At 44.1% G+C, this 71,334-nt stretch overlaps 2 protein-coding genes and 1 long non-coding RNA gene across 4 annotated transcripts in view; 2 read left to right on the plus strand and 1 right to left on the minus strand.

The window, feature by feature from the left end:
- The window catches only part of Rab33a (RAB33A, member RAS oncogene family), a 12,627-nt gene extending 7,457 nt beyond the window's left edge, over positions 1–5,170 (minus strand). Inside the window, exon 1 of one of the 2 annotated variants that reach the window (XM_070038935.1) lies at positions 4,763–5,170. In XM_070038935.1, the coding sequence (XP_069895036.1) occupies positions 4,763–5,020 (258 nt within the window). In that variant the 5' untranslated portion in view covers positions 5,021–5,170. Of the gene's footprint in view, positions 1–4,745 lie in introns of both variants that reach the window. The other variant, XM_070038936.1, reaches the window with a different exon arrangement.
- Positions 5,171–12,291: 7,121 nt separating this feature from the next.
- Aifm1 (apoptosis inducing factor mitochondria associated 1) lies at positions 12,292–51,074 on the plus strand. Its single transcript, XM_070039739.1, has 16 exons — positions 12,292–12,518; positions 19,466–19,608; positions 24,436–24,535; positions 25,445–25,566; positions 25,701–25,831; positions 27,446–27,536; positions 33,456–33,540; positions 34,315–34,391; positions 35,264–35,372; positions 39,136–39,243; positions 39,682–39,770; positions 41,623–41,763; positions 44,947–45,089; positions 47,109–47,233; positions 50,270–50,466; positions 50,797–51,074. The coding sequence occupies exons 1-16, from the start codon at positions 12,413–12,415 to the stop codon at positions 50,866–50,868; spliced, it is 1,839 nt and encodes a 612-aa protein (XP_069895840.1). The 5' UTR covers positions 12,292–12,412; the 3' UTR covers positions 50,869–51,074.
- Positions 51,075–69,017: 17,943 nt separating this feature from the next.
- Positions 69,018–71,334, plus strand: part of LOC138840069 (uncharacterized) — a 26,539-nt gene continuing 24,222 nt past the window's right edge. Inside the window, exon 1 of the long non-coding RNA XR_011376038.1 lies at positions 69,018–69,298. This is a non-coding gene — a long non-coding RNA (uncharacterized lncRNA). The remainder of the gene's footprint in view (positions 69,299–71,334) is intronic.

Consider the following 71,334-nt stretch of genomic DNA (forward strand, 5'->3'; position numbering starts at 1 on the left):
CCCCTGCACATGCTCCTAGCTGACATGGGTATTTTTTCTCTTTAGGGAACATGTCTGGCATCTTTCTATCTATGAGGTATGAATGACCTTTTGTTGCAGGCTGATAGAGTAGGGCAAAAGTGCAAAAACAAAAGTGGGGAGGAGGCAAAGGCATCTGAAATCTTTGGAGGACACTCTAGTGGATGATGGGAAAAGTTGAAGAGAAATCTTACTTCAACTAGCTGTACTATCCCATCTGCATGTCACACACACATACACAGAGAGAGAGAGAGAGAGAGAGAGAGAGACAGAGAGGGAGCCCTGTTAGAAAATGGCAAAGGAGGGGCTGGGAAGGTGGCTCAGTGGTAGAGCGCTTGCCTTGCATGCATGAGGCCCTGGGTTCGATTCCTCAGCACCACATAAGCAAAAAGAAAAAAGCCAGAAGTGGTGCTGTGACTCAAGTGGTAGAGCGCTAGCCTTGAGCTGAAGAGCTGAGGGACAGCGCCCAGGCCCAGAGTTCAGGCCCCATGACCGGACCCCCTCCCCCCCCAAAAAATGGCAAAGGAGAACAGAGAAAATAAAATTCATGTACAGAAAGAGAGGCAGAGAGGGAGACAGAAACATACATTGCTAGATAATTAACCATCAAACTGACTGGAAGAGAATGGAAGCTTAGAAGCCCCAAGGAAGACATGATGTCATTCTGACTGCAGGCCGCATCTAAAGAACACTGAGCTCAACCTTCATCCATGCAGTAATGTGACACAGGAAGTTGTTTTCCCCAGTGAGCAGCAATCTACAGTTATGGGCTGTACCTGCCCACAGCCATAACTGACCTGCAGTTTACCTGGTCCCAAGGGCTTGGAGCAGAGGGAGTGTTAAGCCTGTAGGAAAAACTAAACTAGGCAGAAGGACCACTTCCATGAGAATTTACTAAGAACATCTGAGCCTTCCTCTACTACCTAAGTCCATTCACTGTTTCTGCTACTCCCTCCCATTCATTGTTTGCCAATGCTTTGGGACTGAGACAGACTCAATATGATGAGCTAAAAGTGAAGATGACAGACATATTATTATTATTAAGGAAAGCTTCACCTTTTTCCCCCAGTGGTAGTAGAGTTCAAACTCAGGGCTTTATGCTTAGTGAGAAGATGCTCTACCTTCCCAGCCTATTTTGCTTTCACTTCTTTTTGGATACAGTCTCACACTTCCATACAAGCCAGTCTTGTATAGAAATCCTTTTACCTATGCCTCCCATGTAAGTGGGATTACAGGCGTACACCACTCTGCCTGGCTTCTGCCCTTCCTTTCAGTGTTGAGAGATGCCTCCGCCTTTACTAGGTTGATCAGGAAGAACTGTCAGCTTTCCCATATGATGTCTGTGTCACAAGTAACCCAGCTAGTCAAATTGACTAGTGGAGATTTATGTGCTCTTCTAAGCCTGGCATCATAATACATGGAGAAAAGTAGCCAAAAGGGAATTAGGAGGCCCGGTTCTGTGCGATCTTGGGGAAAGTTACTTGCCCCCATTGACCCCCAATTTCCTATATGTAAAATGAAGGCTTTAAATTAGAGAATCTGTAAGGTGTCTTCTATCTCCATTCTTGGATTTTCATGCACACAGTGAGACATCGCAAGGGCCAAAAGTAAAACCCAGGTCCTCAGTTCAGTGTCCTGGGTATGACAAAAAAGGACATGTTTCCCCTTATTTATTTTTCTGTGTTTTTAGGATTGGAACCCAGTGCCTCATGCATACTAACCATATACTCTTTTCTCTGAGCTAAGCCTTCATCCCTGAAGGAGACATCGTTAACCCTCCTAGGTGCCTGACCTAGAAGAAAGAAAAACTGGCTTCCCAGCATCCCCCTTCTCCTTTTTGAGGTGGCTGGACATTGCCCCATAGAGTGAGTGCAGCAGAGCATGGCTCTGAATCTGAGTTGAAATCTTGGCTCTGTCACAAGGAAGGCAGGTGACATGCTTAGGCTCAAGAGTCAATAGATCCATGTGCCCTTGGATATACTATTTCCTTTCTCAGCCTCAGTGCCCTTATCTGTAAAATGAGGATGAGAAAAATAATCCTAATTCATAGGGTTGCTGTGATTATCAAATGAGACAATGCCTGTGCAGTGCCTAGCCTGGGGTCTGTGTTTATCCAATAAATAGAAGACACCATTTCCCGTACATTGGAGGCTTTTCTTGAGTTCCTGTTAACCAGAAAACACAGGGTTATAAATGTGATGGGATGAGGGTAAGGGACAGAGTGAGTGGAGAGGACAAATGGAGCTATAGTCCCTTGGGGCGGCCTGATAATTAAGAGTGTAGCTCCAACTATGGCAATTCAGTCATCCTCCGGCAGGGGATTTCTGTCATACATGCTCCCCTAGGACACAGTGAGGCAGGCTGGGAGAGGGCACACCCTAATCTGACTGAAGCCTCTCTCCCCCCTATCCTACCAGGCCTGCTATTTTATAAGCCAACACTACCTTGGCCTGTCATACTGAACATTTCCTTCTTGTCCAGAGGTAGTCTGCCCCTTGGCAGTCACTTCCTAGCCTTGTTTTGGCACTTGTTCCTTGAGAAACTCCAGAGTAGTCAAAGCATTGGCAAAATCTCTGATCTCTGCCATCTTCCCACCGACATGCTGCTCGCTCATTTGCCAGATCTGGCCTTGATATTTCAGTAGCTTTACCAGAGGCAAGGGTCACCATCTCCCTACTCCTACACTCCATCCTGAGCTCCTGCAGAATTTGCCCTCAGAGAGCTCCTCCTTCAGCAGTGTCACAAGGCTTTGTCCTCTTGAATATATCATCTTCCCTGAAAAATCCCTATGAAGGGCTTATTTGCACGTGGTATTGTGCTGAGCTCTGTTTCTAGTGAGTCACACTGTCACAGGCCCTGCCCTCTGGGAAAGAGTCTGGAATCCTTGGCAAAGACTCTGAAACCTAGTTTCGATAAATACAGGGGTGGTAAAATGGAAAGAATGGTCATTGGAGGGATGACTCAGGTCCACTCCTCACCCCCCATTCCTCACACTGCAGCTTCTTCCTTCCCTCTCTCCTCTTCCCTCCTTTTCTTTTCTTCTCTAGGCTCTCAAATACTTCCTGTTTCCCTTAACCTAATTTCAGATGGAATTATTTCCCCCCTTCTAAGTCTCAGGAACTCTTTGGTTCAGTTTCATGCTTGATTTTAAACAAATGATAGTGTTAAGCTTTAAGATTTTTGAGGGTTTCAGAGCATCTGTAAATATACTTGTAACTTGGATTAAAAAGTCATGTTTAAAACATTCCAGAATCTAATAGCCTTACATTAAAGCACATAAACTCACTAGAAGTCCTTAACTGTGCAAACATCAACATGAGAATACTTGGAAAGGACAAGGGATGGATCCCTTCTTTGACTTTAAAAGGGTATGTAGCAATTTCCTTTCCAATATGTGAGGGGGGTAAAAAGATCACAAGTTCAAAAGAATGTTCTAGTCCTCTCCCCACAAGACTCTCCTCTATCAGTACTTAGCTGATTATCTCCCTGACAGCTAGAGCCTTGGCTTAGTTTCTGAAGCCATTTTAAAATGCATTCATTTTCATAATCAAGGAACCTGGCATAATTTGGAGTTATCTTCACCAGCCTCCCAGTTGCTCAATCTTTCTCTGTACTTCATTCAAAAGAGAGGCCTGTGGTCACTTTGGCTGTTTGACAAGTAAGAGGTTTGTCTTCACCTTGGACCCTTCCCTGGGGTCCAATCATAGACTCAAGAAATGGCCAAGTGTTTGTGTAGAGGAGTTGGTCAGTACCCCCAGTGCCTTCTGTCCCCATCACCATGCCATGCCCCTCCTTGCCTCTTATGACATGCAGCTGCTTTGCCATGTTCTCCCTCAAGCTATCCCCTGCATTTTGACATATTTCTGCCCTACTGATTTTCTAATAAAGGCGAGCCCAAATAATCTTACAAAAATATTTTACTTAGTTTATTTGATAAACTATATTTTTTGGTTAGGGACAGGCAAGGCACTTCCCATAGCTCTCAGAGAAGTTGCTTTACATTTTTACAAAAGGCCTTCTGAAGACAATGCCAGCAGAATGAATAATGGCCAATTCATTCATTAGGTTTCTCCAGACAAGGAAAGAAGATACCATCTGAAAGAGGTTCTTCCCAAAGAATAAGTTTTGTCTATTATACAGGGCTAGTGCATGACTGTCTCAGTCTTTAAGGCTGGTGGCCTTGTGCCATAACCAGTCCACTCCACCCCTGTCCCAACTCAGCCTCAAATATTACTTGTAAACTGGAATTTGAAATATAACAGCTTTCATTCTGGACTGATTTCTATTCTGTCTTATTCCTCTACTGCCACAAGGCTCAGCTGATGTGGGTGTTTTGTTTGTTTGTTTTGTCCAGTCTGCTAGCAGTTGAGAGGTTAAAAGATATGTAAAGTGTTTTAGGATTCATCCCATAGACCAGGACCATGCCTGTCTCTGCCCACAGGCGCCGCTGCTCTAGCTCAGGGTCAAGAATGAGCTCAAACATGCTTTCTTTTTTTCCCTCTTTCCACCCAGAAGCTGTCAAGCAGGGATAAGAATGCAAGCACTCCCGCTTGCCTAGAAAAATTGGGGGAGGTGGGGATGCAGCCACTGAAAGAAGCAAAAGGAGATAAGGAGATGCTGAGGGTTTGGGGGGTTGGCAAACTGTAACACAGCCAGAGCAGGACATTTTTAACTGCTAGAACTATGCTTCAGGAGAAGCCCCCTCCCAGGTCCCTCCCTTCCCGGACCTGACCAGCTGGATCACCTTGATCTTCTCGCCCTCGATTTCCACTGTCTTCTCCCTGAAGTCTACACCGATGGTGGCTTCAGTCTTGTCAGGGAAGGTTCCCCCGCAGAAGCGGAAGGTCAGGCAGGTCTTGCCCACGTTGGAATCTCCAATCACGATGATTTTGAAGATGCGAATCTGCACGTACTGGTCCAGCGATGAGTCGAGCTCCAGGGATGCCAGGCTTGCAGCTGAGGCGGGCTGCAGGCTCCCATGGTCCAGGATAGGCTGCGCCATCTCCCCGGGACCAGACTGGGGCCCCAACCCCCCTCGAGGGCTCCACACAAAGAAAGCGGCCACGTTAGTACGCTCGAGATGAGCGAGCTTTGTGCGTGTGTGCGCGCGTGTCTGAGTGTGTGTCCGCCCGTATGTGCGTGCGCCAGCAACGCGTGTGCGCGCGCGCATGAAGGGGGTGCCTCTCACCCCAACCAGCCGCCCCCCTTCTCCAGATCACCCTCTTTGCAGCTCCTAAGCACTGACACAAAAGCCAGGGAAAGGAGAGGTGGTGAGTGGACAAGCCGCTAGCCTTCTCTTCCTGTCTATGCAAGTGCTCTCGGTTGGGACGCTCAGGCTTGTGATCCTGCGCTCGCCTTTGCTTAGACCCTCCCCTGTCTGGACCCCAGGGACACATTGAAGGGAGACCGAAGGAGGAAAAGGAAGGGAGGGGTGGCATAAACCATCGGGGGAAAGACTTCCTTTCTCCATACCCTCACATATACTATAGATTTCAGGCTTGCCATTCCACATGCTCTTATTGCATAGGGTCAGTGCACAGGGTGCACAGCTGGGGAGGACAAAGAGAGCTTCTCCCTAAGAAAAAGCTGGAGCATTTAAGCCCCCGTGCAACGCGACTCACAACTCAGTGGGGGGTGGGGTGGAGAGTCGGAGATACTTTTTTGCACATTGGGAGTGGCAGGCAACTGTGCCATGTCTCCGGAGTCCCTTGTCTCCCTCTAAGCCTTGGGATAAAAGGATGTTTTTCTCTTATTGAGGAAGCAGGTGCACAGTAAGGAACCCGGCAGGGCGCTGCCAAGACAGGCAGTAGGTTGTGTAGGACCCTGTGCTGCTGGGAGAAGGGAGACGGGGGTGCGGGTATGCGTTTGTAAAGCGTGTCGCTGCTTCTGTCAAAAGACGTGCCAGATGTAGGGGTGGGGGGCGGTGCGTACCAGGCGCCAACCTCCCCTCATCACACCACGAGCACCCATCCTCTGAATGTTCAAGAGAGCAGCTCCCATTGGCTGCCGCAGTCGGTTGTGTTTAGCTAGCCAATGGGGAAGACCTTCCCCGGGAGCGGGCCATATCCAGGACAGGAGAAGGGGGTAAGCCAGTGCTGGCTGCTCCAGCAAAAGCAGACTTTGTTTCTGGAACCAACCATTACAGGCCGTAGAAAGGAATCTTAGGACATGACATAAATCCCATGGTACCATGCATTTTGAGCTCTTCATTTTATAACACGCCCCTCCAAAATGGCAGAATTTCAAGCAGAGTTGGGAATCCCTAGGAGCCTTCAAACCCCCCCCCCCCCCCCAGCAAATGAATGTACAAGAAAGTGGTTGGGTCTAATTTGCCAGATGCCTAGATTATGCTTGGACAACAATAAATGAACACAATTTTCTTACATTATTAGGGAGCAGCTTAAGACCACCACACATCTTAGTCAGAGTGATTTCCAGGTTCAGAGTTTGTTTGATATCAACTTTATGAAACTATAATAAAGGGCACCCATTTTATCTTTGTTTTTAAGACTTTCCTTTCATTCTCATAGGCAAAAGTAACTTTGACATATGCCAATAGTACCAAAAATATGAGGCACTAGCAATGCTATCAAGGTCTGGAATTCAGGTAGCACATGACCTGCCATCTTGTATGTGACCCTAAGCTACAAGAACAGACAGTGTGAATGAATCCGTTCCCCCTAAAACAAAAAAACTATTTAGTGCATCAGTGATATATCTATAAGCAAATTGAATGTGATTATTCAGCAAAGTTAAAGTTAGTCAAAATGGGCCTTCTAGTTAAGTTTCATTCTGTGTCAGTAGATATATTTAGAGATTATGGGGCACCTACTGGTAAACCTCCTGAATAAACTATTAATATTAAAACCATCCATAGAAGAATTTACTTATTTGGCTAATCCAAATTCAACATTATGAATACCTATTCTCATAAAAAGCATTTTGGTTTTTCAATGGCCTAAGGTCTAGGTAATAGTTTGCTGGTTCATACTTCTCCGTATGAGGAGCTAGCACCCCTGGATGATCTTTACCTACGTAATAGATTTTTTAAGAGTGGAGGTAACTATTAATTGGGTACATCCTGTACATATATTGGAAAGAGGTTTGGCCAATACACAGCTAAAATTAATTCTAACTTCCTGATATAAAAGGATTATATCCCCATATCATTATTTAGATGTATGCTTCTAGAAAAAGAGAAAAGTTGTCATTGAGTCTATTTTTGAACGGTAGGAATTTTGATTTCTAGAAATGTGTATATATCACTGGGCATTGGTGGCTCACGCCTATAACTCTAGCTACTCAGGAGGCTGAGATCTAATGATCACAGTCCAAAGCCAGACTGGACAAGAAAGATCATAAGATGCTCATCTCCAATTAACCACCAAAAAGCCAGAGTGCAGTTATGGCTCAAGTGCTAGCCTTGAGCACAAAAGCTCAGGGACTTGCATCCATGTCCTGAGTTCAAGCCCAGGACTGGCACAAAAAAGAAAGGCAGAACTAAAGAAAGAAGGAAAGAAAGAAGGAAAGAAAGAAAGAAAGAAAGAAAGAAAGAAAGAAAGAAAGAAAGAAGGAAAAGGGCGGGGAAGGTAGCTCAGTAGAGTGCTTGCCTTGCATGCATGCATGAGGCCCTGGGTTCTATTCCTCAGCACCACATAAGCAGAAAAAGCCAGAAGTGGCGCTGGCTCAAGTGGTAAAGGGCTAGCCTTGAGCTGAAGAGCTGAGGGACAGCGCCCAGGCCCAGAGTTCAGGCCCACAACCAACAAAAAAAAAAAAAAAGGAATTTATATTATATATACTTTTTGTTGTTGTTTTGCCAGTCTTGAACTGGGGCTTGCACTCAGGACCTGGGTGCTGTCTCTGGGCCTCTTTGTGTTCAAGGCTAACATTCTACCACTTTAGCCACAGCACCACTTCCAGCTTTTTCTAAAGAGGTTATTGGAGATAAAAGTCTCACAGACTTTCCTGCCTGGGCTGGCTTCAAACCACAATACTCAGAGTGCAGCCTCCTGAGTACCTAGGATTACAGGCATCAGCCACCAGTGCCTGACTTACATATATATTTAATTAAAGAAAATTGTACCTATTCTCAAAAATTAAATGTGCTTTACAGTCTTGTATGTTGTTAAATTACTTTGAATATATACATATATGTATGTTTCATAAGTACCTGATTGTCATGATTTTCACTATTCTGAGGCCTTTTATCAACAGATATGATCAACGTTTTATTTAATCTATACATGTTTATTATTCGTTTTTACTATTTTACTATTTGGTACTATTGTTGTTACAGTCTCACTTTGTTGTTTGGGTGGCTCCAAACTGCTAGTTTCAATTTTCATCCTACCTCAGCCTCTCTTGTTGATGTTTTAGAAATATCAATAAATAGCAATCTCTATAATGGCCTTAAAATACTAAATATATATTTCTTACTTTATTCTGGAATTGATGTTTTCAATATATTTACTCTGAAATAGACCTAAGTAAACTATCAGCCATTACCTGCACTTCGGAACACTAACCTGTTCTGCTGAATGACCAAGGGAACCCTGGGTAATTTTCACTGAGTAAATACTGTTTTCCAGGGCTAAACTTCGCAAAACATGCCTTTGTAAGTGCATTCTCAACCCCCAACACACTAAGAAAGAAAAAAAAAAAACAGTAACTTCATCAACCACAAAGATTAGGACCAAATACTTTTGCCAGTTCAAATCTGGCCCTAAAATACTTACCTATCCTTATCTTTACTCCCTAGTACAGTATGTACTCTGTCACAGTCCCCTGAAAATGTGCTGAATTCTGTTTGTAATAACTCCAGATTTTTGGTGTGTACTCTATGAGAGAGTCTCACTATGTAGCCCAGGATAGACTCCAACTCAAGATTTTCCTCCTGCCTTTGCTTCCCTAGTGCTGGCATCTGCCACCTTATACGAATGCCCTCAGGCCTATAAATTTGACCAATAACATGGTACTTCTTTTAAGATATGTTATAAATACTAGTTAGTTTAGTTTCCTCACAGTCTTGCATAATTGGTAGATGAGGAAAGTGAGGCAATTAGGTGACTTGCCTGGGTGGCAGTGCTAGGATTCACATTGGGTCCATCTGGACTCAATCTTAGCTTAATCACTTTAAATGTTGCCTTTGCTCCCAATGCAATCACCACAGGAAATGCTCTTCCTCCTTCTGCACCATGAACTCTATTGTTCAGCCTTCAAGATAACTCTGTATGAAGTTCATCCTTAGCAAGTCTATTCCAGGTTCTTCTCTCTAGCTCAGTGTCAGGTATTGTCAAAATCATATAAATCATCAGTCCAAGTAGACGTGAGCATTTCCTATACTTTTCATACCCATCGAAGCCCCTTTCATGGTACAATCCAACAGCAAATGCTCAGTAAAGACTTATAAAATAAAATTAATATGTAAAGTTAGGCCAGGAATATGGCTTAGTGGTAGAGTGCTTGGGTTCGATTCCTCAGTACCACATAAACAGAAAAAATTGGAAGTGGTGCTATGGCTCAAGTGGTAGATCACTTGCCTTGAGCAAAAGAAGCCCAGGGACAGTGCCCAGGCCCTGAATTCAAGCCCCAAGGCTGGCAAAAATATGATATTTGATAAGGGAGCCAAAGACATACAGTTTGGAAAAACTGGGCATTCAGATGCAGAAAACTAAAAGTGGATCCCTGTTTGTCACCATGTGCTAATATCAATTCAAAGTGGATCAAACACCTCAATGTCACACCTGAAACATTGAAATTACTGCATGAGGGAGTGGGAGAAACACTAGACTCATAGGCATAGGCAGAAATTTTTGAAAAGAGTCCCAGAGGCATAGCAGATAGGAAAGAAACTTGGCAAAAAGGATTACATCAAAATAAAAAGTTTGTACACAGCAAATGACAACGTTACTAAACTAGAAAGACAGCCAACAGAGAGGGAAAATATTTACCAGTAATACATCTGATAAAGGCCTAATATCCAAATATACAAGGAGCTCAAAAATTACCCCCCCCAAATAATAAACCAATCACAAAATCAGCAAAGTAGCTAAGGAGAGACTTCTCAAAAGTAAGAATGTCAGAGAAATACACATGAGAAAATGGTCAACATCTTTGGCTGTAAAGAAAATGCACCCCCCCCAAAAAAAAAAGTCTCACAGACTTTTAGGGGCTGGGAAGGTGGCTCAGTGGTAGAGCGCTTGCCTTGCATACATGAGGCCCTGGGTTCGATTCCTCAGCACCACATAAGCAAAATGAAAAAAGCTGGAAGTGGCGCTGTGGCTCAAGTGGTAGAGCGCTAGCCTTGAGCTGAAGAGCTGAGGGACAGTGCCCAGGCCCAGAGTTCAGGCCCCACGACCGGATCCCCCCCCCCAAAAAAAGAAAATGCAAATCAAAATAACTCTGAGAGTCCATCGTACCCCAGGTAGATTGACCAACATCATGAATTCAAACAACAACAAATGCTGGCAGGGCTGTGGGGTGGGTGAAAGGAACCCTATTGCATTGTTGACAGGAATGTAAACTAGTACAATTACTGGATAGCAGTCTGGAAGTTCCTTAAAAAAAACAAAAAACAAACAAATAAATATAAAAAAATCATAGAGTTTCCCTATGACCCAGCCATGCCACTCCTGGGGATCTACCAGAAAGAATATCAAAAGCCAGGATACCACTAAGACACTTGTACATCCATGTTCATTGCTGCACTATTCACAATAACCAAGTTATGGAAACAGTCCAAATGCCCTACAATAGGTGAGTGAATCAACAAATGTGATTTATATACACAGTGGAACTTCACACAGCAATTGGAAAGAATAATATTATGTCATTTGCAGGGAAATGGATGGACCTAGAACAAATCATGTTTAAGTGAGGTAAGCCACACTCAGAAAGACAAATGACACATGTTTTCTAGACCTAGAATACACCAGAACAAGATAAATTATACAGGTCTCTAGGCATTCACACACAATGAGACCAAAGGAGGGTACTCTTAGTGGAGAAACATAGAGGGGCAATGCCTGTGTGCCTCTGATTACATAAAGTATTATTTACAGAAAAGAACTCCAAGAAATAAAGTATTATTTATAGAAAAGAACTCCAAGAAATGAAAACGAGGTTTTTGTTTTTGTTTTTGTTTTCTTTCCTTTCTGGATTATTAGTTCATTTATCTGTCTTTGGGAGGACAAAGAGGTACAGAAATGGAGAGGCAAGGGGTGAACAAATGCAGCAGTGGTAGTTACTAGACACTATGATGAAAATTAACTACACAACTTGTGGTTAGTGGGGGGGGGGAACCTGGGAGAGTTCGAAGGAAAGGATGCCATACTCATTCCCTGACTTATGTAACGGTAACCCCTATGTGCATCACATTTAGGACAATAAACATAAAAAGAAAAAATATGTAACAGAATTTTGAAATGGGTATGTATGTTATGCATACACTAAAATACCTCTTCCACTCTCTCATCATGTAAGTCCTCCCCAACTGTTAAAGTCCTGCTCCGCATTTCTCTTACAGTAAGCCTATGAAGCAATTTTTTTTTTTTTGCCCACAAGAATCCTGTTCACAATAAGCACGGAAGCCATAATAGCATGTCTATCTATGGTACCTGATACAAAACCTAGAACATAATCTTACAATATAAAAGAGGTAAGGGGAAAACAGACAGATTGACTACTAGTTCCAGAGAATCGCCGGGTAGAAAACCGTGAAAGATTGAAACACTTTCCGGATCAGAAGTGCCCAGACTCAGACACAAGCAAAGACTGGAAGTGGATCCTATCAAGAGAATCGGGAAGGCTTGAGCGCCGGTAACTAGTGGCCTAAAGCAGAAAAGCAAAAGTGCAGTGCTGAAGCCAGCATTGTAAGATTCTATCAATTCCCCTCATGACATAACGCCAACATCAGCTATAGCCGCCGGATTAGTTAATTGCACCAGACCCTCCCTGGACAGCTTCCCAAATCTTGAAGCCCATCACACTGCTACCAAGTCGCCGAAACACGCTAAATCGCCAGAGCCTGAACCGGGGTCTTTGCAAAGCCGGCGGGTAGCTAAGCGCGTGCGCAAAACCTCTCATGGTGCGACCAATCGCAATGAAATGCTGATACTGCACCTGCGCACTAAGCCTCCGGTCGCAGTTCCCTTCCCCCGCCCTCCTCCCGTACCCCCCTCGCCTCAGCTATCGCAGACTGGCTTCCAAAGTCCAACGTCCGCTCGCTGCGGGGAGGAGCTTGCGTAGTGTGAGCGTGCAGGGAGGGGGCAACGGGAGCCGCCGCCGGCGCCGGCGCGGACGCGGAGGCGGAGGTGGAGGCGGAGGCGTGCTGTCGGTGTTTGACCATTTGCCGGTGCGTGTGAAGAAAAAGGAGTCTGGAGTCGCAGCTGCCGAAATGTTCCGGTGTGGAGGCCTCGCAGTGGGTGCTTTCAAGCAGAAACTGGTGCCCTCGGTGCGGACGGTGTACGTCCGAAGCCCGAGGTTGAGGAACCGTCTCCCAGGTGACTAATTGACCCTACGCGGGCAACCCCCACCTCAACGGCCGAGGTGGGCCTTGTGCTTTAGGCTTCTCCCGCCTCGTCCCCCCCCCCCCTCGCAACACATATAGTCGCGTGAATTCCAAATTGGCGGGATCCAAACCGCGAGTACGCAAGCAGAGAAATCGGCACAGCCAGGCCGACCTGACCTTCAAGAGATTTGAACCCAGTAGTCTGCTTGAGGCCTTTTTCTGGGAGAGTTTGCTGTTGAGGGATAACAGAACAACTAGTCACTTTATATTGACAATTCTCCACCCCCTGCCACCTCCACCCTCTCCCCTTTAAAGCAGTGAGGTCAACTTTGTTCTTTGCTGATTGTGAGACTTTACAGAGGACATTTAAGCCCTATGCTTAAGTTTCTTCTATAAATGAGAATACTAACCCGCTCTACTTTCCAATCCCCAGAAGAGATCTATATATTTTAATGTCCAGTGAAACAAATGGTTTACTGTAACTGAGTAGGTTGTGCACCAGACACCTGGAGGATTGGCTCAGAGTTTATTTAAAACACTTAGTATAATTCCTTAAAAAAAAATATTTTTAGCGCTTCGAAGAAAGACTGCAGAATTCATTGGAGAAAGTTATATCAAACTTTAGAGCTGGAAGGGATTTTGTGGTACAATTCAAACCCATTATTTCATGGGTAATAAATTGAACAGGTGAAATTACTTGCCCAAGGTCACATAATTAATAGGTTAAAGCTCAAGATAATTTACTACTGCCTAGGCCACTAATCCTCTTGCTAGAGTCCCACCATACTCCCAAAGTTTAACCTCAAAAAGTTATGAATTTAGATTCCCTTCTTAATAATTAGCCCATTGTACATCAGATATCCATGATTTTATCTGAGCATGGATTGAGCCTGCTTTTGTTTTCAGTCTATGCAACTTTCTGGGCATAATCAGGTGCATTTTTAAAATCAGTATTTGAATGATCATCCTAGGATATTTAAAATATCAGGCATTATTCTTGAGGATTTTCTGATATGGAAATACCTTCTTGGTGCTTTAAAAATAAACTGGAAAATATTTCCTTTGGATTGTTAGGGTTTTGCAACTGTACATTTGACAGGTTTTTTTTTTCAGTTGCTATGAGTCAGAATGTTTGCTGATAGGTGTATTTGAATTATGTCCTAAGCCGTGTTACTCTTGGAACTTAAAAATCTCTGCTTTAGATCAAAAAGCTCCTCCTCACACCCAAAATGTCCTTCCATTGGCCTTTAAACTGGTGCTTGCCCTGGAACGTTCTTTGTCTTGCTTTTGTGCTGTTGAAATGTTAACATGGTATGTTAATTGCATAGAAATTTACACAAATTCAAATGAAGGTTTTTATTCATACTAGCCCTTACAGTATTGTATACTTATTTTGCTTAAGACTCATAGCTTTTTCCAGCGTTCTGATGGTTAATCAGAAGTTCACACTAATTAAATACGCATTTCAAAGTTAAATTGATGTAGTAGGCATTTGAAGGTGGTTGGCAGTGATAGAACTGCAGAAAAATACAGAGTCAATTAGGTTTTTTCCATTGCATGGTTTTGTTTGAAGGCAGTCTACTATAGAAAATATTATGACTTCCTGACATACCCATCCATCTCTTTGTACATGCTTATCCATTTTCCTCTTACTATGCACCAGAGTATGGCATCACCTGTCTTTAAAAATGAGTGAGGAGGTCTGGGAATGTGGCTTAGTGGTAGCCTGCTTGCCTAGCATGCATGAAGCCCTTAGTACCACATAAACTGAAAAAGCCAGAAGTGGTGCTGTGGTTCAAGTGATAGAGTGTTGCCTGGAGCTCAGAGACAGTGTCTAGGCCCTGAGTTCAAGCCCCAGGCCTGGCAAAGGATAGGGTTAGAGTTTCAAAAAGAAATTATTTTTTTTTGTTTGGGTTTTTTTTAACTGTATTTTTTTTGTCTTTTCTTTTTTGGTACTGGGGATCGAACCCAGGACGTTGCACTTGCTAGGTAAGCGCTTTGCCACTGAGCTACATCCCAGCCCTCAAAAAGAAATTATTTTATACTCCTTGTAGGAATTAACTCTGTTCTGTGGTTTGATTACTATTGTTTATCATCTGATTTCTTTTTCACATAGTAACAGCTACCATATGTCTCTGCAGAGGCAGGATTTGTACACCACTTTCCCCTCCTCTGTATCTTCCTCCCAGTTCTTTGCTGGGTTGTCTCAAATTTTGTTTTCTTGTCTTCTTTTTATTTTTCTCCTCAGGTTAGCCAGCTTTTAGCCTGTCCTGAAATTATCTCATTCACATCTATCAACAATGGTTAGGTTCATTTCCACTATATGTTTTTATTTGCCTTAAAACCATATAACACTAATATTAATTCTACTTTATTCATATGAATGCTGTGTCTCCTTCAAGAAATGATAAAAGATAACAGTCAAAACTCTGTGTGCATTCAACACTGAGGAGCAGATGGATTTATAATAGAAGTCTTCTCTTCTGGAATTTATTTGTTCACCAAACATGTTACCATGTGATGAACTGATCACTGACTCCCTAACTTGAGCGACAAATGTTTGAATATTTTTCTTTTCTTTTTTTTTGGGGGGGGGGTCCAGTTGTGGGGCCTGAACTCTGGGCCTGGGCACTGTCCCTCAGCTCTTCAGCTCAAGGCTAGCACTCTACCACTTGAGCCACAGCACGACTTCTGGCTTTTTTTTTCTTTTTGCTTATGTGGTGCTGAGGAATCGAACCCAGGGCCTCATGCATGCAAAACAAGTGCTCTACCACTGAGCCACCTTCCCAGCTCCTGTTTGAATATTTTTCTATTTGGAATTCTTACCTCTTTTTTTAGGTGTGGGGTGGGGTGAGGGGATGGCATCCTGGGGCTTGAACTAAGAGCCTGGGCACTGTCCCTGAGCTTTTGTGCTCAAGGCTAGCACTCTACCAGTTGAGCCACAGCTCCATTTCTGGATTTTTTAGGAGGTAAGAGTCTCATGGACATTTCCTGCCCAGGCTGGCTTTGAACCACGATCCTCAGATCATAGCCTCCTGAGTAGCTAGGGTAACAGACATAAGACAACAGTGCCTGGCGAACGCCGGTACATCTTTAAAGAGAAAACTCTTTGTACAAGGCCTGAGATCCTAGCTTTGTGAACACTGCCAAATGAGGTGGGTTTTTTTGTTTTTTGTTTTGTTTTGTTTTTGTTGGTCATGGGGCCTGAATTCTAGGCCTGGGTGCTGTCCCTCAGCTCTTCAGCTCAAGGCTAGCGCTCTACCACTTGAGCCATAGCTCCATTTCTGGCTTTTTCTGCTTATGTGGTGCTGAGGAATTGAATCCAGGGCCTCATGCATGCAAGGCAAGCACTCTACCACTGAGTCACCTTCCCAGCCCCTTTTTTTGAATTCTTAAAGATAAGCCTTCCCATACTCTTTCTACTTAGACAAGGATTTCCAAAAGAAAATCTTTGGCAAGTCAGTATTTTCTGTAACCAGGTAATTAGTTTGATTTTCTAACATTAACTTTGATAACCAGTTAACAGTTCAGTTTTCAACTTTTTTGAGGGAGTTACTATATACATTAACATTCTATATCATGTTACCAAAAGTTGCCTGATCATCTGAAATGCATGGAGAACAGAAACCAGATGAGACAGGATAGACTCCTAGGATAAGAATGAGAAGGAATAAAATTCTTCAGGATAGTGTACTAGATAGGCATCTGTATTTTTTATGACAGGCCTGGGGCTTGAACTCAGGACCTGGGCACTGACCCAGAGTTTTTGTGTTCAAGATGAGCTCTACCACTTGAGCTACTACCTAAGATTCTCATGGATTTTTCTGCCTGGGTGGGCTTTGAACCATGATTCTCAGATCTTAGCCTCCTGAGTAGCTATGATTACAGGCGTGAGCCACCAGCATCTGACTAAGAACAAACTCTTCTGAGTTCTTTTTTTGGGGGGAGGGGAGTCCGGTCGTGGGGCCTGAACTCTGGGCCTGGGCACTGTCCCTCAGCTCTTCAGCTCAAGGCTAGCACTCTACCACTTGAGCCACAGCGCTACTTCCGGCTTTTTTCTGTTTGCTTATGTGGTGCTGAGGAATTGAACCCAGGGCCTCATGCATGCAAGGCAAGCGCTCTACCACTGAGCCACCTTCCCAGCCCTCTTCTGAGTTCTGAAATACATATGATCTCAGATTTTAGATAGAAGACTACCTATATCAGGCTTTCCTTTATAACTACTTTGTGCTCTGACTGGAAAGCAAAAGGAAAAACAAACCCTGTATTTCATCCACTACTAAGCCCCATTCTGTCTTTTTGTGTATGTGTACTGGTCCTAGGGCTTGAACTCAATGCCTGGGCATTTATTGACCCTAGCTTTTTTGCTCATGGCTAGCACTCTACTGCTTGAGCCACAGCTCCACTTTTGGCTTTTTTTGGTGATTAATTGGACAGAAGATTGCCATAGACATTTCTGCCCTGGCTGTCTTTGAATCATGATCTTCAGATCTTAGCTTTCTGAGTAGCCTGGGTTACAGGTGTGAGCCACTGGCATCCTGCCTGTGATACCTCTTAAAATAAAATGCAGCCAGGCACCATTGTCTCATACCTATAATCTTAGCTACTTATGAGGCTTGGATCTGAGGATCATGGTTCAAAGCCAACCCAGGCAAGAAAGTCCATGAGACTCTCTGATCTCCAATTATCAAAAAAGCCAAAAGTGGCTAAAACAGTAGAGTGCTAGCCTTGAGCAAAAAAGCTCAGGGAGAGTTCCCAAGCTCTGAGTTTAAGCCCCAGGAATGGTACAAAAAAGAGAAAGAAAGTGCAGATTATGGAGGCTCTTCCTAGACCTACCAAATCAGAAATCCTGGGGTTACTGCTTATCTAGATACATTTTAACAAACCCTCCTAGGAATTCTGACATGCTTCCAACTTGGAAAAACACTGCTCTAGGTCAGAGTCTGGAAACTAGGGCTATAGGCCAAGCCCCATCAGTCATTTCCTGCTCTCATGGACTCCACAAGCTGAATGTTTTAAATAGCTAATAAGCCTTAAAAACAGGCTATTTCATGACATCAAAATTACTATAAAATTCAGATGTTACTGTCCATAAATAAAATTGCATTGGAACACTGCCATGTCCACTCATTTGTGTGTTGCCAGTTGCTACTTTTATAACATCAGCACAATTCAGTGGTGGCAGCAACAGACAGAACAGCAAGTTCCACATTTCCCTCTGCCCATGTGTCACTACATAGCTCTATGTAGTTACCATCAAAATTACCTCTCATTATTTTGGATGAGAATGAGTTATGTTATTGGCATTTAAAATTTTGTCATTCTGGCTGGTCACCGGTGGCTCACACCTATAATCCTAGCTACTCAGGAGGCTGAGATCTGAGGATCACAGTTCAAAGCCAGCCTGAGCAGGAAAGTCCATGAGACTCTTATCTCCAGTTAACCACCAGAAACTGGAAGTGGCACTGTGTTACAAGTGGTAGAGCCTCGCCTTGAGCCTCAGGACAACACCCAGGCCCATAGTTTAAGCCCCACAACCAACAGAAAAAAATGTCATTCTGGAACATATGTTATAGTATTACATTTGTCAGTTCCTTGGTGTGATAAATTCATTTAGAAAAAAAAATTTCCCTCTGTGATCATTTAATGAGAAATAAAAGTAATTTATGAATGAAAAAAAGAAAAAAAATCCAATTTTCTTCTGAGATTTAACATCATCATTTATTTTTTACTGCCTTTCCCACAAGACTGATCAGTGTCCTCATTAAATTGTGTTTCAGGGTTTTAGTTAAGCAAAGTTTTAGTCATTTAGATTACTCCTGAGATGGTTGCCCTATCCTAGGTACACTGTGGTCAACTTTGGGTACAGTTAGTCCCTCTGTATCTGTGCACTCACCCAACCACAGATAAAATGTAAATTTTTACAATTGTATCTCTACTGAACATGCATCTTGTTATTTTCCCTAAAACTATATAGGCATAATAAGTGATCTAAAAATATTTAAAATATATGGGAGGAATGTATACAGATTATATGCAAATACCACAGTGTTTTCTATAAATGGATTTCATGAGTGGATTTTGGTATAGTCTGGGAATCCTGAACTGATTCTGTGTAGATACCAAGGGAAAACTGTATCTGCCTAATCATTCATCCTCTGTGTTTAATTCAATTATGGTGCATATGTCAAGGGAAAGGTATTTGATGAATTTACTGTGTTTTTCGTGAACTTTTTTGGAAGCTTTAAATTTCCTCAGTAGGCAGTATTAAATTGGACTCTTAAAACTTTCTTTTTTGTCGGTTGTGAGGCTTGAACTCAGGGCCTAGACACTGTCTTTGAGCTTTTGTGCTTAAAGCTAATGCTGCACCACTTTGAGTCACAGTGCCACTTCCAATTTTCTGGTGGTTAATTGCAAATAGGAATCTCACAGACTGCCCGGGCTACCTTTGAACTGTGATCCTCAGATCTCAGCCTCCTTAATAACTAGAGTTGTTATAGGCATGAGTAACCGGTGCCGGCTCTCTTAAAACTCTTAACCACAGAACTGGAGGATGTGGCTTCTGCTACTTAGTGGAATACCCGCCTTCCAAGTGGAAGGCCCTGAATTCAAATCCCCTTACTGACAAGACCAAAGAAAAACTCCTAACTGAAACTAGCATGGTAGCAGCACATATATACTATCCTTGCTCTCAGAAGGCTCAGAGCTACATAGTGAGAAAGGAGAAAAAAAGAACAAAAGAACTACAACAATTGACGAATATGCTCTCAAATGTGTGTAAGATTTGTGTGTACAGATTTGATTATATGTTTCTTGGTCATTATGCAGCCCAATACACAGTAAGTCTACTTTTTCAGTGCACTGACATTTAATCATAAACATGTATTAACTATTTTTTGTATATGTGTGTGTGTGTCTTAATAAATTGTGTTCCTTTAGGCAACTTGTTCCAGCAATGGCGTTTTCCACTAGAACTCCAGATGACAAGAGAAATGGCTAGCTCTGGTCCATCAGGGGGAAAAATGGATAATTCTGTGTTAGTCCTTATTGTGGGCTTATCAGCAATAGGAGCGGGTGCATATGTAAGTAGAAAAGCAGTTTGTTTTGTTTTCTTTTGGCCGGTCATGGGGCCTGAGCTCCGGGCCTGGGCGCTGTCCCTCAGCTCTTCAGCTCAAGGCTAGCACTCTACCACTTGAGCCGTAGAGCCACTTCCAGCTTTTTCTGCTTATGTGGTGCTGAGGAATCAAACCCAGGGCCTCATGCATGTGAGGCAAGTGCTCTACCACTGAGCCACCTTCCCAGCCCGTAGAAAAGCAGTTTGTATAGAGAGGTTGCCAAACAGCTCCCATTGATAAACTCAGTACTGCTGTCTGTAGTTTTGCAAGTAATTCCCCCACCTTTTTTTTGCCAGTCCTGGGGCTTGAATTCAGGGCCTGGGCACTGTTCTTGAGCTTCTTTTTCTCAAGGCTAGCACTTTACCACTTGAGCCACAGCTCCATATCCGGCTTTTTCTGTGTATATGGTATTGAGGAATCAAACCCAGGGCTTCATGCATGCTAGGCAAGCACTCTACCACTAAGCCACCTTCCTAGGCCCCCAGTAATTCCCCTTTCACATTTCCAGAAAGTCTTTTTTTTTTTTTTTTTTTTTTGTCGGTCATGGGGCTTGAACTCCGGGCCTGGGCGCTGTCCCTCAGCTCTTCAGCTCAAGGCGAGTGCTCTACCACTTGAGCTACAGCGCCACTTCCGGTTTTCTGGTGGTTTATTGGAGATAGGAGTCTCACGGTCTCTCCTGCCCGGGCTGGCTTTGAATCGCGATCCTCAGATCTCAGCCTCCTGAGTAGCTAGGATTACAGGCGTGAGCCACCAGCGCCCGGCTTCCAGAAAGTCTTTTTTTTAACATGCATGCTGTTTAATGTTCTATGGGAGATAATTGAGGAATGACTAATAGTTAATATCTTATTGATTGATCTCCACTCTTTTCATTGTTTACTTTTAACTTGGAAGCCACTCTGTTTCTTTGCTTAGACTAATCCACAAAAATTCACTTGTTCTCTTACTAAACTGTAATAACTAAGGCCAAATTTCACTGCAGCTCCTTAGCACAATATTTGATTTTGACTCATTAGTCAAATATTTTATTAGTTTTCCTCAGCTTGAGATTGACATTTAAAAAAAGCATCAGCTTTCAATCAAAAAATATTAAGCATTCCTAAAAGAAACAGTATCCCTGAATCTCACCCAAAGACTAAATTATAGAAGCAAGTCTAGTATTTCCAATTTTAGAAAGGAGTTTATGTGAGGTGAGAAATCTGGTGTTTAATTGTTCCACAGTAGTATTAGCACATTTATATCTCCTTAAATGAACTCTGATCAACCCTAGTAGGTCATAGAGGAATTACTCTGTGGGTGTTTTTTTTTTTTTTAACTTGGCAGGGTTTACTGTGACTAAGCAGATCAGTCTAAACTGGGATTCTGTAAGATTGAGTGAACCAACTTAGATAATACCTACTAACAGCCTTAAATAAAGAAAAGTGTTTATTTGATTGGAAGCCATGACAATGTTAGTTTGTACTCTATTAGGAAAAGAGCTGATGTTTGTTCCCTGTCACTAGATTAAGAGAGGGGACATGAAAATTATTTGAAGTAACATATCCTCATCCCCTGACCTGACTCCCAGATGCACAAAAAGAGTAGTCAGCTCTTGCTATGTGAGAGTCAAATCAGAGTAAGAAATGGGTGAGAGCTGCCTGATAACATACTCTGGTGAAAGGTATGTTCTCCTGAAGCAGCCTTTTTTTTTTCTTCTTTTTTTTTTTTTAAGCACAAGAGTAACCAGAGGAAGTGGCACTGTGGCTCAAGTGGTAGAGGGTTTGCCTTGAGCTGAAGAGCGCAGGGACAGTACCCAAGCCCAGAGTTCAAGCCCCACCACCGACCAAAAAAAATTGTTTTAAAAAAAAGAGTAACCAGAAATGCTTCCCTGCTTTTGTACTGAAAGTTTCTTCATTAATAGTGCTTTTTTCTATTTCCTTTTATTTCTGACCTGGCCTTATCTTTACCTGCAGTCCCCTAGGATCCCCTTCTAGATCACTAGTGTCTGTAGGTGATTCTGGGAAAGATGGCAGTAGCCTAGTATATTTCTTAATTGTAAGAGCAACAGTTACTGGAGCAGAAATTTATTATGTAAGATGTTTACACTAAAATACATTTTGAGGTAAGGTGGGTGAGGCCATGCCACTAATGAAAACTTGATCCATTAGAATATAGTAAAATATCCAACAGCATGTATTTCTCTAGGCATTTATTAATAGAACAGTGTCAATGATTAGAGTCCCCAAATCTCATTCTTCAAATTATTGAAATCCTATCAGATCATTCTAAATTTTAGAACCAAATTCTCATTGCCAGCCTTTTTTCTTTGAAACTTTTGTGAATTTCATATTTTTATGATGCTAAATTATATTGTGCTTTAGTGCTGCATATCTTAAGAAAGTCTGAGTAAATGTTGAATAAGCAACTAAAGTTAACTTGAGCATGGTCGGTTTTAGATCATTTCAGGTAAAATGCAATTTTTGTGTTTTCTAGGAAACAGTCAACTAGACTTTTACCGTGAAAAGGGCATTTTATTGAATGCTTCAGAGGAGGTCCAAAAAGCCATAGAAATTGTAGTATTGTTCTAATCTTCCCAGAGCTCTACTTCAAACTAAATTCATTTGGCCGTGTCCCTTTTATAATCTCCAGTTTGGCCAAAGTAGTGGCTGAAATGGTATAAGCTAACACATTCATGTAGATTGCTTTCTTAAATAACATTCATGATTAAGACACTACTCTCCAAGCATTAACTTTTCCATTTCATATTTCTACTTTTGCCATAATTCATTCAAAAATAGATCCAAAGAGTGCACTAAATATTAAACCTCTGGTTTGTGTTGCTATACCAGTGTTGGATGGCCTCCACAGAGTTGACAATGCAAATTCTTTTGATGCCAAGCCACAAGACAGAGCCAGCCACGTTGCTTTATCCTGTCTTGGAAATATCTAAGCACAAGTTCCTCTCAAGTCTTTGAGTTAAATGTCTGATTGCACTCTGTGTTTATCCAACACTGGTGGTAATAAATCTGTTATTTTAGTATCTCTGGGTTAAATGATAAGCTTTTGTCTACCTATAGCTGCTAGCAAACTACCTTGTACACTTTTATTTCAGGTTTTAAATGATTGAAAACATGATATGAGGTAGCCTTTTTTCTGAAATTGGTATTAGTCTCAAGAGAAACATTAGCTTAAAATCTGTCTAGATGTTGTGAGTTGACTGCAATTATTTAGTGTTCCATAACAAAAATACCACAAACCACATAGCTTAAACACTAGTATATTTTCTCATAGCTCTGAAGGGTAGAAAGTCCAGGATCAAGATCGGACAGGGCTCAGATTCTTGTAAAGGCTCTCTTCATGGCTTGTAGACTCACATTGGGGTGAGGGGTTATTGGGAGAGAGCTTGGGTTACAATTACATGGGCAAGGGTAATGAGTACATTTTCTTATCAAGCATTGTTGCCTCCTCCTTTGTTTCCCCTTCCCATCCCTTCCCGTCTCCCACCCACCCCACCCCAAGAGGATTCTTTTGTGACCTTTTTCTCTCATTTGAGGAATGTTCCTTTGGCCAGGTGCTGGTGGCTCTTGCCTATAATCCTAGCTACTCAGGAGGCTGGTATCTGAGGATTGTGATTTGAAGCCAGCCCTGGCAGGAAATTCCATGAGACTCTTACCTACAGTGAATCACCAAAAAGCAGGGAGTGGAGGCATGGCTCAAGTGGTAGAGTGCTAGTCTTGAGCAGAACAGCTCAGGGATAGCGCCCAGGATGATAGCATATGTGAGTTGTATGAGACAGGTTTCATTGTACCATTTCCACACACAAATATATAAAATATTCTGATCAGACTCACCCCCTTCTCTTACTCTCCTTGATCCTACTCCCCGTAAAATTAACTTTCACAGGTTTCAGTGTTTTATTTTCATATATGCATATAAACTATCATATTCATCCTCATTCACCTTCTTTGTTCACTCAACCCCCAACTCCTGCTATAATCATTGACATTTAAAAATTTTTACATGATCCACATTTTATCTTGCAACCTATTATACTCACAAACACATAAAACTGAAACAAAACTTAGTGTTTTAAAACTCTTAATTCCTCTCTTCCCCTTAGTTTTTCTCCCCTAAGGCTGATTATGATGTAGAAATGTATTTTCATAGTCATTTCACAAGTCAGTTCAGTTTACCTTTTCCAGCATTATTACTATAGTTTTTTTCTTTACCTATTTAATTGGAATTAAATATGAAGAAAGATCTTTACAGAAATCTTCAGGGTGTCTGGAACTGGTATATTATTATCTGCTTTCAAATATTCTTCCCACACAGAGTATGTATGCCCAGTATTTTTTATTTCTTAGTTAAAAACTTTGGGGTTGGGATATTGTTCAGTGGTATGACACTTTCCTAGCATGTATTGAGTCCCAGGATTCAACCCCGTACTAAGAGAATTTAACTTACTGACTTACAAGAACTAATCTCAAGCCAGGCGCCGGTGGCTCATGCTTGTAGCTACTCAGAAGGCTGAGATCTGAGGATCATGGTTCACCAGGGCACGAAAGTCCCTGAGACTCTTATCTCTAATAAACCACTAGAAAACCGGAAGTGGCACTGTGGCTCAAGTGGTAGAGCACTAGCCTTGAGCTGAAGAGCGCAGGGACAGCGCCCAAGCCCAGAGTTCAAGCCCCACCATGAAAACAAAATAAGAACTAACCTCATAGTAGACAAAAGCTTCTCATTTAATTGAAAGATAATATACTTATGGTATGCATTAAATGTATAATGAAATAAAATTCTCTGTGTTTAAATTTACAGGCCTACAAGACTATAAAAGATGACCAAAAAAGATACAATGAAAGAATATCAGGGTTTGGGCTGACACCAGAAGAAAAACAAAGAAGAGCCAAATCATCTAGTGAGTGTTGCCTGAACTCTTGTGATGTGTTTTGTTCCCCTTTTTAGGTCTTTGGAGTTTTGAGTTGTGGAAGATATATTTGTTTTCCTGAGGCTATATATAGGTCTAGCCATCACTTCCATCCCACAGAATTTGCTTGGTTTTTCAGAGAGGAATGTTTTAATCCTTTAACAAGCTCCACAACTCTGGGTGGGTAGTTTGTGGCTTTTTGGGTGTCCTTTCATTGCTAACAAAAGGTGAAACTGAGCTTGCAATTTTCCTGGTGGTCAATGACAAATTAATGGAAAGGGCAGAGGCCTTCTAATACATACTTCTAATATGTTTTAGAAGCTAGGTGCTAGTTCTAGTAAGACCTAATGAATGAATGATATAGCCAAATCATTCTTCCTCTTCTGGGAGAAAATTTTCACTTGTAAAGTAAAAGGAGACAGGATTCTGTCAAAGTTTTATTTTTTTTTTTGCCAGTCCTGGGGCTTGAACTCGGGGCCTGGGCTCTGTCCCTGAACCTCTGTGCTCAAGGCTAGTGATGTACCACTTGAGCCACAGCACCACTTCCAGCCTTTTCTGTTTATGTGATACTGAAGAATTGAACCCAGAGCTTCATGCATGCTAGGCAGGCATTCTACCACTGAGCCACATTCCCAGCCCCCAAATTTTATTTCTTTGTTGGAATTTCCCTGGGTTTTTATTTGGGTTTGTTTGTTACAGTGCTAAAAATGAAACCCAGGGCCTCATACATGCTAGATAAACCCTGTAGCACTGTTATACTCTCAGCCCTGTAATTGTTAAGATTACTGGAAGTACTATGCTAGCTTTATATAAGTGTTGATAGTGCATGGTAACTTTTTAATAGTGGAAGGAATGATCACATCTTTCAGGAAGATTCATCTATCTGATCTGTTCTTACAGCTGAAGGAGAACCAGTTTCTCAAGTAAGGCCACCAAGTCATGTCCCTTTCTTGATAATTGGTGGAGGCACTGCTGCTTTTGCTGCAGCCAGATCCATCCGGGCTCGGGATCCTGGAGCCAGGGTAAGATGCATGTTATTTTACTTGAAACATGGGATATAACATGCAAGCACTCAGTCAGTGTTGAACATTTTGACATTTGCCATGTGTTCTTAAATGACTTAACTCTGTTAAGTATCATTATTTTGTTTCTAAAGGTATTAATTGTATCTGAAGATCCTGAATTGCCATACATGCGACCTCCTCTTTCAAAAGAGCTGTGGTTTTCAGATGATCCAAATGTCACAAAAACACTGCGATTCAGACAATGGAATGGAAAAGAAAGAAGGTTTGTTTGTTTATGTTAAAATAGGCCTGGCCAACTAAAGAAAAAAAATAGGCCTGACCAGCAGCTTGAATTGAGCACAGGGAATAGACGAGGATGTTGTGGCTATACATGGGAATCTACTTGGTATGGCCTCATTAGATGCAATTGGCTACAAAAGATATTCCAGATTCTGTTCCCAGATCTGCCAATCAATTAATGGTGTAAAAAAGTTGGCCTCTAAAATACTACTGCTCTTACATCCAAAACCTTTAGGTTAGACTTCTCTGGTGAAGATCAGTTTGGCCTGGGTTATCACTTTTTTTATACTAGCGTGAAATTTCTCATAAAAGCAAAAGAAACTGAGTTGGTCACAGTGGCTCATGCCTGTAATCCTAGCTGCTCAGGAGACTGAGATTTGAGGATCACAGTTTGAAGCCGGTGTAGGCAGGAAAGCCTGTGAGATTCTTATCTCCAAATAAGCATCAAAAAGCTAGAAGTAGAGGTGTGGTTCAAGTGGTAGAGCACTAGCTTTGAGCACAAAAGCTCAGGGACACTACCGAGGTCCTGAGTTCAAGCCCCAGGTCAATCACAAAAAGAAAAAAGAAATGTCCAGTGGTATTTTCATTTAGATTGTGAGAGTGGAGTGTGAAGACTAAAGAAGAGTCTTTATCAGAATGTTTTCACATGAGACTTGGAGCTACAGGCCCAGAAGCCCTTTCCTTCTAAAGCACTCCTTACATTTTTGATTTCAGTATCATTTTGTGTTCCAGATTTTTTCTCATTAGTTATCCCTTTAATGCTGAACTTCCATGCTCACCTCTCTCACTCCATTATCATGTTCTATGGAACATACATAAGGATGTATACTTGCAGTTAGGTTAGCCATCCTTAGTTAATATGTGATAATTAATTAAATGGGATTTTTTGTGTGTATACTGATCCTAGGCTTAATCTCAGAGCCTGGCACTGTTCCTGAGCTCTACTACTTCAGCTGTAGCTCCACTTCTGGCTTTTTTGGTAGTGAAATGGAGATACGAGTCTCACAGAATTTCCTGCCATGGCTGGTCTCAGCCTCCTTCAGTAGCTAGGATTACAGTCGTGAGCCACTGATGCTAGGTGGGTTTTTCTTTTTTTTTTCTTTTCTTTTCCTTTTTTTTTTGAGATGGTGTCTTGCCTAGGTTGGCTTTTTTTCTCTTGGACGAAGCAATCTTTGTGCCTCAGCTACCTGTGTACCTAGGATTACAGACACATGCCACTACTAGGGAAGCCCCTGCACTACTGATTAACATTTTAGGCAAGATAATTCTCTGTTTGGGGTGGGGTGTCCTATGCACCATAGTATTAATATTAAGTAGCATCCATAGCTAATAGTCACTCAATACCAGTAATATCCCTTTTCAAGTTGCTGACAAACAAAAATGTGTCTAGATATTGCCAGATGTCCTCTGAGGCAAAATTATATGTAGTTAAGAAGCACTGATTTCAAATATCTGTATTTAAGCAAGTTACCACCATGATTTAGTGGCCAGAGACTTACTCTAGGAAATGATCCTAAATTTTTTCATGATGGCTCTAATTTTACTAAAGATTTGAGGAGAAAGATGCTTATAAAAGTTTTCACTCTTCCCCATACAGCATATATTTCCAGCCACCTTCTTTCTATGTCTCTGCTCAGGACCTGCCTCACGTTGAGAATGGTGGTGTGGCTGTCCTCACTGGGAAAAAGGTGAGCCTTTTTTGTCACATTCTATATAGGTACCAACCAGAAGTAAAGTGGCATGTATTTCCACTGCCATTTATGTCTGCCTGCTGCTACAGTTTATCAGAGAAAAACCAAGTCATGTTAGTTAATCTTAGTGTGTCTGCTTGGCAGAAGCACTAGTATAAAACATAGGTTGTCAGGTTGACTAAACCCCCAGGGAAGCTGGATTCTGAAGACCATAAAATCTAAAAGCTTTTCTTGCTCCTAAGCATTCTCAGATGTTCTTCCTCCTTCATGTTTCTGCATGCTAACTTTTCTCTGAGAGGACTGATGCCAAGAGATTGACTGTTCAGGGTAGCAAAACCTTCAAGCGTAGCTCAGCATGGAGAATATTACTGGCCTATACCAAGATGAGTGCCTGAGTAATGAGAGAAGTTATTGGAAGGCCTTTGTGGGGTCCAGGAGAGTTTTGTTATGATGTTAATGGAAGTAATAGAATGTTTTATATGAATGGCAATGTTCCGATAGAAGGAATTATCTGAAGCAGCAAAGCCTAAAGTAGATCTTAGGTACAGGCAAAGGGATTAACCTTTGATAGTACAGGCCCATTTCTCCCGTAACAGGGGCATTGAGGAGTGGAATGAAGCAAGTTTGCTGACACATTGGTAATAGGACATTATGAATTATGCTCCCTGTGTGTAAATAACACACAGGCCCTGCCTTTTAGAATATAACAGTAACAGGGGCTGGGAAGGTGGCTCAGTGGTAGAGCGCTTGCCTTGAGTGCATGAGGCTCTGAGTTGATTCCTCAGCACCACATAAGCAAAAAGAAAAAAGCTGGAAGTGGCTCTGTGGCTAAGTGGTAGAGCGCTAGCCTTGAGCTGAAGAGTTGAGGGACAGTTCCCAGGCCCAGAGTTCAGGCCCCATGACCGGACCCCCCCCCCAAAAAAAAAGAACATAACAGTAACAGGCAGGAATATGGCTAGATGACAGCACATAGAAGGTACAAGGGAGAGGTCCAGTATGGTAAGAATTACTGAGAATAATGCCCAGTACAGGGATGGATACAGGAAAGGCTTTCTGGAGGTGAAGAAGTCTTACAGACTGGAAAGTCTTATGCAGTGAAGAGGCATAGACTACAGAAGAGTGAGTATTCATGTTAAGAACATTCAAGTAAAAATGAATGGCATAAACAGCCCAATGGTATGTAAGGCATGTCTGGTGCAAGGAAAATAATCCATTAGTTACTAATACAGCAGAGAAATTCAAAGTAGAGGGCTGGGGATGTAGAACAAGGGTAGAACACTTGTCTAATTTGGGTGAGGCCCAGGATTTGATCCTCAGCACTTTACCTCCCAAAAAAGATAGACTTGAAAATAGTTATACTTTAAATAAAAGAGAAGCAAGAAAGGGGCTGGGCAGGTGGCTGAGTGGTAGAGTGCATGCCTACCATGCATTAAACCCTGGGTTCAACCCCATAAACAGAAAAGGCTAGAAGTGGCGCTGTGATTCAAGTGGTAGAGTGCTAGCCTTGAGCAAAAGAAGCTCGGGGACAATGCCCAGTCCCTGAGTTCAAGCTCCAGGACTGGCAAAAAAGAGGGAAGCAAGAAACAAAAACTGAGAAGTTATGCAAGGGCTTGTTTATGGAGCTTGGTATTGGAAAGATTTTGTACTGTGTAAAAGAGCTCTAGTAGTTTATCTGCTAAGGGGAGCTATTGAGACTTAGGCTGGAATATAAAGTACTTACACTGAATTTTAAATAATTGCTCTTGACGATGACAAAGATGGACTTAGGAGAATACCAGAGACAACACATTTTGCAGATGATTGTAGTAATCGGGACACTAGGATGATGAGAATCTAAATTAGGATAGTAGCAAGGATGATAATAAGGATCATGAAGAAGAAAGGAAGGGCCATAGGTTATATATTACCTATTCTGATTTTTATAAGTGTGGTTTTTAAATGCTTTATGTGAATTATCTCCTTTTTTCCTCACAATAATTTTATAAGGTATTATTATAATTGAGGATTTGGGGAGGGGCATAACTGGGGATTAAACTCATTTGAGTAACATTCCCAAGCCCCTTTTGCTCCAGTTATTTTTTTCAGATTATGTCTCTTTTTTCCCAGGCCAGCTTTAGGCTGTGATCCTCTATATCAATGCTTTCTGTGTAGCTAGGATTCTTAGTGTGAACTACCATTACTGGTTTATTGGTTGAGATGGGAAGTCTGATTTTTTCCCTGTGCTGACTTCAAACTGCAATCCTCCAGATTTCTTATTTTCAGAGTAGCTGGGATTACAAGCATGAGCCACCAATCCTAGACTAGATTTTTAGTAAAAAAAAAAATTAAATCTGCCTAACATCACACAGCTAATAAGTGATGTTGACACAATTTGAACCCGGATCTCTCTGAATACAGAATTAGAACCAAGACATTCTGATTCTAAGGCACAAGTTTTTAATGATATATCACTTCCTGACTAAAAGCTGATTATCTTTTTGACACTGGATTTGATTCCCTTGTACTATTGGGGTACAGACTTCATATGCCTAATAGGTGTGGAGGTTAGATGAACTTGAAAGATGAGCAGAGAGCAGAAACAAAGGTGACTGTAATTTCTAACGTGTATCGCAGTAGACAGCAGTGGGATCTCAACTGAGAAAGACATTTCATGAGAAAGAGCTAATTTGAAGAGGAGGATAGAAATCAGTTTTGAGCTGTTAAGTATGAAGTGGACTGTCACTATGATGATACCTTCTGCGTAGTTGTGTATGTGACTGTCACACTCAGGAGGAAACTGGGTGATTTGAAAAACATTTGAGTATGTGCAGGAGTTGAAACCATGAGTGTTAGTGAAATCTCCCAGAGACAATCTTATCTAGTGAGAAGAGGAGTAGGACAAGAATAGTACCCTGGGAAACCCCAACTTATGCCTGAGAAGGCAGGCTTAATAAGAAGAATCCACAAAGGATACTAGGAAAAAAACTTGCAGAGCAGCATAAGAAGAACCTAGGACAGGAGCCAAGGTTGTAGGGACTGGCAGGAAGGAGCACTTGATACACACTGTCACTATGACCAAAGAATCTGGTAAGAAAAACATTGTAAAATATCCCATTCGATTTTGTGGTTCTGATATTTGGGAATTAGCAAAGTAACTCTTTAACACAGTTTAAATGAGAAAAGGGAGGAGCTAGCAATTAGACAGGAACTTGAAGAAGACATAGAATCGGAGGTGGAGTCATCTTGGATAGGACAAGTATGTTAGACTGATGTCAGGAGAGAATGGTGGGAGTAGTGAATGGACAATTGATAGGAGATGGTGCTGAGAAACAAAGGACAGGATGGGAGTTAAACACAGAAGCAGAACAAAAAGGAAGTGATAACACAAGTAAGGGTTTTTTGGTCAGTTGTGGGGCCTGAACTCTGGGCCTGGGCACTGTCCTTCAGCTCTTCAGCTCAAGGTTAGCGCTCTACCACTTGAGCTACAGTGCTACTTCTGGCTTTTTCTGCTTATGTGGTGCTGAGGAATCAAACCCAGGGACTCATGCATGCAAGGCAAGCACTCTACCACTGAGCCACCCTCCCAGCCCAGAAGTAAGGTTTTATTGGCAGGTCAGGGACATGGCAATCTGTACGGGAAGCTGAAGAAGATCACATCTAATGCCGTCACTTATTGTAATAAGATAGTATATAATGTGGCTGAGTAAGCACTGTCAGCATGAGTAGTAGGTTGGATTAAAGAGGGAGTAAACCAAGGATGAATCCAAGAACACTAAAGAAGCTACTGGTTCAACAGATACCAGTGTCTGGCAGTGCATCTGGAAAGCTTTACCACAACTCAGCCTGACTCAAGTGGTACACATATATAATTCTGGCCTAGTGCGACCTACACCGCCCTAACCACTTGTGTCATGTTTGTCATTCATTTATGAGTAGCACTTGTCAAATTGTCTTTCTTGGACAAGAAAACTCCGAAGGCAGAGAAGCTGTCTTTCTTGCCATTGTGTCCCTAGCACCTAGCAGTGCACCTAAATATTTCTTGAATGGATGGCCTTACAGATTGTAAAGATTGGAGCAGAGGCTAGAAACTAGTCTGACTACATGTCTCAAGTGCTTACTGTAAAGAGTAGGGGCAAGGAGGGCTGGGAAGGTGGCTCAGTGGTAGAGCGCTTGCCTTGCATGCATGAGGCCCTGGGTTCTATTCCTCAGCACCACATAAGCAAAAAGAAAAAAGCTGGAAGTGGTGCTGTGGCTCAAGTGGTAGAGCGCTAGCCTTGGGCTGAAGAGCTGAGGGACAGCGCCCAGGCCAAGAGTTCAGGCACCACGACCAGACCCAAAATAAATAAATAAATAAATAAGAATTGCTTCTAAGAGTAGGGGCAAGGATATTATGGGTTAGGAGACAAGAGATCAGTTTGGATTATCTATCAATCCACATTAGTTGGGAATGAAGCAGCCAGCTAATAAATCGAAAATCAAAAGTGAATATAGAAGGCAGTGGGACTAAGCTGTGGATGTGGCTCAATGGTGCTTGCCTCACATGTACAAGGCCCTGGGTTCAATCCAAAGCACTGCCAGAAAGAAAAAAGTCAAGAAGGCAGTGAGACTGAGAAAGCTGTAAGAATGAGATATTTGAGGTAGAAAGAGTAGTCTAAGAGACAAGAACCAGGTTCTGGCTCAGGAAAATATGAACCAGGTTCCAAGGTCTGCAGTGAGTAAGAAAGAGTGGCTAGGGATATAAGTTGGTGTCTCTCAGAAGAGAAAGAAGGGACAAGAAGCTACAAGCAGCGGCAGCCATCACAGGAAACACTGAAAATGCCATCACCTCTTCCTGGCTTTGTGACATGTGGTATGAACTCATAAACATTCTCTACATGTACACAATAATTGCGGGAGAGCTGAGGTTTAGTAAAGACTAGACGTTAGAGAAAGCATTGTTTCAGGGTATTGTGGATATAAGAAAGCTGTTAAAGAGATAAGGATTCCAAATAGCCAAATGGAAAAGTCTGCCCCGTATTCCTCATTTCCACAAGTCAGGTAGTAATTGTGGAGACCAACTGGCTCTAATGTTGGCTGCTTAGGAACTTAGGGCCACTGGAAAATACAAGATACTAGAAACTATAATTCTAGTGACTACTTAGGAACAGTTTCTTTTCCTTTTTTTAACTAGCATACATTAGTTGTACAAGGATGGATTTCTTACGTTTTTCCATATATACATGCAGTGTACCCTGATCAGACTCGCCTTTCCATCTAGCTCCCTTAGGTTTCATAATTCTGCTTTCATACATGCATATACAGTACTTTGACCATTTGCACACTCATTCACTCTCCCCCTGCCCTCCTGCTGCCACTGGTAACCACCTCCCAACATAGCCTGTTTACTTTTCTGTGATTACTTATTTTCATTTTTTAGCATATATTAATCATAAAAGTAGTTTCATCATGGTAACTCACGTGTGATATATTAAAAGTTAATCAGATTAACTTTATCTGTTGCTCACTTTCCTGGTTCCCATGCTTCCCTATTGTTCAATAGCTTTCAGTGAGTTTTAAAAAATGTTTTAATAGGGATTGCTCTATGTCAAACTAATACATTCTCTTTGGGCCAACAGATAATAGGCCCAAAGACTTTAATTAGGGAAGGGTGATGTAAATGCTCTGCAATTAGATAATGATTATGGTCACCCAAGATTGTAAATATACTAAAATTTGATCAACTGTACACCTTAAAATGACAAATGTCATATGAATTATATCTCAGTACAAATGTTCTCAAAGCTAATTCATCTCTATACCTCTCTCTCCCTCTCTCCCTCTCTCCCTCTTGCTCTCTCTCCCTCTTGCTCTCTCTCTCTCTCTCTCTCTCTCTCTCTCTCTCTCTCTCTCTCTCTCTCTCTCTCTCTGTCTCTCTCTGTCTCTCTCTGTGACTACTAGGTAGTACAACTGGATGTGAGAGGCAACATGGTGAAACTTAATGATGGCTGTCAGATAACCTATGAAAAGTGCTTGATTGCAACAGGTGAGTATTTTGTGCCCATTCAGGTTTTAAGAGTCTGTCCTTCTCTGTAGAAGGTATTACTTTTTTAGCCTTAACTTAGGTCTGGGATGTTGTTCAAGTGGTAGAGCGCCTGCTTGGCAAGAGGGATGCCCTGGGTTATAGTCCTCAATACCACAGAAGGAAAGAAAAGGAAGGGGGGGCGGGGAAGAAAGGAAAGAAAACTGAAACCCAGAGCCTCTGAAGTGGTGTCCTTTTGTAAAACCTATAGAGACAGGCCCTTCTGGATCGTCTTTGCTGTTGCTCCTCATAAAGGCACGAAAAATTTGCCCCTTTTTCCCTCCTTCACACCTAATGCTCACTGTGTACTCTGAGAGTAGTATAGCATTGTGGTTTCATTGCCAATCCAAAACTGCAATTATGAGAGGAGATGAGCAGCTAATATGAGTAGGGTAGCATGCGAGCTGGTGAACCTTCATAAGATCCTAGAAGAAGCAATTGAAGCAGCAAGGGAAGCCTTCTGGCACTAGCTAGTGCCCCTAAAAAAAGAGAGAAGCTCAAACCTGCTTTTCAAAGAAAATTGATTTTTTAAAAAGACTGCGGTGAAGTTAGTTGACAGAACACAAAGCCATCCTATCTTTTAGTCATTCTGTGGCACCAGCAGAGAGCACACATGCCCCAGTACCACAAGCAACAACAGAGTGGCAGTGACAGAGAGCTCCACCTAGGCTGGGAGAGTTGTATGGGCTATTTCTTCCTTGTTGGACTAAAAGGTTTTCCTGTACCTCTTATTTCCAGGAGGTACTCCAAGAAATCTGTCTGCTATTGATAGGGCTGGAGCAGAGGTGAAAAGCAGAACGACACTTTTCAGAAAGGTAATTGCTTTAGTGTTTTCTTTGTGTTGTTTTGAAGTGGTAATGCAATCTTGTGGCCCCAAATGCCCACCCAGGAATTGGAAGATCTACGTTCTATTTATGGCTCTTCTCTAGACTTGTTATCTAGCCTCCAGCATGTTACTTCCTTTCTCTACCTCAAATACCTCACTCAAGAGTTTTATGCTCCTATGAGAAAAATGTATTTGGTGTTTTTATTGCATGCTACAGTTCCTTTCCGACTGCCCTTCCATGCTTTTTTTGTTGGAGGCATTGATTCACTGGAACTCCTCTTGGCATTTTTCACTGCAAGTGCTGTGTGAAGACTTTCAGGGGAAGGTCAAGAGCAGTCAAGTAAAAAGGAAAGAAGTAGTTTTCTTCTTAACACCATGCTTTGCTTAGAAAAACTGCTCTCATTTTCCAGCCACTCTTAGGTTGTATTTGATAATATTTGTACTACTGTACTTTAAGGTCTTGATAGAACAAGATTTTTCAGCCTTCACAATATTGCCATGTTGGGCTGGAGAAGTGTTTATGTGGGAGACTTTCCTGTGCTTTGTAAGATATTGACAACATCCCTGCAGCTACTTACTAGACGGTAGGAGCACCTCCCTGCCCTGACAACCACAACTATCTCCAGACTCTGCCACATGTCCCTATGGGGACAAAAGTGCCATTAGTTAACAACCACTGTTACCAGAAAGAATGTTACAATGGAGAAGGAAATTCTAATATAAAGGCTATAATTAAGCCACTTAATAATATAAGATTTTCTGTGCAAAGAACGTTGTGAAAGATTAAGAGAAAATAGTTCCTAGGATTATTATCCTATCCCTTTGAAGAAATCAGTGCTCTAAAATCATATGTTCCTGCAGGTTGGAGACTTTAGAACCTTGGAGAAGATCTCCCGAGAAGTCAAGTCGATTACAGTTATTGGTGGGGGCTTCCTTGGAAGTGAACTGGCCTGTGCTCTTGGCAGAAAGGGTATTAAGGAGTAACCTTGATTTTCTTTCTCTAATTTTTCATCACATGTGTCTTGAAGGGCTGTCACAAATTCCAGAGGTGTATTTGCCAGGGGATGTAGAAAGAATTCAGTTAAGATTTACAGAGTGAAGCCAGGCACTAGTAGCTCATAGCTATAATCTTAGCTACTAAGGAGGCTGAGATCTGAGGATTGTAGTTCAAAGCCAGCCTAGGAAGGAAAGTCATATCGCTAATGAACCACCAAAAAGCCAGAGGTGGAGGTTTGGCACAGGTAGTAGAGAGCTAACCTTGAACAACAACAACAAAAAAGCTCAAGGACAGTGCACAGGTCCTGAGTTCAAGCCCTAGGATCAGAAAAAAAAGATTTACAGAGTGTGAAACTAAGGGCTGATGATGTTAGTCACAATGAAGATCCCTCAGTGACTGAAAAGCTGTCATCTGAGAAAATTAACAGCAGTGCATTCTTTCTTTTCCTCTATCTTCTATGCCAGGACTCTTTAGAAATAGAATATTAGAGGTTAGGCATTTTGGCATATTTGTATAATCCTACCTACTTGGGGAGCAGAGATAGAAAAGATTATGGTTTGAGGCTAACCTGGGGGAAAATGGTAGTGAGACATTCATCTCAACAAATAATCCAAATATAGTGATTCATGTCTTCAAAAGTAGAATAATCGAGGTCTGAAGCTAGTCCCAGGAAAAAAACATGAGACTCTCTGAAAAATAAATACAACAAAAAAGGCTTAGGGGCATGATTCCAGCAGTAGAGTGCCTACCTAGCAATAGGTTCAAACCTCCATACTGCCATAAAGAAAAAATATTTAGAAAAGTGCTTATTAAGATAATAATGATAAGCTGGTGCCAGTGGCTAACACCTTTCATTCTAGCTAACTCAGGAGGCTGAGATCTCAGGATTGAGACTCTTATCTCCAATAAACTACTAAGAAAAAGCCAGAAGTGGCATTGTGGCTCAAGTGATAGAGCACCAGCCTTGAGTACAACAAGGCTCAAGGACAGTGCTCAGGCTGAGTTCAGACCCCAAGGCTGGCAAAAAAAAAAAAAAAGTTATAAAACTAGCTCCTCAGGAAACTGAGAAATGTGAGGATTTCAGTTCAAAGCCTGCCTGGGCAGGAAAATCCATGAGACTCTTTATCTCCAGTTAATCACCAGAAAAATGGAGCAGTGGCTCAAGTGTTAGAGTACTAGATTTGACAACAAAAGCTCAAAGACAATGCCCAAGTTCAAGACACAAGATCAACCCCCCAGAAAAATATAGTAGTGACAGTACAGACAACAGAACTGTGTATATCTTTGAACTGTTGCCTCAGTGAAAAGCCAAACACTGATGGTGCCAGTGGCTCATGTCCGTAATCCAAGCTACTCAGGAGGCTGATACCTGGGGATTACGGTTTTGGTTTTTTTGTTTTGGGGTTTTTATATCACAATTTGGGAGGTTTTATGTTTTGTTTTGGGGTTTTGTCAGTTGTGGGGCTTGAACTCTGGGCCTGGGTGCTGTTCTTGAGCTCTTCAGCCTAAGGCAAGTGCTCTACCACTTGAGCCACAGTGCCACTTCCAGTTTTCTGGTGGTTATTGGAGATAAGAGTCTCACGGGGGCTGGGAAGATGGCTCAGTGGTAGAGTGCTTGCCTTGTATGCACAAGGCCCCGGGTTCGATTCCTCAGTGCCACATAAGCAGAAAAATCTGGAAGTGGCACTGAGGGTCAAGTGGTAGAGTGCTAGCCTTGAGCTGCATTGCTGAGGGACAGTGCCCAGGCCCAGAGTTCTGGCCCCATGACCTACAAAAAAAAAAAAAGAGTCTCATGGACATTCCTGCTTGGGCTGGCTTTGAGCCTCGATCATCAGATCAGATCTCAGCCTCCTGAGTAGCTACGATTACAGGAGTGAGCCACCAGTGCCTGACTTGGGGATCACAGTTTAAATCCAGCCCAAGCTGCTCATGAGACTCTTACCTCCAATTAACCACCAAAAAAGCTGGAAGGGGAGGTATGGCTCAAGTGGTAGCATACTAACCTGGAGCAAAAAAGCTCAGGGACAGTGCCAGGCCCTGAATTCAAGCCCCAGAAATGCCACCCCCCCAAAAAAAAGCCAATTGCTTTCCTCAGGCCAGTGGTGGATCCCACTATAATTTTCAGTTCACGGTAAATATGATTTCTAGTGTTATAGTATGTGTGCATGTGTGTACATGTGCATATGTGCATGCCAGTACTAGGGCTTGAACTCAGGGTCTCTCACTGGGCTTTTTCTCTCATGGCTGGCACTCTACCATTTAAGCCACAGCTCCACTTCTGGCCTTTTTGCTGCTAAATTGGAAAGAAGAATCTTATGGAATTTTCTGCCCCAGCTGGCTTCAAACCTCCTCAGATTTCACCCTCCTGAGTAGGTAGGATAATAAGCATGAACCAGTGGCACCAGTATGGTTCTTTTTTTAAAAAATGTATTGCTATTATAAAGGTGATGTATAGAAGGGTTACAGTTACATAAGTCAGGTAAACAATACATTTCTTTTCTTTTTTTTTTTTTTTTTTTTGGTCGGTCGTGGGGCTTGAACTCTGGGCTTAGGCGCTGTCCCTGCACTCTTCAACTCAAGGCAAGCGCTCTACTGCTTGAATCACAGCACCACTTCCAGTTTTCTAGTGGTTTATTGGAGATAAGAGTCTCACGGACTTTCCTGCCCAGGCTGGCTTTGAACTGCGATCCTCAGATCTCAGCCTCCTGAGTAGCTAGGATTACAGGCGTGAGCCACCCACACCCGGCAAAAATACTTTTCTTTTCTTTTCCTTTTTTTGGGGGGGGTCCAGTCGTGGGGCCTGAACTCTGGGCCTGGGCACTGTCCCTCAGCTCTTCAGCTCAAAGCTAGCGTTCTACCACTTGAGGCACAGCGCCACTTCCGGCTTTTTTTTTTTTTGCTCATGTGGTACTGAGGAATCGAACCCAGGGCCTCATGCATGCAAGGCAAGCGCTCTACCACTGAGCCATCTGCCCAGCCCCAAGAATATGTTTCTTTTTGGACAATGTCACCCCTTCCCTGGCTCTCTCCTATCCCCACCCACAAGTTGTATAGTTCATTTTCAACAATATCTAGTGAGTACCACTGCTGTATTTGTTTACCCTTTTTTGTCCCTCTATTTTCTGTGTCAATATGGTCCTTTTTTTAAAAACTGGTCATAGGGGTTGAACTCAGGGCATGGGTGCTGTCCCTGAGCCACTTTTTGCTCAAGGCTAGTGCTCTACTTGAGCTACAGCACCAGTTCTGGCTTTTTGTGAGTAGTTTATTGGAGATACGAGTCTCGGGGACTTTCCTGCCTGGGCTAGCTTTGAACTGCGATCCTCAGATCTCAGCCTCCTGAGTAGCTAGGATTATAGGCATGAGCCGCTGGTGCCCAGCTATCCAATATGGTTCATACTGTGATTTTTGAGCCATGTAAATGCATCTTCTCAAGAAGGTGTTTTCCTATTCAGAAGTTGCAAAGCCCTTATGCAAGCCTCTGTTGTTAGCATGGGTGAAAGTACACTGAAGTAACAGTTGGTAGCTTAATCTATGGACAGCAGTTCTGATACCTGTTGCTTTGCCTTCTGAATGAACTTGAGAACCAGGGCCCTTGTGTCCCATTGCCCCAGAAGTAGGAGCTATGGCCTGGTGGTAGCTCTGCCCTGTGTCTAGAAGAACTGCCTTCTCCTTTCTTCCTTCCCCACTGAGACTGGCTTCTGGCTTCTGCTATAACTACTGCTTTTCTTCTCCCTAGCTCGAGCCTTGGGAACAGAAGTGATTCAGCTCTTCCCAGAGAAGGGAAACATGGGGAAGATCCTCCCTGAATATCTTAGCAACTGGACCATGGAAAAAGTCAGACAAGGTAGAGAGACTATTTCCATATGCTACTCTGTTTCCTTTGAGTATGGCTTGAGGGTAAACTAAGCTTTATGAGGAACTCCCTTGATATAAGTCCTAGGGGTTTATCACCTGGCATGTGAAGTGTTTCATGATTTTCCAGTCACCCAGGAAGTTCACAAACATTTAGAAGTACTAAAAATGGTTGTGGGTAATAGCAGAGGTGAATCTGATCAAAGTATGTTATATGCGTGTACAGAAGTAATCAGAAGGAAGCCACTTGGTACAATTAATCTATGCCAATAAGAGTAAACCATGGGTATAGGTTCTTGTGACTGTGCAGGGCTAATACATACTGAGAATGGCTGATTTTGCAATATAGGTGAAGCCTCTCTTGAGCCTCTGCTTTCTAGGAAAGTATCAGAATTCTGGACTAAGCCCTAGGTCTCATTTGCCTTTACAGAGGGAGTGAAGGTGATACCCAATGCAATTGTGCAATCAGTTGGAGTTAGTGGTGGCAAGTTACTCATCAAGCTGAAAGATGGCAGGAAGGTAAGAAGACAGACTGCCAGCAGGTTGGCTGGCCCTCCCCTCCCCTTTCCTCATTCTCATTTCTTCAGTTGACACTAGTGGATTTCATTTTCTTGGCAGCCACCGTTCACCTGTCATAATTTTCTGAATTAACTATCTCCACATTGAAAGAGGGTGATGAAAGCCAGAGCAGGCACCTGGGAACTACTTTCCCTTAACGTTTTGATAGCTTTCCCTTAACCTTTTGACTCCTTGTTAGGGTGGCAGATTTTTGTTCAGATGACATGGACTATGTGTGGGGCTGACAGAGGCTTATAAAGTAGAACTGAAAATGCATTTACTAGACATAAGTTGACCCATTATTATTTTGTGAGTGTGTGTGTGTGCATGAACTTGCATGCCAGTACTGGGGCTTGAATACAGGGCCTTGGTGCTGTCTCCTAGCCTTTTCCTCAAGGCTAGTGCTCTGCCCCTTGAGCCACAACTCCACTTCTGGCTTTTTGCTCATCAATTGGAGATAAGAGTCATTGACTTTTCTGCCCAAGCTGATTTCAAACCATGATTCTCAGTTCACAGGCGCTTTTTTTTTTTAATTATTTATTTTTTGGGTCCAGTCGTGGGGCCTGAACTCTGGGCCTGGGCACTGTCCCTCAGCTCTTCAGCTCAAGGCTAGTGCTCTACCACTTGAGCCACAATGCCACTTCCAGCTTTTTTCTTTTTGCTTATGTGGTGCTGAGGAATCAAACCCAGGGCCTCAGGCATGCAAGGCAAGCTCTCTACCGCTGAGCCACCTTCCCAGCCCAGTTCACAGGCTCTTGAGTAGCTAGGATTATAGACGTGAGCCACAAACACCTGGCACCCATGGATTTTTAAAGTTCCAATCATTTGTTTGTTTTGGTAATACTGGGGATGTAACTTGAAGCCTTGGATTTACAGACAAATGCTAGACTACTGGGTTACATATCTAGCCCTTTGACAGATGGAGTCTGGGTTAACTGGGTTCATAAGAAAATTCTTTTCGGGCTGGGAAGGTGGCTCAGTGGTAGAGTGCTTGCCTTGCATGCACAAGGCCTTGGGTTCAACTCCTCAGTACCACATAAGCAGAAAAAGCCGGAAGTGGCACTGTGACTCAGGTGTTAGAATGCTAGCCTTGAGCTGAAGAGCTGAGGTATAGCTCCCAAGCCCAGAGTTCAGGCCCCATGACTGGCCCAAAAATAAAATCTTTTCTAAAATAATTTTTTAACATTAAACATGTTTGTTTTAATTTTCCTTAAGTAGCTATATAAAAGGGTTTAAATTCAACTTGTCAGTTTATTTTTTTTGTCGGTTGTGTGGCTTGAACTGTGGGCCTGGGTGCTGTCCCTCAGCTCTTCAGCTCAAGGCTAGCGCTCTACCACTTGAGCCACAGCACCACTTCAGGCTTTTTCCGCTTACATGGTGCTGAGGAATCGAACCCAGGGCCTTGTGCATGCAAGGCAAGCACTTTACCACTGAGCCACCTTCCCAGCCCCCAACTTGTCAGTTTATGAGTATATTGCATCTTGATCAGTGTAACCCATCTCCATTTTGCCCCAATCTAACCTAACCCCATCCAATCCCCTGAAAACACTTGGTTCCCTTTTCACATATATGCACATTGAGTTCACATATATGTTCATATGATTTATTTGCTAACTGTTCCTCTCTCCATTCATCTACCCTCCTGTCCCTTTGACCTCTCCCCCCTCACAATACATATTTCAGTTTCTTGGTATTCATTTTGTTAAACTGTTACTCAGGGGAAACTCTGATCCTTAATGACATGATGTGAAATTATTATCTCAATAGGCACAAGTAGAAACTGGTAATTGACTAAATTTCTTTTTTGCCTCAGGTAGAAACTGACCACATAGTGGCAGCTGTGGGCCTGGAGCCCAATGTTGAGTTGGCCAAGACTGGTGGACTGGAAATAGACTCAGATTTTGGTGGCTTCCGGGTAAATGCAGAGCTACAAGCACGCTCTAATATCTGGGTGGTAAGTGTGCTACAGCATGACCAGGTACAATTGCCTGTGGGCAGGTCAGGCAGGTAGTATGCTAAGGCCCATTAATAGCTTAACCAAATAAGGTCAAAGTGTTTAGAGACCAAGGCAAGAGAATTGAAATTTGTGAACTGCTTCAATTAGGAAAACAAGTATGGCTTCACTGCAGGTTAGTAGAAGATGAGAAAAACAGTATATGGCTATAGAAACTGAACTCTTCCACCTCTGTGTGTTGGCAACAGCCATGACATAACCCCGTGGACATATGCACAGCTTTCACAAGTATCTGCTGTTCTTGTAGCTCAAATGCAAGTCCAAGGACTAGAAGATGAAATGGTTTTGTAACATGTCCCACTGAAAGGAGTATCACCATGCTTCATTGTCCTTGTGTGCTATTTTTAGCTGTTTTGGAAACCCTATTATGACACAAACAAGACTGTAGTATATAGGAGCCATGAAGTAATTTCCTCATTGTCAGATCATTACAAGGGTATGACTTTGAGCATGGACTCTAACTAAAGACATAAGGGCCTTGAAGGGATATTTTTCTCTCCAAAGATTGTTTTTCCTTTTTTCATTTAAGATAAAATGAGCCATGTGCTGGTGGCTCATGCCTGTAATCCTAGCTACTCAGGAGGCTGAGATCTGAGGATTATAGTTTGAACCCAGCTCAGGCACGAAAGTCTGTGACACTCTTACCTTGAATTAAACAGCAAAAAGCCAGAAGTGTAGCTGTGGCTGAAGTGGTTGAGTGCCAGCCATGAGGAAAAAGCTAAGGGACAGACCCTGAGTTCAAGCCCCAATACAAACACACATACATACATAAAAGAAAGAGCAAATGTACTGGATTTTTAAACCTGATACAAAAGTAATATGTATTTAACACAGAAGACACAGCCATGAAGGAGAAGGAGGGCAGTCACCTGCAGCAATCTTGAATGTTTTAGTGTATTTCCTTCCCTTTGTTTCCTTATGCAAGTTTTTTCTTTGTTCTACATGGTTGAGGTGAGCATACTATGTATAAACATTTATATTCTGTTCTTTTTCACTTAGCATCATAAATTTAAGCATTTTTAATCTTGCTTCAGACTCTGTAAACAATTTAATAGCCATATAATATTCTGTTAAATGGATTTCATAGTTTACTTTGCTATTGCTCATTTATTGCATTTTTAGGTTGCTTTGGGGGAGCCCAAGTAGCCATAAATGTGAATAAGGGTTACAGAGCTCAGATACCACACTGCTCACCCCTAGCTGGGGTTCTCTCAGTCTGCTGAGCCACTTACTTTGTTGAATCTATACTCTCTTAGTCACATTACTTGTTTACATTGCTCTGTAGTTATGAACAGTGCTGTATCTTTCTTAGGCAAGGGCAGTGTCCATTCCATCTCAGCAACCCAGATAGCATAATGCTTTTTTTTTGGGGGGGGGAGAGTCTGTCATGGGGCCTGAACTCTGGACCTGGGTACTGTCAGCTTTTTAGCTCAAGACTAGCACTCTACCACTTGAGCCACAGTGCCACTTCTGGCTTTTTCTGCTTATGTGGTGCTGAGGAATTGAACCTAGGGCCTCATGCATGCAAGACAAACACTCTACCACTGAGCCACCTTCCCAGCCCCAAGCATAATGCTTTTTATATATGTTAAATACCCCATAAACACTTGAGTGAATACTAAATAATGACCTCAAAACCCTTATCTTAGACAATATTTCTACATGCAAGGCAGTCACATCTAAAAACTGGCTTCCAGATATAGAAGAATATTCTGAGCCAAGAGTGGTGGTGCATACCTATAATTTCAGCAGATCATAGTTATCAAATAGTCTGTCCAGTAAGGACAGAATGAACAGAAACAAGTGTACCTAAAGTGAAGTGAAGGAGACTCCAATTACTTTTGTGGAAGTAGAAATTCCTTTTATTTATTTATTTATTTATTTTTCTGTCAGTTGTGGGGCTTGAATTCTGGGCCTGGGTGCTGTCCCTCAGCATTTCAGTTCAAGGTTAATGCTCTACTACTTGAGCCACAGTCCCACTTATGGTTTTTGGGTGGTTTATTAGAGATAAGAGTTTTATGAACTTTCCTGCCTGGGCTGGCTTTGATCTGCAGTCTTCCGATATCAGCCTCCTTAGTAGCTAGGATTACAGGCGTGGGGAGGGCTGGGAAAGTGGCTCAGTGGTAGAGTGCTTTCCTTGCATGCATGAGGCCCTGGGTTCGATTCCTCAGCACTACATAAGCACAAAAAGCCAGAAATGTCCTGTGGCTCCAGTGGTAGAGTGCTAGTCTTGAGCTGAAGAGCTGAGGGACAGTGCCCAGGCCAAGTTCAAGCCCCACAACCGGCAAAAAACAAACAAACAAACTAAAACGGAGCTGGGCACTGGTAGCTCACATCTGTAATCTTAGCTACTCAGGAGGCTGAGATCTCAGGATTGCAGTTCAAAGCCAGCCCAGGCAGGAAAGTCCATGAGAGCCTTATCTCCAGTTAATCACCAAAAACAAAGCCCGAAGTGGATCTGTGGCTCAAGTAGTAGAGTACTAGCCTCAACCTGAAAAGGCTTAGGGATAGCTCCCAGACTCTTGAGTTCAAGCCTGCAACTGGCAAAAAAAAGTGCAGGGCACTAGTGGCTTGCTACCCAGGAGGCTGACATCTGAAGGTGAGGGTTCAAGTATAAAAGTCTATGAGGTCACTGTCTTGGTTAATTTTATTTATTTTAATGATTTTTTTAAGTCAGAGGAATAATGGCTCTAGTCTTTTGCATTCCATGCTAACATTAAACCTGTTTGTTTAAATAGAAAAAAAAAGTCTATGAGACTCTTAACTCCAATTAGCCACCAAAAAAGCCAGAAGTGGAGCTGCTCAAGTGGCAAATCACTAGTGTTGAACAAAATAGCTCAGGGATGGGACCCAGGCGCGCGCGCGCGCGCGCGCGCACACACACACACACACACACACACACACACACACACACACACACACACACACACACACACACACACACACACACACACACACACACACACACACACACACACACACACACACACACCATTACCTTTTGGTAATTTAGGTATCATTTTAGTGTATTGATAAAAAAAAACATTAATTATAAGGGTCCTTTGAACCTGTCTTTAGCCTGATTTTTGTTAAATCATGTATTCATGTTGTATATTTCCATAGGCAGGGGATGCTGCCTGCTTCTATGATATAAAGTTGGGTAGGAGGCGAGTGGAACACCATGATCACGCTGTTGTGAGCGGAAGATTGGCTGGAGAAAACATGACTGGAGCTGCTAAGCCATACTGGCATCAGTCAATGTTCTGGTAATCTGTACTGTGGGGACTCAATTGTGGTTAGAGCTCAGTATTAATAAGCTCATAACACAGAGTAATGATTTGGTTTCTTTGTGGGCCAGTTAGCTTCATACTGATTGGAAAAGTTCTATTCCATGTAATGGCCACTACCCCCAAGTGGCCATCGGGTTAAAATATCCTGTTAGATGAGGTAAGTAGGTGTTGAGGGCATCAACAACTCTAACAAAATAACTCCAAATTTGAGCTTTAGTAGGAAGTATAAAAGTGCCCTGTTGCGGAAGTGGCGCTGTAGCTCAAGTGGTAGAGCGCTCGCCTTGAGCTGAAGAGCTGAGGGACAGCGCCCAAGCCCAGAGTTCAAGCCCCATGACCGACAAAAAAAAAAAAAAGTGCCCTGTTAGAAATAAGCAGCAGTATATTTTATTTTATTTTTCTGGTTACCCCTAATTAGCCCAACATACTGAAAAAAATACAGCCTGCTCATAAATAACACTTCAGTAATTCAAAGTTAGTCATATAAGGCGATTCTTTGGAAAAGAGAAGGCTAGTGATTCAGATGTGTTACACACATGTAATTCCAGCACTCAGGAGGCAGAGACAGGATAGTCAGAAGTTCTAGGCCAGTCTGTATTATATTAGCAACAACCTGCCTCAAAGAAAAGAGAGAAAAGAAAAGTGCTCAGATATTGGTGGCTCACACCTATAATCTAGCTACTCAGGAGATTGAGACCTGAATATTTAGGTTGGAAACAAATCCAAGAGACTCTTATTTCCATTTAACCCAAAAAAGCCAGAATTTGAGGCATGGCTCAAGTAGTAGAGTGCCCGCTGGGACTGAAGAAAGCTAAGAGAGTGTAGGAGGTTATGAGTTTAAGCCCCAATAGTTGCACAAAAAAAAACTGTACACATAAATTGACATGTTTCATTGAAACTACTTCATTCAACTATTTAAAGATAATATAAATAATTTAAAAGGTATGATATGATAGTAGTTTCCAAATAACTGAAATGCCTCTTTATAGTATTCTACACTTGTAAACTGAAATTTTCTGGCCAGTGCTGGTGGCTCACACCTATAATTCTAGCTACATTTAGGTGGCTAAGATACAAGAATCACAGTTCAGGGGCTGGGAAGGTGGCTTAGTGGTAGAACACTTGCCTTGCATGCATGAGGCCCTGGGTTCGATTCCTCAGCACCAAAGAGTCACAGTTCAAAAAGACTTGACAGGAAATTCTGAGATTTTTATATCCAATTAACTACCAAAAAGTAGTCAAAAGTGGAGCAGTAGTTCAAGTGGTAAATCACTAGCTTTGAGTGTAAGAGCTAAATGACAGCATCCAAGCTCTGAGTTCAGACCCTAATACCAGCACACCAAAAAAAGAAAAAAAGAAAACTGAAGGCTTATAAGGGACAGTACTATAAAGATTAATGGGATCAGAAGAGATTTCATAGTCCACAGAAGGAAACCCTCTTTAAAGTCTCGAAAGGGAAATCTTAAGATGAGTTTAAGATAAGTTACAGTGAGTAGTGAAGGTAAAGAACCCATCCCACCCCAAATGTAGCATGGAATAAAAACATGAATTAATTTCAGTAACATTAGATTATTCTATAAATATGTGATATGAGTAGTGGGTTTAAGGAAAAATAAAGATAATCCTGCTTTCTCATTGTTGTCTCCAGATGTCCTAGTGGCAGCAAATCAATTTGACATTTCTGTAGTTGTGCATCCGTAGTCCTTAGTTGGTTTAAGACTACAGTGTCCCAGGGTCCTGGTGATTCAGGCCTGTAATCCCAGCTACTCAGTATGGCTCTTACTTCCAATTAACAACCCAAAAAGCCAGAAGTGGAACTGTGGCTCCAGTGGTATGGTGCCAACCATGAGCACAAAAGCTCAGAGATGGCATCCAGGCCCTGAGTTCAAGCCCCAGGACCAGCACACACACAAAAAATGCAGTGTCTTGAAAATAAATGCTGCCATGTCATTTCATACAGTCCCTTGACAGAACCCCCTCTTCTTTTTTCTTCTGTAGGAGTGATTTGGGTCCTGATGTTGGCTATGAAGCTATTGGTCTTGTGGACAGTAGTTTGCCCACTGTCGGTGTTTTTGCAAAAGCAACTGCACAAGATAACCCAAAATCTGCCACAGAGAAATCAGGTAAGGAAGCCCAACCACCATTTCTCTTGGAAGAGTGTTGAAAAGAGTGGTCTGTAATATAGTCTCTGGAACAAGGGGATTCTGGTGGTGAAAGCCTGTTTTTATTGCACTTTGACAAAAATCAAGCCCAGAATTCTCTTCAGTGGTCTAAGATCTGGCAAAATGAGGTATACTAGTCAACTCACAGACTTAACTATTGTTGGTATCTGTCCTAGACAGTGGACAGCAGCCAATTCAGTTATTCTGTTGGTTTGTCTCTACAAGCCGGGAAATCTAGGTGATGAAACAAACCTGAACTTTTTAGGGATTTTCTTTTATTTCCTGCTTCATGCTAACCTAAAGGACTGGGTATCAGAACCTTACCTTAGGCCTTGCTATGTTCCATGGGCCCTGAGTAGTGAAGCTCAGGGTTGAGAAATTACTGAGCTACCTCTAATTTCATTTTAACATCTAGATATCAGGAGGTATCTCTAATGGAATGAGCTTCTCACACATACACACTTTACATTATATCCTCAGCCTTATTATGGACCTTTGCTCAAGTTACTTATGTATTTTTTGCTAGTGGTATTTCAAGGGCAAGTTGCTATTGAAAAAGAAAAAGACATTATATGGGTCTGTAGGCTCTTTTCCTAAGTAATTTCTTTTGTGCTCGTACTGGGGCTTGAACTCAGGGCCAAGGCACTCTCCCTTAGCTTTTTCACTCAAGTTTGGCATTCTGCCACTTGAACCACACCCAACTTCCTGTTTTTTGCTGGTTAGAGATAAGAGTCTCAGGGAGGATTGAAGGTATGGCTCAGGTAGTACAGTGCCAGCAGTGAGTGAAAGCAAACATCAGATACAGAGTTTGAGTCCCAGTCTCAGACAAAAAAAGTCTCACAGACTTTTTGCTCTGGCTAGCTTTGGAGTGTGATCCTCACATTGCAGCCTCTGGACTAGCTAGTATTACAGGCATGAACCACTGGTACCTGGCTCTAAACAATTTCTTTATTGGTGGTACTGAGGTTTGAACTCAGGGTCTCACACTTGCTAGGCGGGTACTTTTATCACTGAGCTACATCTCCAGCCCATACTCTTTAATTCTAATGTCTCTTGGTAAGTGGATCCAGGACAGAGACCCAGGGGCATGTGAACTACATATCACTATTCTATCTACTTGACAATATTATCTAGAGCTTTCTGGTTCTCAGGAGACAAGATTGCACCTTTCATGCCACCATATACTTCCCCCTCTGAAAAGAAATGCCTCCACCATGGTGTTCCATACAGAAGTGCCTTCTGTTTTGGCTAAAGTATCCACCTAGCAGTTTTGTGCAATGGAACTTACTTCTGTGATGGACATATTTTATCTGTTCTCTCCAGAACGTAAGCCAAAAGCCCCATGTGTCTATTAAGCACTTGAAATATGACAAAGGCTGGGGCTATACCTCAATAGTAGAGTACCTAGTATCTGTAACACCCTAGATTCGATTCCTAGCCCCAGAAAAGAATAAGATAAAACAAAAATGGGGGGAGGGGAATGCAAGCAAACTCCCCCCACACACACACAAATTTAGCTGGGTGCCAGGTGCTCACACCTGTAATCCTAACCACTCAGGAGCCTGAGGTTTGAGGATCTTAGTTCGAAGCCAGCCCAGGCAGGAAAGTCTGTAAGACTCTATCTCCAATTAATCACAAAAAAAGCTGGAAGTCAGCTGTGGTTCAAGTGATAGAGCACTCGTCTTGAGCAAAAGACCTCAAAGCTGGGTGCCAGTGGCTTGTGCTGGTAAACCCAGTTACTAAGGAGACTAAGATCTGAGGATCATGGTTTGAAGCCAGTCCTGGCCAAAAAAAAGTCCCTGTAATACTCTTTATCTCCAGTTAACCACTCAACACTGGAAGTGGCTCTGTGGCTCAAGTGGTAGAGTGCTAGCCTTGAGCAAAAGAGCTCAGGGATAGCGCCCAGGCCCTGAGTTCAAGCCCTACAACCACCCAACCAACCAACGAAGACTCAAGAACAGTGCTCAGGTCCTGAGTTCAACCCCAGGACTGACACACAAAAAATAACCCACACATTTTGAGGGTGTAGAATGGGGGAAATAGAAGGCAGAAGATTGATCAAGATTGATATTGTCAGGTTTTGGTGGCTCACGCCTATACTGCCAACTACTCAGGAGGCTGAAATCTGAGGATTATGATTCAAAGCCAGCCCCAGGCAGGAAAGTCTGTGAGATGGTTATCTCCAATAAATCACCAGAAGACTGGAAGTGGAACTGTGGGTCATTAGAGTGATAGAGAGCTAGCCTTGAGCAGAAAAGCTGAGGGACGGTGTCCAAGCCCTGAATTCAAGCCCCATGACCAAAAAGAAAGAAAAAAGATACCTTGGATACATATGTAGAAATATCACAATGAAACACCCCATATGACTAATGCATGGTATTTCTTTTTGCCAGTTCTGGAACTTGAACTAGGGACCTAGGCCCTGTCCCTGACCTCCTTTTGCTCAAGACTAACATTCTACCACTTGAGCCACAGTACCACTTCCACTTTTTTTATTTATGTGGTACTGAGGAATCAAACTCAGGGCTTCATGCTTGTTAGGCAAGCCCTCGACCACTAAGCCACATTCCCAGCCCTGCATGGTAATTTTTAAAAGGAGAAAAAAAAAATCTACGTTTTACTTAATTTGAAATAGGTATACATTGGTCAGTGGCTACTGTACTAGACCCTATAACGATATTTTTCAGAGGAGGACAGTAGTTTGAAGAGATCTAGATATCAGGAAATAAGCCATAACTTAGGTTTAAAATGAGGCAGTGAGGGAGGGAAGCTTGGCATCACACTGAACAGTGCCTGGGAAGTTGGCAAGGAAGAGCTTTCCTTAGCTTTGTCAGCACAGAGGGCTAGGCAAGGCCATGTGCACTGATGGGCACAGAAAGATAAATCATATAGAACTGCCCTAAGCAAGTCTTAAAAGACACTTGCCTTCTAGGATTTCCCAGGCTCCTAATAACTGATGTTTGGATTTTGTGTGTTCGTTTGGGGGATTGACCACAGGTACCGGTATCCGCTCCGAGAGTGAGACAGAATCCGAAGCTTCCGAAATCACTATTCCTGCCAGCACCCCTACAGTTCCACAGGCACCTGCCCAAGGGGAGGACTATGGCAAAGGCGTCATCTTCTACCTCAGGGATAAAGTGGTGGTTGGGATCGTGCTATGGAACATCTTTAACCGAATGCCGATTGCAAGGAAGGTAGGTGCCTGTCAGAGCCCTTTAGAGGAAGATGGAAAGTGCTGGTGGAAAAACTCTCCTAGACTTCATCAGGTATCCTGAGCTATATTGTCCACCCAGGTCAGATTGTGCCTAAGTAGAACAAAGGCATGGCCTTGGCTCCAGAGCACTTGTTTTTCATGAGATGTGGAGGGGTGGCCTCAGTTGGCAAGCCACTCATTTGGGGTTAGTAGAAAGCTGTTCCCACAACTCTCAGTGTATGCCAGGGCTGGCCTGGACAGCCCCATTGTGTGGGCCAGGCCTGGATGCACATGGAGAGAGTTAGGGACCCATTGTTATTTTCTTCCTTAGATCATTAAGGATGGTGAGCAACATGAAGATCTCAATGAAGTAGCCAAACTCTTCAACATTCATGAAGATTGAACCCTACAGTGGGACAGACAAGCACTTCTTTCCTCCCTGACTGCATATTGGATGGAAACTGGAGCATTTTTTCTATTCAAAGAACTTTCTCTTTGTTGTATGAATGCGAATGATTGAGTCTTTATGCATTTTTTTCAGCCACATGGGCAAATTCCTAATGTTCTTCCTAATGTTCACATCGCAAAATAAAATCTGATTCTTCTAAATTCTGTTCTCTTTTAAGGTAGGCAAGAGTGAAGAAGAAAGCTGTGCATAGATAGCAAGAATTGCAGCACTACAAGAGAATTTTTCTCAGTCATAAAAATTTCCTGCTCCATACTCTGAACTGCATTCCACTCTCTGAACTCTTGCCCCTTCACACCTTGTCACACCTGACCTCTCCTCTAGGGAAGATTGCTACCTCTGTGAACATTTTTCCAAGCCTGGGGTACATGGCCCAAACAGCAGAGTGCTTACATAGCAAACATGAGTCCCTGAGTTCAAACCCCAATACCTTAAAAAAAAGGGGGCTTTAAGACTTTCCTGGCCTTCCAAGCCCAGTCCTTTTTATGCATTTCCTGCTAGCCCATGGGTCCTGAAAGACAGACCATGGGTTTAAAGTCTTGTTCATGATTATATCTCCAGAGGTATAGGCCATCACTCATAGTAGGTGGTTCATAAATAAAATGTTGTTGAATGAGTATATAAACATGCAAAATGAACTCAGCTTTTCTTGAAATACTTCCTGCCCCCAAACTGAATTATTCCTATAGGAGTGGTAGCAGAGGATATGTACCACAGATAGAATGAAGGGCTTAGAAGTCTGGCATGGCCAGCCACTGGTTGCTCAGGCCTGTAATCCTAGCTACTCAGGAGGCTGAGATCTGAGGATCTCGATTCAAAGCCAGCCCCGGCAGGAAAGTCTGTAAGACTCTTACCTCCAGTTCACCACCAGAAGACCAGAAGTGGTGCTGTGGCTCAAGTGATAGAGCACTTGTCTTAGGCTGAAAAGTGCAGTGACCACGCCCAGGCCCAGAGCTCAAGCCTCACCACCACCAACAAAAAAGTCTGGCTTGGTAGTGTATACCTGTAATCTCAGCATTTGGGAAATGGAGACAGGAGGATTTCAAATTTGAGGCTAGCTAGGATTACAGACATGAGCATCCTGGTCACAGGACCCCCCCCCCCCTCCAACAAGAAGACCACTGAGAGTCAGACTCTACAGCTGTTTTATTTAAACGGGCTGCAGCTCGGGCCTCATCCTACACTCCGACATAGTGGAGCCTAGGAGGAGAGCCCTGAGCTAAGGATTTGCAGGTCTTATAAAGGCACACAATCAACCAGGTGTTTGGATTACCACCACGTGTTGCTTTGCTAGACAGAAACAAGCAACAAGTGGTCACTGCCTCAAACTCTAACCTTTCACTATGAGATGGGAATTACTATGCAGCTATAATTGCTGCTTACAAAGATAAGGGTAAGATACTCCTACTCCCTGAGTGTGTGTCAAAAAATCATTTTTAAAGGATCCAATTGTAAGCCAGACACCAGTGTCTCACACCTGTCATCCTAGCTACTCACAAGGCTGAGATCTGAGGATCACAATTCAGAAACAGCCTGGGCAAAGTCCATGTGACTCCTAGCTCCAGTTAATCACCAAAAAAAAGCCAGAAGTAGAGCTGTGGCTCCAGTGGTAGAGCATTAGCCCTGAGTAAAAAGCCCTGAGTTCAAGCCCTAGTACACACAAAAAAAGAAACAGATAATTACCATTTGTCTTATTTTAATGGTATATGTAATTTAGTCTAATACTGTAACAGCTATTATCTTTATGTGTTATGTGATTGTAATTCAGTTGATTTTAATTAACTGATTCATCTAGTTACTGTTCATTGCCTACTAAGAGCCAGGTACATATCATAAATGGTACATGTGTAAAACATGGCCATTCCTTTTAAGGAACTCTGGATAGAAGTGAGGAATGCAGGCATATGGATGCAGAAATTAAAGTATGTTGTGTTGCCAGGCACTGGTGGCTTGTGCCTGTAATCCTAGCTCCATAGGAGACAGATCTGAGGATCACAGTTCAAAGCCAATCTGGGAAGGAAAGTCCCTGAGACCCTTATCTCCAGCTAATCAAAAAAAAGCCAGAAGTTGAGCTGTGGGTCAAACAGTAGCTCAGGGACAGCCCCCAGGCACTAGGTTGAAGTCCTAAGCCTGGCACAAAAAAATAGGATGTGTCCATAGAAAGACAAAGTGCTGTGGAGGCATCACAGAAAGACATAAAAAATAATGTGGACACACCAAGAATAGAAAAATAACTACAGTGTCCATCCTTAGTCAACCACTGCTGCTACATCACTTCCCAAAACCTCGATTGGGCTGTTTCAGAAGGTACAATGACCGCCCCTCACCAGCACATTGAATTCAAAGTGTCTGATAGCCCTCCATGAGCTCGGTGCACCTGGCATGTCTGACCTTTCCCACGATTTTGTTTTCTTTGTTCCAGTATTAGGACTTGAACTCAGGGCCTGGATATTGTCCCTTAACTTTTTTTGCTCAAGGGTAGCACTCTCCATCTGAGCCACAACTCTACTTCTGGCTTTTATTAGTGGCTAATTGGAAGTAGGAGTCTTTTTCGCCCAGGTTGGGTCCACATTTGATCCTCAGATCACAGTCTTCTGAATAGAGAGGATTACAGACATGAGACTACTGGTGCCCAACTCCCATGATGCTTAGTATGCATACACCACACACACACACACACACACACACAAACACACACACACACACACACACATACATACATACATACATACATACATACATACATACATACATACATACATACATCTGGTTTGTTGCCACTGTGTAATGCCCAAGCCCCTTTTACCTTTACCTTTCAAGGTCAAATCAGCTCTTGCCTTGGCATGGTATTCATTGGACTAGTGTCCAGACTTGATTTCTATATTTTCTGACCTCCAGTTGCACTTAATATCTTTGAACTTAAGTGCTTTTTATTGATTGCTTTTATTTTTGACAGTTGTGGGGCTTGAACTTAGGGCCTGAGTGCTGTCCTTGAGCTCTTCTGCTCAAGGCTGGTGCTCTCATTTTGAGCCACAGTCCCAGTTCTGTTTGTTTTGTCAGTCATGGATCTTGAACTCTGGGCCTGGGCGCTGTCCCTGAGCTTTTTAGCTCAAGGCAAGTACTCTACCACTTGAGCCACAGAGCCACTTCCGGTTTTCTGGTGGTTAACACTGCAGATAATAGTCTCACAGACTTTCTTCATCCGGCTGACTTGGAACTGTGATCTTTATCTCACCCTCCTGAGTAGCTAGGATTCCAGGCGTGAGCCACCAGCTACGACTTTCTATTTTTTTAGTGTTTTTAACATGTATTAATTGTACATATTGGGGTTCTGTGTGATATTTCCGTCCACACATACAGCTTAGAATATCAATATGACCTCCATTTTGCTACGCCCCCTCATCCTTCCCAGCTGTTAGTAATCACTATTCTATTTTGGGTTGATTTTTTTTCTTTAGCTTCCATATAAGAGAGAGAATATAGTCTAATTGTAGTTTTTAATTTTTTATTTAAGAATACACATCAAGCATAAAGATTGTACATTTAGCCGGGCGCCGGTGGCTCACGCCTGTAATCCTAGCTACTCAGGAAGCTGAGAGCTGAGGATCATGGCTCAAAGTCAGCCCAGGCAGGAAAGACCGTGAGACTCCTATCTCCAATAAACCACTAGAAAACCGGAAGTGGCGCTGTAGCTCAAGTGGTAGAGCGCTTGCCTTGAGCTGAAGAGCTGAGGGACAGCGTCCAGGCCCAGAGTTCAAGCCCCACGACCCACAAAAATAATTGTACATATGCATGGGATACCATGTGACATTTTTGATTATGTGTTTTTATGTATAATGTCCAAATCAGGGTAAATATCTCTCTTTTTTAAAATTGTGTTTGTTTTGAGGAGAAATGGAACCTCATGATACCACTACACTACCATATTGTTCTTTGAGTCATTCTAAATTAGTTGGAAGCTATCCCAAAGTGAAAAGTGTTTTGTTTCATTTTTTCCTATCAGGATGGGGACGGCATGCCACATTCCTCATACTCTGGCAGAGTGATGGTAGACAATAGTGTTCACTGTAAAAGTGAGCTTCTGTCTGTATAATTCTGTTTGTTTATGTGAGTATGCTCAGAGCCCCATCACATCACCACTGCTACAATTTGCCACTTACTCAGGATACATTTAACCTGCCTAGCCATGGAAGATCACTGGGTCTGATTTCTGACTCCACAAGCAGTGCCAGTTGAGGTTTGGCCCTCCATAGCAGCTCTGTGATTAGCTGGGCCACACCACAGTACAGGACAGGGCTAGTCACACCCTGGGAAGAAGGGTCAAGGCTTTGCCAAAATAGCAAGCATTTGAAGCCCACTCACTTCAACCCTGCCTTTCTTTGCCATTTTACAAGTGATGTCAAATGGTACGTTGGCACTGGATAGTGATGGTACTAGCCTTGGCCTGGCTACATCTAAGGCACTGCAAGAGATATCCTTATACCTTTAAAGTTGGAGAGATGGAACTGAGGGAAGGAGGTTTGTTTTATTGAAAATGCGTCAGATTAAGCCTCTGAGAGAAGGATGAGGTCAACATATGTAACTTTTTTGTTCTAATCAACAAGGACTGTTTTGGAGACAGGAGGCTGACAACAGAAAGAGGTGGGGGTGGGGCTGCACAGTGACCTACTACAGGCTGCTTCCTTGAAGGAAAACCAGCAGCTCCTCTAGAGACCCATTTATACAGAGGAACTCTACCCTTCCACTGCTACCCCTTCCCTTTCCCGCTCCTCTCAAGTTTGGCTGCTGCAATATCCCTTCTGACCCCACCTAAAGCCCAGTACCCTGCTACCTGAGGCTTAATTCCAGAGCCTTGCTGTCCCGGCAGAGGGGAAGTCCTACGGGCTCAGAGAAGAAGTAAGCCTGCCTCTGGCTTCTTTCCCATCTTATCGGGGAATTTCTGGCGGGCACAGACACACGTACGCAGAAACCACACACAGACACATGCAGGCTAAGCCAGTGATGACGTCCCCCTGCATGGCTGGTTTGACACATGGGTGTGACTGGGTCAGAGTACAGGGAGGGTCTAAATATTTAGATACTGGACTGCCAAACCCCAGTTGGAAAGCAGGGATCATCTCAAAATGAACATTTGAGAAAGAAGAGGAGCCCTTGACATCCAAAAGCTGGCCTGTTACAATCAGCAAGGCCTTGGTGTGGCTGCCAGCTGGTCTGGCTAGGTCTGAGTGTTCTTTTGGATATAGACAGATTCCCAGGACATTGGAATCACACAAGGCCACTGTGTGACCATGATGGATCCAGGCAAAAACGAGACTACTTCATAATCATGTGTGAATGCAGACAAAAACAAGAACACTGCCCAAACCACAAAAATGACCAAATAACCCCAAGCCTGGCTACTCTGAGTGACTTGCTTCCTTACCAATCACAGCTGTAGCCTCACTCTAAGCTGCCCCCTTACTGGATAAGACTTGTTTAATAAAATACCCAATCCAATCCTGGAATAACCCCTGCTTTTTAATAGCATCCAACCCAGAGCAAAGCTCAGTTTCCTTATACCCTCCCCCCCCAAGTCCCCTCACCTAACCAGAATCCTATAACAAATCCTGTTGTACCCTCTTGCCTAGACTCCCCATGTTGTTCCTTGTCTCTTGCTGCAATGAGCAACAGAGGCAACTAATCCACCACAAGAGTGTTCTAGTGTTGGGGCTGGGAAGGTGGCTCAGTGGTAGAGCACTTGCCTTGCATGCCTGAGGCCCTGGGTTCGATTCCTCAGCACCACATAAGCAAAAAGAAAAAAGCCGGAAGTGGTGGAGTACTAGCCTTGAGCTGAAGAGCTGAGGGACAGGGCCCAGGCCCATAGTTCAGGCCCCACGACCGGATCCCCCCCCCAAAAAAAAAAGAATTAAGAGTGTTCTGGTGGTCTTTGGCTTGAGGCATTGACAGTTTAGAGATTAAAAATAAAGTATCTTCTTGGGCTGGGAATGTGGCTTAGTGTAGAATGTTTGCCTAGCATGTATGAAGCCCTGTGTTCTATTCATCAGTATCATATACACAGAAAAGGGCAGAAGTAGAGCTGTGGCTCAAAGGAGCTCAGGGACAGTGCCCATGCCCAGGACCAGCAAGTATGTGTGTGTGTGTGTGCAAGTGTGTGTGTGTGCAAGTGTGTGTGTGTGTGTGTGTGTGTGTGTGTTCCTATCCCTTCTAAAAGACCTTATGTAGCCCCAGGAAGCCTCCAGGTCCACACTGGGAAGGCCCAGGAGTCATGTCTCTGGTTAGTAGACAGAAGTATCTGTATTCCAGGCAGACTCCCACCAAGTGTGTTTTGGCATTTGCCAGCCAGCACCAGAGAGGGTACTCAGGAAGCACCTAATGTGGCTGTTGGATTTAGAAATCCATGCATAAATTATTCATGTAATATTTATCAACAAACATTTTCTGACAGCTAGTGTATGTCATAGTGCCATGTTACACCTTGGCTATAAGGAGGTGAGTAATATATAGTCCCAACCTACAATGGCTTTATAACCAGGTGACAGACAAAGACAAAACAACAGGGACTGCCAGTGGAACCTAAGTGCTAGGAATAAGATGTGTGAGGTCCAAATGGGACTTCATTGCTTCCTTGGTTGCTTTATTCTCCTGTTCCTGTCTATTATAGGTTATTGTTTTCACTGACTAAACCATGTTTCTCCACTCAAAGTTTGTAGCTTCTGTCACCTCTAGAAACAGAATATGGAACACAGAAGATGGAACTGACAGTCCTTTTACCCCATGTGATTCCACTTCTCCTCACATTTCCTCAGGCCTTTCATTCTCCCTTTCTTCCTCTTGAAACTTCTGCAGTCTTCCCCTTGAATCTCCCCATTTCTTCCTCCACTTCCAATAGGTGCTCTATGCCACTGTGCTTGCTACTGAAGCAGTGGGGAACTGTGGAAAAAGCACCCTTGTTGATTTAAGTCTCAGTTCTGCCACTCACTACCTGCACGGCCTTAGGCAGTTGTTTGCCTAGGCTTCACCTCCCTCATCTGCAGCCTGAGAGGAACAGTCTAGGTCATCTCTTCACCTTCAGTCCTAACCTCCTGGGTATGGAAAATTCCCTTAGTGCTTCTGCCCCTGGCCTTAGTTGTCTGTCATCTCTAAGGTCTAGAGAAGATGCTAATGGAACCTGAAGCCTTGGGCAAGTATCTCCTCAGCAAGACTCTGCTGCATATTTGGTTAGACCAGATTTACAGGTTTGTTGGTTTGGTTGGTTTTTTCTTTTTCTTTTTTTTTCTGTTGATGGTTTACAGTTCTTCTTTCACCTAGAAAATTATATATGAACTTAAGATATTGCACTCTGGAAAGAGGGAACAGCTGATATCAAGCAGAAGGAAAGAAATATACATATCACTGTAAAAAAAAAGGTTTATTGTTAAAGGTCATAGAGTTCATAAGCAATGTAGATTAAGATAATAATGAATATCATTGTGAAGTTTAAAAGGTGCTGCTGACTATTTTTTCCATTAAAAAATTTATTGTCAAGGTGATGTACAGAGGGGTTACAGTTACATAAGTAAGTTAGTGATTACATTTCTTTCTCTTTTTTTTTTTTTTGTTGTTCATGGGGCTTGAACTCTGGGCCTGGGCACTGTCCCTCAGCATTTCAGCTCAAGGCTAGCACTCTACCACTTGGGCCACAGTGCCACTTCCGATTTTTCTGTTTATATGGTGCTGAGGAATCGAATCCAGGGCCTCATGAATACAAGGCAAGCACTCTACCACTGAGCCACCTTCCTAGCTCCAGGTTACATTTTTTGTCTAAGTTGTTACCCCTTCCCTCATTTTTCCCTTCTCCCCAACCCCTGGTGTTTGTGACTTAAAAAAATAAAAATCAATAAACAGTAAAACAACAACAACAACAACAACAAGTTATTGCACTCTGCTTTTACTTCCTTCCTCCTAGGAGAGCTCCATGAAACATGGCATCTTCCTTTAGTTCATAAAGTTTGGCTTTAAACTCACAATTTCTCCATAGGAAAGCTTTATACTGCAACTGCTCTCTGCCATGATTCTTGGACATGTATTTCTACTCCACCTTTTAACAGCCCAGTCCTCAGCAAACATAGCCTACGCTCCTGGGGAGTGGACAGCCACCATAACTTGAGCAATGGGATGACGATGTAGGAGCTCTGAAAACTCCATCATGGCATGTGAGCCTGAAGTCCATGGAGTTCTTATTCCACCTCCTTGCTCTTAGTCCATGAGGATTTCTTCATTGACTCTGGCCTTGGCATAGCGATTCCCAGGAGTGCAGTGAGCTAGGATGCATATACATTTTTACACCAGACTCTTTGTTACTGTGCAGACAAAAGGAAATTGCATACAGGGTGAAAATGACTGTCCAGTCCTATGTGCTGTGTGAGAAAAGGTGCTGAAGCGTCATGACCCTCAGAAAGGAAAGGCCATGTTTATGTTTTCCAGCGGCTAGCGGAGATACAACCTGAACCATTCCCTGGCCTGGACCTGAGGCCCTCGGCTATCTTATTAAAATAAATATTCCAAGCAACTACTGTGGAATTCTGGTGAGATCAGTCAATGCTCTTTCCTTCTATTATTCTCAAACTAGTGGTGCAAGCCTGACACTTTTGCCTAACATCCGTAATTGTAGTCACGAGGTTGAGTCCTGAGGACCACAGTTTGAAGCCAGCCCAGGTAGAAAAATCTGTGAAACCCCAATGTGCAATTAACGAGCGAGATGTTGGATGGGAGCTGTGGCTCAAATGGTAAAACGCTAGGGTTTAGCAAAAGACAAAAAGCAACTCAGAGACAGTGCACAGAGGTTGAGTTCAAGTTTCAAGATTGGCACAGGCACAAGAGAAGAAAAAAACAAACTAGTCGCACAAAGAGATGAAGTGAACAGTACCTCAACCTGGGTTGGTCCAGTACCACGTTCCAGGAGGAAGAGCCAGGCGGGCAATCACTTCATCCAGAACACAGCAAAGCTCAGATAACTGTACATTCGCCTTTTTGGTGGTAAAAGTGACCTTGATGTCCCTCCACCTTCCTAAAGCCAGTTTAATGGAACAAAATGTTCTGGAGACTTCAACTTCGAGGTCATGTGCTAAGTCAGTGCACAGGCCCTGAGTGGCAAAGGGAATACCCCCTCAGCAGACTCTTCCAGTAAGGCGGTGACTAATGTGATCCCCCTGTCACAGGTATTCCGTGAGTCCCCAGAATACAGCAGAGTGGAGTTACACCCAAAGTATGGATGCCTCCATGCACGTGGGTAGTTTCTTGAAACTTCTCTCTGTGCTGCGGTATAGACCTCTTTTCTGGAAGCTCAGTGTAGCCCTTGTTCGCTTACGGGACTGGGAGGTACACGGGACAACAGCAGAGAATTGAGGGTAAGTTTCCTGGGGTGTGCCGGGTTGGGTAGGTGGAGGAGTCTTATTCTCATGAGTCAGCGGTTCGGGCACAGTGTGACTTCACTGTTTGCCGAGAAGTGGCGCCCGAGGCAAGAAGCCTGTCAGAGCGCAGCGGCTGCTTTGGCAGATTGAAGTATTGGCTGCCTGAGCCTTTTAGTGCGTTGGGGGCCTTAGAGTATGCTGAGCAAGACTCTTGGTCCTAGGGCCGTGAGAAGAGGCCATACACCACCAGCGGGAAAAGCTTAGGGAAAGCAGGGCACAGGTGGGAGGCTCATGCCTATAATCCAAGCCATGCAGGAAGCTGAGATCTGAGGATCGTGGTTCAAACTCAACCCAGGAAGACAATCTGAGAGAATCTTGCCTCCAATTAATCCCTAGAAAAATGGAAGTGGAGCTGTGGCTCCAGTGGTAAAGGTTTGAGCAAAAAATCAAATCAATAAAAATAACATAAAAAAAAAGCTCAGGGACAGCATCCAAGCCCCAAGTTCAAGCCCCTGGAGCGGCACATTAAAAAAAAAAAAAAAAAAAGCTCAAGCCTTGGGAGCAGACCTATTCTCTTGGGACGCTCGTTCCCGCCCCGCCCCGAGGCGCAGCTGCAAGTCACGAGCGCGTTCTGCCTGTAGGTGGAGCTGTAAAGGCGACGCCGCACGCTGCGGAGGGAGGGGGGAGGAGGAGGGAGAGAGGCAAGGGGGCGAAGGGCGGGGGCGGCGGCGCGGGAGTTGGGCCCCGCGGAGTATCCCGGGTTGGAAAGACCCCAGAGCAGAGCAAAGAGGTGGCGAGGCCTGAGAGGCTGCCATGTAGCTTGGCTGCCTCGAACCGTTTCTGTTAAGTGGCAAAAGAGTCAGGAGACGCGTGCGGCAGGCGATGGGGTGGCTCCCATGTGCTTTTTTTTTTTTTTTTTTTCAGTCTCTCTGGCCACCGCCCAAGAGGTTCTAAACTTCACCAAAAGGATTGAGATTTCAGGACTTTTTTTTTTTTTTTTCAATCTAGAGCTGGTGCTCTTGACCCGCGGGCAGTAGAATGGAAAGTTTGAGTCGCGTCTCGGACTCTGGGGGTGGGTTTCCCTGAACAGCAGCCACTCGAGCCTGGCTTCCCCATGAGACCGAAAATGTATCTCCAGTCCAGGGTTACACACTGTGGCTAGGGCTGAGCCACACTCGAGAACTAAAGCTTAGTCTAGCTAAGGGCTAGGAACTCAGTCTGAAACTGCAGGAGCTCCATGTTTGTCAATCCATTCTTCGGCTGCTATAAAAAAAAAAAAAAAACCTAAGAGGCCCATTAGGGCTCAAACTTGGCAACCTTGACTCAGTACATAGAGCATTCTGTCATAACCTAGCAAGCACTGAGCTCTAAAGCCATGATAAGGCATTGGACCTCCCATAGTAGCTCATGACTATGTAGTAACTAAACATTGAGTTAACACATGCAGACTATCAGGGTCCAAAAACAACCTACAGCCAGACAACTTGGAGCTGAGAGGGAACAACAGTATGGGGCACCAAAAGCTACATTCGCCATTTTCACAGATAAAATACAAAATGGCCAGTGTCTCACATCTATAATTCTAAGCTACTCAGGAGGCTGAGATCTGAAAATCATGGTTCAAAGCCAGCCTGGGAAGACAAATTCTCAAGACTTTGTACCTCCATGTAACCAGCAAGCAGCCAGAACTTGAAGGTGTGGCTCAAGTGTTAGACCACCAACCTTGAAAGAAAAAGCTGAGGGACAGCACCCAAGCCCTGAGTTCAAGCCCCTGTAATTACACACACACATACACACACACACACACACACACACACACACACACACACACACACAAAGATGAGCACCACAACTCCCTCTTTTCCTTGCCAAGAAACGAAAGCAGCCCTTGTCCTAGTGTTCTGGGTGCCTCCCCCCCCCCCGTCAATATGACGAGCTCTTCTGTTTCCAGGGTGTCCAAAGCCATGTGAAAAAGTTATCTAAAGATTTTTCCATAAAAAAGAGGGAAAAAGAAAAACCAAGAGATCCTAAATGTTCCCAGGTTTCATTGTGTGCCAGGAGAAATACTGTCTGTCTCCTGCCCAGACCTCAGAGCCCGGGCCTCTTTCCTACAGGCGGTGCCCAGCTATTCCTGGAAACCCCTCCTTTCTACTAGCCTTCTTGTCAAGGTGTCTCCTCCCAGAGCACATAACCAAGGAAAACCTCTTAAATGTCTCCAGCCTCCTGTTTCTGCACCACCTGACCTATAGACTCCATCCTGCGCCTTCTGATGCCACCATACTGGCTTCTCTCAGAGCACTGCTTAAGCTGGGAGTTCTCCCTGCAGCCTGGCTTGGTGCCTCACTAGGTGACTGGGACAAGATCTGATATACTAATTTGGGTTAATGTGATAATGGGTGCTAATGGGGTTATGTGCTAACCACAGGTCAAGTTCTAGCCTAGCTTTACCCCTCAACTCCATGTCCAGGCTCAGAGATGGGATTTTGGAGCTGACTAATCTCCACAGAGGAGGCAGGGAGAGTGGGAGGAACCAAAGCCCTGGACAATCCCAGGGTGCTGGTGTGTTAGTTTGAGCTGCTGCCTCGGTTTCAGTTTCATCTTTGGCTGACAGTCTCCAACGACTGGAATTGCTTTGGTTTGCCTCCAGTCTCTCTCCCCTCCCCTCCTGCCCCTCCCCCTGTTGGACCTCTTGCTTCCTTCAGTCAGCCTTTAGCCTTGTGAGGGGAGAGATGGGAAGATAATTTGGCAGCAATGAGGAAAAAATGTACACGTAGTCACCCTCAGATGTACAGGCTTGCATACCATACTGCCTTGCAGACACGCACAAACACACATAAAAGGATTGAGTCGATTTTCACATCTAAGACTGGAACACGAACACACGCACACACACACACACACACACACACACACACACGGCCACAGTTACACTCTCATACACAGCCATGTGACCCACATATGCACATAGGCCTTCAAAGCCCTAGCAGAAATCCACGCCACACACAGACCCACAGGTACACTCAAACTCCAGCACACACAAACCAAGAGCAGCAGCTGAATTGGATGGCTTTCTCAAAGGAGGGCTGGAAAGTTTATTTGCAGCCAGCAAAGGGGCCTAGAAATTCCATGAAATGACTCATATTGAACCTTTATAGACATTAAATGTTGTGCTAAACAATAACCATAACCCTCAACCCTTGATGTGGGGTCAGGATGGGGAAACTGAGGAGTGGATGCCTTTCCATTGGGCCTCTGCTATGCCTGTGTCTAGCAAATGTCTCCATTTGTGAATTAGATCTCCTCACAGCTTCTTCCCCATTTCCCCTCATATCTGGAGTCAGGACTGGCTCACTGGCTATGGACATCCAATTTGAGTCCATCCTGATCTCCCTATTCAAGCTCTTTCCCCAGTTTTGTTTGCACTTTTCTTACTGTCACTTCTGTGCACAACTCCAGGGGTGCCATTAAACTTATAAAATATGTAAAACCCCATGTATGACTAAAAGTCTCTCTTCTCCATCCAAGGAGGAAGGCATATCAACTTAATGGCTATTTGTATCCCTGTCCCCCAGAATACTCAAGGTGTCCCTCTGCAGAACTTCCACCTGCTGATGTCCTTGTCCACCCACACTGACCTCCCAATCTTCATTCTAGGGACACATCAGAAGTCAAAAAGACACCATGAGACAGGTATTGGGTCAAAAGATATGAGGTCTAAAGGGTTAACTCGGCCTCCTCTGGACAGTAATCCCTAACTCTTTGGATGCTCAGAGACAAACTGTTCTTATGTCCTGGCTTCAAAGATATTTTCAGGCTGAACCCTGGGCTCTAAGATAGGGGTTGAGGACTAGTGACTAGACTCCAGGAGGTTTGCCCTATTTTTTACTTTAAAAAAATTATCATAAAAGTGATGTACTGAGGAGTTACAGTTACATGAGCCAGGTAAACAGCACATTTCTTTTTTGGACAATGTCAACCTTCCCTCACTCTCTCCCATTTTTTCCCTCCTGTCCCCACCCACAAGTTGTATAGTTCATTTTCAACATAGCATCATGTAAGAAACCACTGCTGCAGTTGTTTACCCTTTGTCCCTCCATTTCTGTGACTTAGCCTGAGGCCACTTCTTTACAGGCTTGACTCTCTCCCTCTCCTCACGTCCCAAGTCTCTCTTGCAGAGGAACAAAGGATTAGTACTGAATGTGTTTCCCAAATACCAGCCAGGCTCCAATGACAGTATGGCAGAGAAAGTGCTTCCTACCAGGCACACTGCCCTGGGTTGACATGCTAAATGCAAGCCTGTAGTCTCCCTTCAGGTGGCCCTATGAGCTGCTGTCCAGCCCACTAAGAAGTCAGACCCACTTCTGAAGTTTTGCATGGGTTCTCATGATGCAGAGGCCTATGTAGAGGGAAAATATAGAAGCCTCTTTTTTTTTGTCCTGGTTAGTCTTGCTTTTATGCTTTCTTGCTTATGGTTGCACTCCACCACTTGAGCCATGCCTCCACCTTTACTTCTTGCTAGTTAATTGGAAATAGTCTTACAGACTTTTCTGTCTGAGGCTGTTTAAACCGTTGTTCTCTAGACTCAGCCTCCAGAATAGCTAGGATTACAAACATAAGTCACTACCACCTGGCTCTCCCCCACTTTAATAATTGAAAACTGAGTGGGAGGAGGAAACCAAATGGCTTTCTAAGACCAAGTTAGACTTTTTCCCCAACCAAGTAAAGTGGCTGCTTTTGACTCCATATTTTCATCTACCTGCCTGTACCTCCACTCCCAAGATGGGCCAAGGCAGCATGCTGTCAGCCTGCAATCTGGAAAGGGGAACTTTGGCGTAATCTATCCCAGAGAATTTGATCTTGCAGTTACTCATCAAGCTTTATAGAACCAACTCTGCTTATGCTTGATCAGCCATAGTCTGGGACTTCCAGATATCTGCCTGTTATTTGTAGACCTAGGCCTTCCCCCTTCCCCATCCCCCCACCTCAATCTTAGGGCTTGACCTCAGGGTCTGGACCTGTCCCTGAGCTTCTGCTCAAGGCTAATGCTGTACCACTTGAGCCACAGCACCACTTCAGGCCTTTTCTGACTAGTTTATTGGAGATGAGTCTCATGGACTTTTCTGCCTTGGCTGGCTTCGAACCGCAGCCTTCAGATACCAGCGTCTTGACTAGCTAGAATTACAGGAATGAGCTACTGGTGCCTGGCTACCTAGGCTTTCTTGTAGAAACCCAATAGATACAAATCTGGGTTACTGAACACAACTGAAGAATGCTGACTAGCTTGATGGAAGGTTACAGGGGATTTCTCAGTTTTACCAATGGAAGGATTCCTTCAAAACTGTAACTTCTCTCCCCAAATTTGAATATGCTTCTTGTTCCAAAAGTCTGATCGATCAGCAACTTTTCTAGCATGTGTCTGTGGTAGAAAGTCAGGGTCACAGAAGCTGTGGAATTATGGTATTTTCTTCTGGCCACAGGTCTCTGAATAGAATTTGTTGAGGCCCGAGGTTAAGAGAGAAGGGAAGCAATCAGCCATCTTGTCTCCAAAGGACCTGGGATGGTTTACAGAATGTGGGTTGTCAGGCAGTGCTTGAAAAGGGAGACAAAGAGGGACTCAGAAAGTTGTCAAGGTTGGACACAAGCTGGGAGGTCTGTCAGCTTCTGGCAGGATTCGGGTTTTGAGGCCTGAGAGCAGCTAGTCATGGTTAGAGAGTTGGAGGAACAGGGAGAAAGGAGAGAGGCTGAAAGGGCACTGCTGTATGGTGTGGCCTGGGCATCCATTGGCAACATGAGAAGGGAAATTCCTGCCAAGTCAGGGAATGAGCCACTGGTAGAGACGGTGTGGTTGTCTCATCAGGAAAGTGGTGATCTCAGCTTGGCTGGCCACACCTGGCTTGGGGCTCATCCAATGGGTAACTAAAATATGGGGAGCCAAGTAGAGAAGGTCTGATAGGCCAGGGGCATCAAGGTCATGGGAAGGTCAGCCAGGAAGGTCATCCTAGTAGCTCATGACTCCCCAAGGTGAGAGCAATGGAAGATTTGTTTTGGCTATAATTCTCAGCTCATGGGCTGTGGTTCATATTGAGTGGCTAGGAAAGGTGGGAACTTATGGGATTCCCACAAACTGTGGGCTGTAGGGCACTGGCAGGCAACAGGGCTGGTCACCGTAAGTGGTTTACAGAGGTGACTTCTTTCCCTGTCAGTTGCAAGAGGAAAACCTTATCTCATGCTCTTCCTTGAAACTTCACCCCTGGTTTAAAATACATACAGGAAGGCCCCACCATTAGTCTTCAACTTCATCTGCTCTGGCCCTGTTACCTTTTCTCCCAAGAGGTGGGTCGAGAAAGCAAAAAGATGAAGGTGATGCTAAGGATTAACATTTATCCAGGGCTTACTATGAAGCAGAGACTGCTATTTGCTGAGATTATTCCACCCAGTCCTCACCACAGCCTTGTGAAGGAGGTTCTCATTTTCTTCAAATGTTTATTTATTTATTTATTTATTTATTTATGTCGGTCATGGGGCTTGAATCTGGGGTATGGGTGCTATCCCTGAGCTCTTTTTGCTCAACAATAGCACTCTACTACTTTGAGTCACAGCTCTGCTTCAAGTTTTCTGGTGGCTAATTGGAGATGAAGAATCTCACAGGCTTTCCTACCCAGGCTAGCTTTGAACCTCAATCTTAAAATTTTAACTCTCTGAGTAGGTAGGATGGCAGGCACGAGACACCAGTGTGGGGCTTTTCCTCATGTAAAAGTTTTGACTTTTTATTTGTATTGTTATTATAAAGGTGATGTACTAAGGGGTTACAGCTACATAAGTCAGGCAATAAAGTGCATGTCTTTTCTCAATTAAAAATACGTTTTTTATTGTAAAAATACTGTACAGAGGGGTTACAGTTACGTGAGCTAGGCAATGAGCTCACTTCCTATCAATCATTGCTACCTCCTCTTTTGTTTTCCCCCACTCTCCCTTCCCTCCCACCTCCACAGCTACACACACCCCTTCTCCCCCTCCCCACCCAAATTGCAAAGTTTGTTTTTCAACATAGTGTCTTGTACATCTCATTGTTACAATGGGTCAACCTGTATCCCTATTTAAACATTTTGCTTTTTCCCTTCCTGTCCCCAAGCTAGAGAAGTGTATGCACAATATGTGGGGCACTGGCATCAAATACAGTGAAAACAAATTTTAAGCAAGGAAAGTGAGAGTCCCAGAGTTTATGTGATTTGCCCAAAGTCACAGATTTGCTATGTGGTGCTGCTGGAATAGGAATGGAGATCTGCTTAATGTTAAGAGATCACTAAACTCTTAGAAAAACAGGAGGGAGGGGGAAGCCTTTGTTAATGAATTTGGGGACCTACCATAAACTTGAGAGGATGGCTTTACCACCGAGAGACCAGCATCCAGCGGCTGGAATTCCTTGAAAGACATGTACCCGTTTGTGAAAGGAAAAGAAGTGGAAATTTGCTCTTGGTATTTGTTTTAGAGACTCGACTATGGTTACCAGGAGGACTCGGGGGTCAGTAGCCCAGTCCAGACACCACATGACTAGCTCTGTTAACTATAATCTATAGCGGACTTCCCTGCTCCACCATCATTCCTGTCCCTTAGTCTTTCATTGGTGATTATCTTTGCTGAGGCTGTGAATGGCAAATGCTGGTAGCTGAGCAGATCCCACCCAGTAAGGGCCCTCCTTCCCTGCGGCCCTGTCAAGCTGTTTTCTGACAAGGAGGCTTGGTTAGGTCTCTCCTTCAGACAGACCATCAGTGCTGTAAGAAATCACCCTTTCCAGTAGAGTCCCAACCCAGTTCCTCTTGGCTAGCTATAGAACAAGGTGGGGGCTGGTATGGATGGAGAAACAGATCAGAGAAGGGCAAGGGAAGGTCACATAGTAGAGCACAGTAGAGCAGGTTAGCTTCGACTATAAGAAAAGGGTGAAGAAGGATTTCCTTTCCAGTCCCCAACTCTGTCTGCCTTTGCACCTGTAGTGTCAGCACCTCCTGCAGATTCTTATTCTCCAGGCTTTCCACTGGGGGCCTAGGTTCGACTTTCAGCCCAAGAGAGTCACACCAACTACAAAATGTGTTTGGACAGGGATGTCTGGGGTTTGACCTGTTGTTTCCAAAGTGTACCCTGTGGGCATCTTCTGGCTTCACTCACCACTAGGCCAAATAGATCCACACACAGCAGGCACTGAGTAATGGAGTGTAGCGTCCCCCCTCGCCTCCCCCCACCTCGCCTCCCAAGCATCAAGCAAGTGGAGTGCACAGGCAAAGGTGGCTGGACGCTCGCATCCTTCCAGATTCCCCAGGGTATGGATTTCTCTGTGAGACGTTGTGTGGGACTTCTCTCTGAAATGCCAGAGCCCTGCCGATTGCAAGCTCCATGGGGGTGCTTAATGGGGGCGTTGTATTCTAGCTTTCCTCCGTCTACCGGGGCGAACAGGAACAAGCCGGGAAGAGGAGAGGCTGTGCGGGCCCTTGGCAACACTCCCCTTGCCGAGCTGGCGACCGCGGGGGGCCGGAGGGGTGGAGTGGAGGGGCGCTGTTTCCACTGAGATGCCTCTCATCTCCCTCACCCCTCCCTCCTTCACCCCGCCCGCTGTGCTTCGTCCCTCCCGTCGGTCCCTCCCTCCAGCTCTTCCCTCCCCCTCGCCCTGCCTCCTTCGCGCGCCCGCCCCAGCCGCCGCCGGAGGGGACGTGTGTCTCTCGTGCAATTTCCCCTTTCGCTCGGTTCTCTCAGTGCTGATCTCCGCTGACTCGCATCCCCGCCGCCCCTTCCCTCGGCCTGGCCAGGCCAGGCCCTCCCCGGGCCCATCCAGATCTCCCAGCGCACCCCGTCCCCCATTCGTTTTATCGGGGGCACCGCCGTCTCACCTGGTATTTGCATCTCGCCCTCCAACTTGCCATTGGCGGCGCGACGTGTGGGAGAGCCGTGCGCCTCACCCGCCCGGACCAGCTTGCCCCGGCGCCGAGGTGAGTCACGGGCGCGGTGCGGCGGGGGCAGGCGGGCCGGGAGGAAAAAGGGAGGGGACCACGGCCCGGGCGGCCACGGGGACGGACCGGGCGCCGCGCTCAACTTCCACTTCTCCTTTCCCGGGCGCCGCGCTCCCGGCGCCACTTACCCAGCCCGGCTTTCGAGGGGGGAGAAGACGGGCTGGCGGGGGTGGGGACCTGCGCCTCAACCCCACAAACGGGGAGGGGGACCCCTGCGACTGATCCCAGCCCAGCGATCGAGCCTGGCCCTTAAACCCTTCGGTCTCAGGTATGTCGATGGCACTCGTTCTGCGAACTTGGGGAGACCCCCTCCCCCGCCCGAAAAGTTTGACTGAGTGGAAGATCAAGGGCGCTGGGATCCTGGAGCCGGGTTGAGCCCCCCCCCCCTCCGGGAAGGGTGAGAGAGCCTTGGGTGTGTGCAGTGCCGCCCTTGCCTCGCTCTGCCGCGTGTACGCTCTCTGGAGAACCCGAGCTCCTCATCCCAAGTAGATGTGGGATCGATCTCCCGAAGTCCTAGTGGGGAAGCCAATGTTCCCGCGCGCCTCAGGCAGTCGTGGGTCCGTGGAAGGGCTAATTCCAACAGTTGCCCCCCCCCGCCGCGCCCCTCCACCCCCCGTAGCTCAGCGCCCGCGGACAGGAGATGGGGCGGAAGGTGGCGGGGCTCCTAGCTGGATCGGCCGCCTCAAAGGACGTTTGGGTCTAGGCGCCGTAGGGTCACAGAGACATATGTAAACTTATGACTTGGAGAATTGGATTGCCAAAATAGACACCTCTTGGCAGAGGCTGGAGTTTCCGTGAGAGTCAGCCCCAGCCTTCCCGCTCCGGCATTCCCGCTCTCTCCGGTTCTCCCGCCTCCCTGTTCCCTCCTCAACTACCACTTTGGGGAATCAGCAGCCGCCCAGCACCGGACTCCCCGACGTGAGAGACTTGCTTTGGAGGTTTGGGGGACTGCCAAAGCGGCAGTCACTTTATGAAGTCTTGGTTCCCCCCCCCCCCGCTTCCCCTCCCCCACGGCACCCTAACCCTGCTTCTCTTTCCTCACGACTGTATGCCTGGAATGTGGCCTTCCTAACTAGAGTCACATCTTGACTCTCTGACACCTTGGCTCAGCCTAGCTCTCTCCGATGCCCCCCAACCACACCCCAGCTGAGAACATTTTATGGCACTTTTGATTCCTGCCCCTCATCCCTCTGCCTAAGATAGAGGCCTGTCTAGTCCTGCAGCTTCTTCTGGTTAATGTTTGACAGTTCGTTGTAGCTAATCATTTTAATTAGCTCTTAAACTGGGGAGGAACTGTTAACCTTGGACTTCTCGATTTGGGCCTGGTGGGGCCTCAAATGGGAGGAGTGCTAGCGAGGTTGGGAGGTAGGAGCGGAAGTGAGGTCACCACCCTAGGGCTGCTGGCCGCAACAGCTGGTGGGCACGCCCATTGGGGACTCAACCCTTGAGAACTGACCCCTGGCCTGAATGCCAGGTTAGAAGGTGAAGGGAACCCTATCAATTTCTCTCCTTTGAGAAGACACGTATGTGCAGCAAAAAGGTCAGTCCCTCTTTGCAATTTGTCACTGGGATTTTTTATGATTATAAAGAGTTTCATTGACAATTAATTAATTGAGGGCATCCGGTGCCAGAACAAGCTAGTGAGAGCTACAAGGAGTCAAATAAAGAGGATCCCAGGAAAGACCTGGAGCCAATGCGAACAACAGGCTGCTTTACTTGTGGTTGTCTCTGAAGCTGGGTTCAAAGCCCAAGATCTCTTATGGGGGGCATGAAGGAGGCTCCACGTTGCCACCCTCACCAGCCTCTTGCTGTGAGCCGAAGGAGTGGCTTGTTTGCAATTATGTCTGGCATTCCTCCCTCACTGAACTGTGTTTGCTCCGTGGTTACTCAGGAACTGGCGCCTACCCCTGGACAAGCCAGGGGCCTGAAAGTCATCCTCTCAAGTAATGGCACAGTGGCTCCCAACTCTTTTGCAATACATTCCAAAAAAATAATAATAATAAGGATACTGAGGG

This window comes from Dipodomys merriami, unplaced genomic scaffold, assembly GCF_024711535.1.
Source record: "Dipodomys merriami isolate MVZ:Mamm:240054 unplaced genomic scaffold, mDipMer1.0.p SCAF_3, whole genome shotgun sequence".
Classification (NCBI taxonomy): Eukaryota; Metazoa; Chordata; class Mammalia; order Rodentia; family Heteromyidae; genus Dipodomys; species Dipodomys merriami.

Coding starts and splice junctions, on each gene's coding strand:
- Aifm1 (XM_070039739.1), top strand. CDS start 12,413: ATGTTCCGGTGTGGAGGCCTCGCAGTGGGTGCTTTCAAGCAGAAACTG. Junction 19,609..24,435: donor CAATAGGAGCGGGTGCATAT/GTAAGTAGAAAA, acceptor TTAAATTTACAG/GCCTACAAGACTATAAAAGA. Junction 47,234..50,269: donor ATCTGCCACAGAGAAATCAG/GTAAGGAAGCCC, acceptor GATTGACCACAG/GTACCGGTATCCGCTCCGAG.